The sequence below is a fragment of the Spinacia oleracea genome, chromosome 2 (assembly GCF_020520425.1).
Source record: "Spinacia oleracea cultivar Varoflay chromosome 2, BTI_SOV_V1, whole genome shotgun sequence".
Classification (NCBI taxonomy): domain Eukaryota; kingdom Viridiplantae; phylum Streptophyta; class Magnoliopsida; order Caryophyllales; family Amaranthaceae; genus Spinacia; species Spinacia oleracea.
Window position 1 is genome coordinate 96,823,842 of NC_079488.1, and position 64,453 is coordinate 96,888,294.

The following is a 64,453-nucleotide window of genomic DNA, read 5'->3' on the forward strand; positions in this document are numbered from 1 at the left end:
ATATATGTAACAGGAAATCGATTATATAACAAATTTCTAGATCAAGTTCTGCTCATTTTTAGGCCAAGTGCGGCTCATTTATATATCAAGTGCGGCTCATTTTTATGCTTGTGCTGCCAATTTATATGTCAAGTGCGACTCATTTTCCAAAATTGGCAGCACTAGATTTGTCAAGTGTGGGCTCATTTCCTAAATTGGCAGCACCAAATTTGTCAAGTGCGGGCTCATTTTCCACAATTGGCACCACCAAATTTGTCAAGTCCGGACTCGTTTTCTAAATTGGCAACACTTGAAACATCAAGTGCTGCTAATATTTTGATAGCACTTGATCGAGAAACATCAAATGCGGGCACGCCATGTGTTGCACATGTAAAAGCCCGCACTTGAGGCCTTAAAATAAGCTCGCACTTTAGCTTTTTTGTACTAGTGTCACATCCAGCATAACACAAAGAATACTTGTTTGATTTGGTATGCACTAGAAGCTTAGTTTTGACCCCAAGTCCGTTTCGTATTCTTGTCGACTTAACTAAGTTGTGTTTTATTCCTAACAACTATTGTTTATGCTAATTAACTTTATTTGTTTAATTATAACTAGTATTGATCTGTTGTCATTCACGACTTTTGTTATGTTTTAAAAGTGAGTGTTAATTTTTCAATTTATAAAAAGAGTGTAAATGTATTTCATTTCGTGTTTCACTAAGAAAATAGTGAAGATATAAATTTAAATCGGTATATTACTTGAAATGAATAGAAAATATTAAAGATAAAGGGGCATGAAATTTATTGTAGGTGAAGGGGCATGAATTTTTTTGGTAGTGAAGGGGCATGAGATTTTTTGGTAGAGAAGGGCATGGAGCCATGGAATTGGAGAAGGAAAGAACATGATTTTTAAAAAAAAAAAATAAGATGATATGTTTTTAAGGAGTGACACGTGGCACTCCAGATTTCTTGCAAATGTGTCTGCTATTAAATATAGTATAGATATAGATTTCTAACTCACATTGTTTATATAAAATTACACTGTATACATGTACGTAAGTCTTTTGAAAACTGATAATTTGACGCGCAACCTTTTTATGTGAAAAGTACATAAAATATACTCGAATCACTTAGATATGTCAAAATCATTTCCGATCCTAATTAGAATCAAGATCCAAATTCGATTATGATATTATAGACTTATTTTGTATATTCACATGCATATCCTAGAAGATCGATCTATAGGAGTATAGGACCACTCCCTTTTATAATGGGTTTACAATGAAAACAACACCCTCTTTATCCTATCCCTTTGTCCTTTTGCATATTCCTTAATCCTCATGGTCTGCTTGCGTTACGTTGCCCCTGATATGATGGTTCTAAATATCCGACTTTCTTGCCCGCTTAGACAATTATAGCCAGGCCCGGTCTCATGAAAGGTTTAGTATGAGACTGAGTTAAAAACTCAAAATGGACATACACATGGAAGCTTAAGTTAATTAAACCGACAAGATTAGGTGCCTACACATTTTAGTCAACTATTTTAAAGCAAAACACAAAATAAAGCGAGTTAACTACAGGAGCCTATCGATAAAAATTGAACAACACCAAGAGCAAATATATCACGTAATCTTTCAAACGGATCAGGTAGTGTCAAAGGACTAACTCAACCAAAAGCTTAAGCTGATGGTTGAAGTCGTAAGATTAGTTTTATACTCTATCACACCCCCTCATATGAAAGCCCTTTGAGCTTGAAGTGTGGATGCAACATAGGTCTCCTCATATCCAGCACGAAATATTCCACTTTAAAGGATGGGTGGATGAGATTTGATCTCATGACCTTTGCGTCACGCTGGCTCTGATACCATGTCAAATAACTAAATCAACCAAAAGCTTAAGCTAATGGTTAAATCCCCAAGATTAGTTTTATACTCTATCAGATAGAATCCCGATTTAATAAATCATTTTCGGGTTAATGGGTTGGCCACTTCAGATCCGAATAGATAAATTGCTCGATCACAATCTAAAATTTTTAGGTTCTGATTAATCCAACGAGTTGATGATTTAATATTTTTGATCCAATATTTTGGTACCGATTTCCTTTATACCGTTAGTATTTTTAATATGTGTACGTAAACCGACAACTTTTATTTCGCTTATCTTCAACCTTATTTATCTTTTTTTGTGAGAAATCTTCAACCTTAATTTTTTACAGTATACTTGTAAGTTGTAACTTATCCGGTTTCGGTTGTTTCATTGGAATCATGGGCCTAACTTATTTGACGTAAGACATTCGAGAATATCAATTTCAGTTGGATATTAATTAATAAATTAAAGATAACGGTTTGTTGTGGGATTTATCAAAGCACAAATGTCAATTTGTGAAACTGCGTTTTCATGGGATTACTCCTAGGATAGTAGGGTGTATTGGTCAAACGTTTTTTTATGGAAAATGATTTTCTCCTTTTCGATCATTTTACGTAGTTTGATTGAGTAAGGGTGTAAAACAATTTTGCATGACTCCTTCAAAGGTGGAAAATCTTTTTTCATTTGAAATGGAGGGAAATCACTTTTCCTTCTTTCCTCCGTACCCCTCTCTCCTTTTTTTTCCCCTCAATCTTCATCATCTTCTCCCATTTTTCTTTAAGGTATCAAACAAACGAAAACTAGTTTGGAATTATATTGTCCCTTGAAAATGTTTTTCATGTTAAAATCATTTTCCAATGAAAACGATTTACGTCTTACCAAACTGAGCCGTAATGATGTCCAAACGGTGACCAAACTCTATCTATTGTTTGACACGTCATCACTACAGGAGAAATTTCCAAGGTGCGGGTATTATTTTAACAGGAAACGAAGAGGAGGGAGAACAATTGAACAAGTTTCCTTCACCGTAAGCAACCAAATTAAATGAAACCATCCTTCATTCTTTTGTGCTCTTTTTCGTGCACTACATGTCTACATGGCCACATAGGGATATAAGTATATAACAAAAACTACACACTACTACTCCTGTACTCCATACTAGTCCATACCACGCAGTAACGTACTCCTTTCGTTTCAAAATTATAGTTTTATTTGATTAAGAAATAAGAATACGGATTTTAAAAAAAGTGACATGTTGTATATGAGAAAGTGGGAAAATATACGGGAAAGTGGAATATAGTGTACGAGAAAGTGAAAAAGTGGAATATAGTATATAGGAAGTGGGAAAGTGTATGGAAAAGTGCGAAAGTGGAATATAATGTATGAGAAAATGGAAAGAGTAATGTCGAAATAAGAAAACAAAACTATAAATTTGGGACGCCCAAAATAGAAAACTAGACTATAATTTTGGGACGGGGAGTAGTAAATGGGTCTGAATCTTCCGTCCCACTCTTGTGTCCCATTACATGTACCACTTAATTCTATTGGTCCATCTCATTAAATTATACTAACTTTTATTGATTTACTTCGTATTTCTTTCTTATATATATATATATATATATATATATATATATATATATATATATATATATATATATATATATATATATATATATATATATATATATATATATATATATATATATATATATATATATATATATATATATATATATATATATATATATATATATATATATATATATATACTAAGGTCTTTATAGACCATTACATTTACTACACAAGTAAAAAAAAACACATAGGCCACAACACCAAGAGGGAGGTATGCACTTCTTGTGTCATCCCGAGCTTGTCGAACCTGCCTTGTTTACACCACCAACGAGGTGTTATTGTGTCAAGGCCATTTGTGAGTTTGAATTCTTTATAAGAGATGGCGCGGAAGCCAGGACGATTACCATTTGGAGTCCCTTTCATGAACCTGTAGAGCTTAAAAGACAAGGAAATAATCGAAAAGATAACAATGCCCAGGAAAAGGGTAAAAGACCTTGTGAATTTAACACGTACAAGTGTCTTGAGTTAATAAACATAACTCGGATAGCATGCTATGAATCCCCAAAAAATGGGGAGCAGCGTTTAAATTTGGAGTTTTGAAAGCGTTAAGAAACATACTTAACGCTAACCTAAATTGTGGATTAACAAAAGTTAACCTCCACGACCAAAGAACAACCCCTACCCTGGGATACACACCTTCCCTAACACCTACAATTCCTTCCCTCCAACATACTCCTAGCCCACATCCGAAAGAGATGAAGTTTCCCAACACACACTGACCTACACTTCCTCCATCAACAACTTTAGAGAAAGAGGAAACTTCAACCAGTATTAAGTCTCCAAAACCAACCATTAACCCCAGCAATTGAACTACCTTAAACCACCTCCAGATTGAACCTAAACACATGGAACAATCAATTGAAACCCAAACAACTAGAATCCACAACTTAAACCCACAATCAACAATAGCAGAAGGATAACAACCAACACCTAAAAGAAACCAAAACAATACCACCCAACACAGCCTATTAAAACATAACATACTAATTAATACTCCGAAAAACTTAGAACCTAACACAAAGCAAAGCACAAAGGTACGGGCAACACACAAATGGCAAATTCAACCCCAAAACCTAAAACCTTAAACTAACCTTTACCGTCAAGGTCGGGGTGGGTCGACACTACAAGACGGCGGTGAATACCTTTATCGTCCAGATCGGGGTGGTCCGACACAAAACAAGACGACGGCGATTAGCCGGAAATGGGATAACAAGCCAATAAACCAACAAACACAGGGTACTACCCACAACCAATACAAGAAAATCAAACAACGATTCCAAATTCACAACACTAACACTAACCCTAACCCTAAATTACCTTTACCGACGAACTACGACGGCGGCGAATAGGGAGAGGATGAAACCGCGCCTTAGTTGAAACTCTGGCCCGATCAAATAACCTCCGAACTGAAAACTAGTCGCTAAGCTTTGCTTTGTTATCTTGGGAAACCAAACTTGCAGGCGAGAAGGGCTGCGATCCAAAAGGAGGTAGAAGCAACGTTTGGCTCCTTTTTCACCTTCACCACCGGTGCCGCTTAAACACGAAAATATAAAACAATCGCCGGCAAAAGCTTCTTCGAACAATCTTCAAAATTGCCGAAGAAACCTTCTTCAATCAAAGAACAACTCCTTGTCGGCGATATCTACACAGCTAACGGAACTAAGCACATAAATCTGCTCGCCGGCGACCTGAGTGGAGCGGCAAAGCTCAAGCCGCCGCCGGCAGGGACGAAGATCTAGGGTTAGGTTTTAGGGTTTTTTTTAGAGAGAAGGAAGAGCGTTTTTTAGAGAGAAGTTTAGAAATCAAAGACGATTTTTTCTTTCTTTCTTTCTTACTTTAATTAAGGAATCGTAATAATCATAATTTATTTGTTAGTTCTCCAATTTTAATATACTTACAACCCAATTATTTTTTTTGTTTTGTTGTTGTAAAATACACTTTTTTTTTGTATCCATGCCTAATTAGCTATTTGTTGTAGGATTGACAAAGTTGTATTTTGTTTTGATGGGAAGATTGCTTAAGTTATAGAATAAATACATTATAATATATTCATATGCAAAAATAAAATGCTCCAATCCCTGTATCTAATTAACAACTTCTACTTACTCCATAGAACTTATCACATGTACCTCGGTGTACCATGCACCCTCTTACATTTTCTCCTTATATATGAGGAGAAAATATGATAGGAACCACCAATAGGGACCATCCAATTTTACCTAATACTTCGTAATTTTCAACTTCTAATAACTAATTTTTATGCACTCAAAATACGGAGTAAAAGAACTTTGGAGGACTTAAAAATAGGCGTAGATACAAACAAAAATTGGTAACAACAACAGAACAAACAAAATAACTGGGTTGTAAGTATATTAAAATTGGAGGACTAAAAAAAATTATGATAATTACAATTCCCTAATTAAAATCAGAAAAGAAATAAATCAATGAAAAGTTATTATAATTTAATGAGATGGACCAATAGAATTAAGTGGTACATGAAATGAGACATAAGAGTGGGATGGAGGATTCAAACCCATAGTAAATTACTCACAGTCATTCGATAATATGAGTTTTCAGTTTTTGTTTTTAATATTATTTTAAAGCCATACTTCTTGGAGCAATCGAATATTTCTTGGAGCCCAAGATGAACAACCCAACACAGCCACAAGGGCCCACAAGGGTGTGCTGTTAGGTTATGATACATATGACAACTCATAAATCATGCGGAAAAACCATAAACCCAGGAAAACATATTATTTACACATAATCATTTAGCATAGATTAGATGCATACTCTTTGTTGCGTGCCTTCCCTAGCTGCGCCCGAACCGAACAAGAACAAGTCTTTAGGACTCCAAGTGTCGTCCCTCCGTAGATAGTCCACAGCACGTCCGGATCCGCCTTAAGATTGACCAACTAGAATCGCCCTTAAGGTACTATTATTTTCGGCACTTTATAGGCAAATGTGTGACTGAATTTTTCTCTCAAAAACTCACTTTGAATACTTTGAAACTTGTGTTCTAAATTGTGAGCCCTAGCCTCATATTTATAGCGGTATGGAAAGGGAATCGAAATCCTATTCAGATACAAATTAATTAAACCTAGAATCCTATAAGAACTCTAATTTAATTAATTTATCAAATAGAATTAGGAATTTAATCATTAACCGAACTCTGCATGTTTTAGGAAACGTGCACGAACACAAACACTTGCACACACACGCACGGCAGCCACGATGGGCCCCATGCGTGCGCGCGAGCAGCAGCCCACTCAGCGCCCGCGCGCGCTGCGCGCCGCGCGTGCTGTGCGCGCTGTGCGCGCTGTGCGCTGCGCGTGCTGTGCGCGCTGTGCGTGCTGCGCGCTGCGCGCAGCCTGCTGGGCCTGGCCTTGCGCTGGGCCTGGCGTGGCTGTTTGTGCGGCGCGCTTGGCTTGCTGGGCGATGGCCTGGCTTCGTGCTGGGCCTCGTCCGGCAGGCCTCGTCCGATGCTTATTCGTACGATGCGCTTCCGATTAAATTTTCCGATTCCGGAATTCATTTCCGATACGGACAATATTCAATATTTCCGATTCCGGAATTAATTTCCGATTCCGGTAATATTTCCGATTCTGACAATATTTCCGTTTCCGGCAATATTTCCGATTCTGGCAATATTTCCATTTCCGATAATATTTTCCGACACGTACCATGTTTCCGTTTCCGGCAACATCTACGACTTGGATAATATTTATATTTCCGATACGATCCATATTTCCGTTTCCGGCAATATCATCGTTTCCGGAGTATTCATTCCTTGCCTGTGACGATCTTAGCTCCCACTGAAACCAAGATCCGTCGGTTCCGAATATTCATAGATGGAGTATTTAATGCTATTAAATACTTGATCCGTTTACGTACTATTTGTGTGACCCTACGGGTTCAGTCAAGAGTAAGCTGTGGATTAATATCATTAATTCCACTTGAACTGAAGCGGCCTCTAGCTAGGCATTCAGCTCACTTGATCTCACTGAATTATTAACTTGTTAATTAATACTGAACCGCATTTATTAGACTTAACATAGAATGCATACTTGGACCAAGGGCATTATTTCTTTCAGTCTCCCACTTGTCCTTAGGGACAAGTGTGCATTTCCTAATTCCTTTGTCACTCGATGCTTGCTCTTGAACATAAGGTAAGAGTTGTCATCCTTATTATGTCCAGAGGTGTTCCTCGGTTTCAGAGTTCAACTGATCAAATAAACAGATAATCATAGCCTATGATTCATCCGAGCACGGCCATGCATTTCACAGTTTCTAGCTCTCCGAGTGGCCTTGTACAACTTTTAAGCATCTCATCCCGATTTATGGGAGGACAATCCCAATCTTGCGATCTTGAGATTAGACTTCGTTTGATAGGTGATTACCTGAGCGTTGCCTTTATAGCCTCCTTTTACGGTGCGACGGTTGGTCAACGTCAAAGCAACCAGTTCTCAAACAAGTAATCTCAAATCACTCAGGTATTGAGGATTTAGTGTCTAATAATTTAATGAAATTTACTTATGACAGACTTTCATCTCTTACAGTAAAGTTTCATAGGTCTCGTCCGATACTAGTCTTCCCAAAGTAAGTATCTATGCAAATGATTATGACATTGCCATGTCCACATAGTTCAAGAAACAGAACTACTAGTCATCTTGCATTCTAATCGTCTAACGTTTTCTATGCGTCCAATTTTATAGAAAACTCCGATTAGGGACCATTTTCAACCTTTGACATTCAAGTTCACTTGATAGACATTTGTTAGTCACAGGACTGGTCCTGACAGTCTATCTTGAATATATCGTCAAATTGAAGGGACTCATCATTTAATAAACCACAAATTAAATGGAAAAATGAATTCTTTTCATTTATTGTGAATGATTAACCAATAATGTTTTACAAAGATTTAAACTCTAAAACTTTAAAACATTAAACAGAGACATCAAAGCCATTCTCCAATATGCTTGATTCCCATAGCTGCAGTGTGCGAGTTGTGCTTCGCCTGCGGCAGAGGTTTAGTTAATGGATCTGATATGTTGTCATCAGTTCCAATTTTGCTTATCTCGACTTCTTTTCTTTCAACGAACTCTCGTAGAAGGTGAAATCTACGAAGTACATGCTTGACTCTCTGGTGGTGTCTAGGCTCTTTTGCCTGTGCAATAGCTCCGTTATTATCACAATACAGGGCTATTGGTCCTTTAATGGAGGGGACTACACCAAGTTCTCCTATGAACTTCCTTAGCCATATAGCTTCCTTTGCTGCTTCATGTGCAGCAATGTACTCCGCTTCAGTTGTAGAATCCGCAATGGTGCTTTGCTTAGCACTTTTCCAGCTTACTGCTCCTCCGTTGAGGCAGAAGACAAACCCAGACTGTGATCTGAAATCATCTTTGTCGGTTTGGAAACTTGCGTCCGTATAGCCTTTAACAATTAATTCATCATCTCCACCATAGACCAGGAAGTCATCTTTGTGCCTTTTCAGGTACTTCAGAATGTTCTTGGCAGCAGTCCAATGCGCCTCTCCTGGGTCTGACTGGTATCTGCTCGTAGCACTGAGTGCGTACGCAACATCCGGGCGTGTACATATCATAGCATACATTATTGAACCAATCAATGATGCATATGGAATCCCATTCATTCGTCTACGCTCATCAAGTGTTTTTGGGCACTGAGTCTTGCTTAGAGTCATTCCATGAGACATGGGTAGGTAGCCTCGCTTGGAGTCCGCCATCTTGAACCTATCAAGCACCTTATTGATATAAGTGCTTTGACTAAGTCCAATCATCTTTTTAGATCTATCTCTGTAAATCTTGATGCCCAATATGTACTGTGCTTCTCCTAGATCCTTCATCGAAAAACATTTCCCAAGCCAAATCTTGACAGAGTTCAACATAGGAATGTCATTTCCGATAAGCAATATGTCGTCGACATATAATACTAGGAAAGCAATTTTGCTCCCACTGACCTTCTTGTATACACAAGATTCGTCCGCGTTCTTGATGAAACCAAAGTCACTGACTGCTTCATCAAAACGTATATTCCAGCTCTTGGATGCCTGCTTCAATCCGTAGATTGACTTCTTTAGCTTGCATACCTTTTTAGCATTCTTTGGATCCTCAAAACCTTCAGGCTGTGTCATAAACACAGTTTCTGTTAAAACGCCGTTTAAGAAAGCAGTTTTGACATCCATCTGCCATATTTCGTAATCGTAATATGCAGCGATTGCTAACATTATTCGAATAGACTTTAGCATTGCAACTGGTGAAAAGGTTTCATCGTAATCCACACCGTGGACTTGCCTGTAACCTTTTGCAACCAATCTAGCTTTGAAAACTTCAAGTTTCCCATCCTTGTCCTTTTTCAGTTTGAAAACCCATTTGCTTCCAATGGCTTGGTAGCCATCTGGAAAATCGACCAAATCCCATACTTGGTTTTCAGACATGGAGTCTAATTCAGATTGCATGGCTTCTTGCCATTGCTTGGAGCTAGGGCTCGTCATAGCTTGCTTGTAAGTCGCAGGTTCATCACTTTCAAGTAATAGAACGTCATAGCTCTCGTTCGTCAAAATACCTAAGTACCTTTCCGGTTGAGATCTATATCTTTGCGATCTACGCGGGGTAACATTTCTAGATTGACCATGATTCTCACCAGATTCTTCTAAAGATCTCTGAGTTTCATCCTGAATGTCATCTTGAGCATTCTCTAGAGTTTGTTGTTCGACTCGAATTTCTTCGAGGTCTACTTTTCTCCCACTTGTCATTTTGGAAATGTGATCCTTCTCCAAAAAGACACCATCTCGAGCAACAAACACTTTGTTCTCAGATGTATTGTAGAAGTAATACCCCTTTGTTTCCTTTGGATAGCCCACAAGGATACATTTGTCAGATTTTGGATGAAGTTTGTCTGAAATTAATCGTTTGACGTATACTTCACATCCCCAAATCTTAAGAAAAGACACATTTGGAGGCTTTCCAAACCATAATTCGTATGGAGTCTTTTCGACAGCTTTAGACGGAGCTCTATTTATAGTGAGTGCAGCTGTATTTAGTGCATGTCCCCAAAATTCTAATGGAAGTTCGGCCTGACCCATCATTGACCTGACCATGTCTAGCAAGGTTCTGTTCCTCCGTTCTGACACACCGTTCCATTGTGGTGTTCCAGGAGGAGTCAATTCTGATAGAATTCCACATTCTTTCAGATGGTCATCAAATTCATAGCTCAGATATTCACCGCCTCTATCAGACCGCAGTGCCTTAATCTTCTTGCCTAATTGATTCTCTACTTCACTCTGAAATTCCTTGAATTTGTCAAAGGATTCAGACTTATGCTTCATTAGGTAGACATAACCATACCTACTGAAGTCATCAGTGAAAGTGATAAAGTAGCTGAAACCACCTCTAGCATTTGTACTCATTGGTCCACATACATCTGTATGGATTAAACCCAATAGTTCATTTGCTCTTTCTCCAACTTTAGAGAAAGGTTGCTTCGTCATTTTGCCAAGTAAACATGATTCGCATTTACCATAATCCTCTAAGTCAAATGGTTCTAGAATTCCTTCTCTTTGAAGTCTTTCTAAGCGTTTCAAGTTTATATGGCCTAATCGACAATGCCACAGATAGGTGAGATCTGAATCATCCTTTTTGGCCTTTTTGGTATTTATGTTATATACTTGTTTGTCGTGATCTAATAAATAAAGTCCATTGACTAATCTAGCAGATCCATAAAACATCTCTTTAAAATAAAACGAACAACTATTGTCTTTTATTATAAAGGAAAATCCCTTAGCATCTAAGCAAGAAACTGAAATGATGTTTTTAGTAAGACTTGGAACATGGAAACATTCTTCCAGTTCCAAAACTAGCCCGGAGGGCAACGACAAATAGTAAGTTCCTACAGCTAATGCAGCAATCCGTGCTCCATTTCCCACTCGTAGGTCGACTTCACCCTTGCTTAACTTTCTACTTCTTCTTAGTCCCTGTGGATTGGAACATAAGTGTGAGCCACAACCTGTATCTAATACCCAAGAAGTTGAATTAGCAAGTATACAGTCTATAACGAAAATACCTGAAGATGGAACGACTGTTCCGTTCTTCTGATCTTCCTTTAGCTTTGGACATTCTCTTTTGTAATGGCCTATTCCATCACAATAAAGACAGCTTGATGTGGACTTGTCCTGCTTTGATTTAGCATTGCCCTTGGACTTTCCACCTTTCTTGAATGGTCTCTTTCTAGCCTTGAGTAAATCTTTGGCTTCACAGTCCAGTACTATTTCAGCCTTTCTGACAAGGTGAATAAATTCTGCAACTGTTTCTTCTCTTGGTTCACTTAGGTATAGTTGCTTGAAGCGACCAAACCCACTGTGTAGTGAATTGAGCAAGACAGAGACTGCCATCCTTTCGCTTATTGGTGTTCCTAGTAGACTTAGGCGATCAAAATATGAACACATAAGATCCACATGGAACCTTAGTGGGACGCCTACCCTTTGTTTAGTGCGAAGGAGCTGAACATGTGTTTCTTGGACCTCCATCCTATAACACCTGTTGGGAGAACTAACCTTTAGACCAGACATTGATTCAATCAACTCATGGACGTTCAGGTCCCTGTCCTCCGTACTTCCACGACAGATATCCCTCAGATTCTTGATGAGCGTAAAAGGTTCATAGGCTACAAACCTTCTAGCCCAATCATCAGGGATATTGTTCAGCATGAGACTCATAACCTTTTTGAGATCCGCATCCCAGGCGTAAAATCTCTCAGGGGTCATGTCTCTGGCATAGTAGCTTGGCATGGGATGTGACAGTACATACTCAAGTCCATTGAGTTTGACTATTTCAACTAGCTTAGCTTCCCATTCAAGAAAATTTGTCAGGTTCAGCTTGACCATAAGCTCAGAACCCATGATGATGTTTTGATTGTTGTTTTCCATATTAAAACTACAATTGAAAAGAATAAACAAATAAATAACCATTCACAGTTTCTCTTAATAAACTTAAATTCTAGCATACATGCATAATTCAATGTTCATTAAGCATTTTATTCAAATTATGTGTTCCGGCAGGTGTGAATAAAATGATTCCAAGATCCTAAAATCATTGAAGAACTAAGCACAGTTTGTCGACTTAATCCTAGAACATCTTAGGTAAGCAAAAGCCTTTTGCTAATAGTCTAGAAACTATTCTTGGTTGATAGGTACGTCTAAGAACTTATTAGGTAAACCTATCGAATTTGCCACGACATAAAAGGACTCCTTACTTATATCGTTGAGTTTCACCAAAACTAACATGTACTCACAATTATTTGTGTACCTTGCCCCTTTAGGACCAATAAGTAACACCTCGCTGAGCGAAAACTATTACTAGATTGATGTAAAGGATATCCAAGCAAGTGTATATTTTGGCATGGCACCTTTTAACTCAATTTTTAAGTTTGGAACTTAAGGCTCTTACTATGTTGGTTAGATTTTAAGTGAACTAAAATCCTTAATCATGCAACATAATCAAGCTTTTGATCTCATGCATTTTAAGACATATTTAAAACAATAAATAACTTAAAACATGCATAAGATATTTGTGATCTAGTATGGCCCGACTTCATCTTGAAGCTTTGACTTCAAAGTCCGTCTTGAAAATCTCCGTGGGAGGCACCATTTTCTTCAAATAGGATAAGCTATAACTAATTACAACTATTTGATGGTTCGCAGACCATATTTGAATTGAAAAATAACTTTGGTACTTTAGACCAATTACATTCAAATTAATGGTACGCAGACCATATTTTCTATCCTATTTGGGCCATACTAGTCACTTCATAACCTGCAAAACAGTACATATACAATATATACCATTCACCCATTCATTATCATGAATGGCCCACATAGCTGGTTAGTAAAACACATTATGCATCACGTAAACATTTGCAGCAATTAATCAAGGGCACCAATAATCTACCAATTATTCAGTCCTTATTAATTCTAATCAAGTTGTTTTAACCTTAAGGATTTGTAGACCTAATCAAGAGTTTATGACTAAAAAACGCTCCCACTTAAACCAATAAATTCATATGCTTTACCAATTTTAAACATAAAAATGTATTTCTAGTCTAACCGGAAACATACAAATTTAATTAAAATTTAAAGCTCATATAAATTTATAATTGAATCCAAAAAGTTTAATTTAATTTCAGTCGCATTTAAATTAATTCATGATTTTAATTTTAGTAAAATAATTAGAATAAATAACATTTATTATAATTATAATATTCAAAATTAAAATCCAAGAAAATAATTTAAATTATTAATTTTAAAATTAATTAAAATTACGTGAACTGAAATTTTCAAATTAAACATTCAGAACGATCTAATCGTAACGCAAACACCCTACGCGTTGCACGCCCATGGGCCGCACGCACACAGCCATTGCTGGCCATGTGCGCGCAGCCCATGCGCTCGTCGCATAGCTGCTGCATCCCTATCGCAAGCCTCCGCACGCATTGGTGCTCGCTGCGCGCGCCAGCGCTCATCGCACGCGGGCTATCGCTCGCAGTGCGCGCGCGACATCGCTCGCTGGGCGCGCGACATCGCTCGCTGGGCGCGCGAGCCATCGCTCGCTGGGCGCGCGACATCGCTCGCTGGGCGGGCGACATCGCTCGCTGGGCGGGCGACATCGCTCGCTGTGCGCGCGAGCAATGCTAGGCGCAGCGCTCGTGGCACGCGAGCTTGCGCTCGCTGCGCGCGAGGCTGCGCGCTCTTGTGCGAGGCAGCGCGCGTTGTGGCGCAGCTCGCTTGCTGCCCACACGCGACTGCCTTGGCTCGCCCTACGCCCATGCCCATTCGTCCATTGGTCGTGGCACACGACACAAGGCAGGGCTGCTGCCTTGTGCTCGTGCGCTACGCCCTTGCTCATTGCATTCGTGCCGCACGGGCGACGAGCTCCCTTGCTCGTCGTCGCATGCCCGCATTATACAACACCCCTTAAGGGTAACACGAAGCGTCCATTGCCTCGTGCGTGCAAGTTATATGAACGAATCGCATAAAAATTTAAAATTTATATTTAAAATTAATGACAAATTAATAAATAATATTAATTTCATAATTTTAGGGCGAAAAAATCGAAAATTTATTATCCAATTGATTTCCGATTGTTATGGATTCAAGTCTAGGTCATAAAAATTAAAATTTATCGTAAATTTACAATTTTTATGGTGGTTTTTAATCATAGGTTTCTAATTAAATTACAATTAATTATGAAAATCAAATTAATTCTAAATTATTCTAATTTTCAACAAATTAATCATAATTACAAATTAGATTGCATAATTAACAAGACTAGGCATTCAAACTTGTTAAACATATGCAGTAGGTCAATCAAAATTCAAGATTTATCAACAAGAATCGCAAATATTTAATTTAACATCTTAAATTTACGAAATTTTGCATTCGAAAAACTAAAACCTTCGAAAAGTCATAGTTAGGCTTCGAATTTGAGAATTCTGGGTTCGGCAGAAAAATACCACTTTTGTCAAAATTTTAGAATGCCTTTTACATGCGGAATTGACACAAAAATCACTCAATTCGGATGAGTAACGAAGAAACTGCCGAAAAACTGCGTACGTATAATTAAATAAACGCAATTTGCAATTAATTAACAATTACGAAAATTAATCACCCCTTTTAATTCTTGCAAATTTGTAATATTTAACCATGTTCATGCAATTTAGATTATGAAAATAATAAGGGGGTCGTGATACCACTGTTAGGTTATGATACATATGACAACTCATAAATCATGCGGAAAAACCATAAACCCAGGAAAACATATTATTTACACATAATCATTTAGCATAGATTAGATGCATACTCTTTGTTGCGTGCCTTCCCTAGCTGCGCCCGAACCGAACAAGAACAAGTCTTTAGGACTCCAAGTGTCGTCCCTCCGTAGATAGTCCACAGCACGTCCGGATCCGCCTTAAGATTGACCAACTAGAATCGCCCTTAAGGTACTATTATTTTCGGCACTTTATAGGCAAATGTGTGACTGAATTTTTCTCTCAAAAACTCACTTTGAATACTTTGAAACTTGTGTTCTAAATTGTGAGCCCTAGCCTCATATTTATAGCGGTATGGAAAGGGAATCGAAATCCTATTCAGATACAAATTAATTAAACCTAGAATCCTATAAGAACTCTAATTTAATTAATTTATCAAATAGAATTAGGAATTTAATCATTAACCGAACTCTGCATGTTTTAGGAAACGTGCACGAACACAAACACTTGCACACACACGCACGGCAGCCACGATGGGCCCCATGCGTGCGCGCGAGCAGCAGCCCACTCAGCGCCCGCGCGCGCTGCGCGCCGCGCGTGCTGTGCGCCGCGCGTGCTGTGCGCGCTGTGCGCTGCGCGTGCTGTGCGCGCTGTGCGTGCTGCGCGCTGCGCGCAGCCTGCTGGGCCTGGCCTTGCGCTGGGCCTGGCGTGGCTGTTTGTGCGGCGCGCTTGGCTTGCTGGGCGATGGCCTGGCTTCGTGCTGGGCCTCGTCCGGCAGGCCTCGTCCGATGCTTATTCGTACGATGCGCTTCCGATTAAATTTTCCGATTCCGGAATTCATTTCCGATACGGACAATATTCAATATTTCCGATTCCGGAATTAATTTCCGATTCCGGTAATATTTCCGATTCTGACAATATTTCCGTTTCCGGCAATATTTCCGATTCTGGCAATATTTCCATTTCCGATAATATTTTCCGACACGTACCATGTTTCCGTTTCCGGCAACATCTACGACTTGGATAATATTTATATTTCCGATACGATCCATATTTTCGTTTCCGGCAATATCATCGTTTCCGGAGTATTCATTCCTTGCCTGTGACGATCTTAGCTCCCACTGAAACCAAGATCCGTCGGTTCCGAATATTCATAGATGGAGTATTTAATGCTATTAAATACTTGATCCGTTTACGTACTATTTGTGTGACCCTACGGGTTCAGTCAAGAGTAAGCTGTGGATTAATATCATTAATTCCACTTGAACTGAAGCGGCCTCTAGCTAGGCATTCAGCTCACTTGATCTCACTGAATTATTAACTTGTTAATTAATACTGAACCGCATTTATTAGACTTAACATAGAATGCATACTTGGACCAAGGGCATTATTTCCTTCATGTGCGTGCTTCCTCGGCCCATGCCTCGGCAGGCCTTGTGCACGGTGCTCGCAGGTTGGGCGCAGCCCATGCGCTGCTGCCTTGCCGCAGGCTTGGCGCGACCCATGAGTTGCTGCCTTGCTTGCAGCTTGGCGCGGCCCATGAGGCTGCTGCCTTGCTTGCAGCTTGGCGCGGCCCATGGCGGCGGCCTTGCTCGCAGGGCGCGGCCCCATGGTTGTTGCCTTGCTCGTCGAGCGATGGGCCGGCCCGCTTGCCGGCTTGTCGCTCGTCGAGCTTCCGATTCGTTTTCAGATTCCGGAATTGATTTCCGTTTCGAACAAATATTTACGTTTCCGTTAATATTTCTGATTCCAGAAATAATTTCCTTTTCCGACAATATTTTCGATTCCGGTAATATTTCCGTTTCCGACAATATTTTCCGATTCCAGCAATATTTCTATTTCCGATAATATTTTTCGATATGAGCCATATTTCTGTTTCCGGAAACATCTACAACTTGGATAATATTTATATTTCCTTCATGAACCATATTTCCGTTTCCGGCAATATCATCATTTTCGGAGTATTCTATATTTTTCCTTTTGACGATTTCAGCTCCCATTGGAACCGAGATCCGTCGTTTTCGAATGTTCATAAATGGGAGTACTTAATGAATAATATATTCACATAATTACTTGATCCGTTCACGTATTATTTGTGTGACCCTACGGGTTTAGTCAAGAGTAAGTTGTGGATTAATATTATTAATTCCACTTAAACTGAAGCGGCCTCTAGCTAGACATTCAGTTCACTTGATCTCACTGAATTATTAACTTGTTAATTAATACTGAACCGTATTTTTTAGACTCGTTATTAAATGCATACTTGGACCAAGGGTATTATTTCCTTCATGAAGATGTATCATCGAATAATGAAGGCGCTTTGCTCAAAGCTCCTGCTAACCAATCAATTATTGTGGCCATTGATGTTGGGAGTATATGTAGTTTTATTCGGAGGTTTTCCTGAGTATCAATAAACGAAGTTGTGAATCTACATATATTGATGCTAACTTTTCTTCAATGATGATTTAAAAAAGGGGGATGTTTAGTGGTGAATGTGGAACATTTTTTTTGGGCAGTGGCTCGTGAGTGGTGGTCGGAGCTTGGTCGAAAAATTAGAGAAGAAAAGATAAAGTCTGAGAGAGGTGAAGTGGAGAGGTGGACATAAACATCATTTCACCATAAATACTGTCTTTTTGCGAACGTAGGCGTCGATTGAAGAGGTAGTCTACATCGCTGGTCACCAGCGATAAACTGAGTAACTGACCCCATTCCACCTTAAAAAAAAGTTGGAAAAGATGGTCCACCTTTAAATAAATGTGTACAAGCTAGTGTTGCTAACTTGTTATATACTGTCAACGGTAATATAAGTATTGTCATTGTTGTATATATACTGTCATTGTTGTATTAAAATACTGTCACAATCACTCAAAAAAAAAAGGAAATCATGTATACAAGTGTAATGAAATAGAAAAAGTAAAGGGACCAATTAAATGAATGGATAAAAGTGATGCATATTAAATGAATGGTTAAAAGTATATATACAAGTGTTATACTATAAGTGTTATCATCGTTTGCATAAATACTGTCATTGTTGTATCAAAATACTTGTATTAATTACTGTCATATTGTCAATACTTAGTACTTTATTTGAGTTTTCAACTCATAAAACGAAAATACAATTTTACCCCGGGTATGGAGTCAGTTTGTTGCTGGTGACCAGCGATGTAGCCTGCCTCTCGATTGAAACACACTTTTTTCAATTCTTTACAATAGAATATACTCCATACCATGAGTATCATTTTATTCCTTCTATTTCTACTTCTACTTCGTATCGAAATATCAATGAAATTATAAAATAAATAGCATAAAAAAGCAAAAAGGTAGATGGGAAAAAAAGTATGAAGAGGAGCCTTCATCCAAGCTGTCACACAATAAAGCAAAGTTCGATTTGTTTATTTTTCATTAAAAAAAATGTGTACCCTTTTCCCTTATTTGCCATTGAAATTAAGCAAAATGAAATAAAATGTGGACCTTTTTGGCCAAAAGTCTTGACAAATCCATAGAGATAGCATCTTAATTCGTTTAATGAATCTTCCTTCAACTATCTTTGGTCCTTTTTAAAGTAACTATGTGTCCTTCACCCTCTATGCAATTGTATTAGATTACGGATCTGCATATTCCAACCCATTATCTCACCATTTGAATACTTCATCCGAGTAAGGCATATACTCTCTTCTTCCCATATTTATAGTCCCGTTTGATAAAAAATATAGATTTTAAGAAAAATGGAATATAGTACATAGAAAAGTATAATAAATTACAAATGATGATTGAGTTGGATGAAAAAGTGGAATAAAGTACATGGAAAAGAGAATATAATGCATAAAAGAGTGGAATATAATACATGGGTGGGGTTTTTAATGCATTTTTAATTAATATAGTGCATGAGAAAGTGGAGACCTTAATAGCCAAAATTAGAAACATAATTATAATTTTGGGACACCCGATTTAGAAAATATGTATAATTTTGAGACGGAGGGAGTAGAAAGTAGTATAGGCGGTAAAATCTTTAAAGATGATATTCAAAATTCAAGCTCATAACTACTCAAACTCTGCATTATCGAGTTTTCGAGTAAGTCCTTTCTATTATTAAAGGACCTATGCATTCAATCAAATATACGACCAACACAAGTTGGTGGGGAAGCGCCTCCAAGTCACAAGATTGAGCTCATTCAGCTACAAAATTCTTAGGAGTGGCTTAAATATTGACCTGCGTAGTTCAGCTAAGTAACATGGAATATGTGCAGTAAAAACAAATACTTATTCTAATTGTAAAAGGGATTGAATTATACATTTACTCCCTTCATATTTCTTTAGGAGTTGACCGTCACAAAGATTAAGAAAGAGCGATTTCTTATATTAATTATGCAAGTGGTGAATGTGTTAATTATTTATTGTATATATTTGATAATAAGTGGATAATTTATTATAAGAAAAGAAGACGCGAGTATGTTCGGGGACCATGGGAGAGAGATAAATAAAAAAAATATTGGAGGGGAGGGAGTGAGGACCTTAGATGTACTATTTTAATGTAAAGTTAACAAAAAGGTAAATGTAACTCCTAAAAAATATGGTCTAAAATGATACTTCCTCCGTCTTTTAATACTCGCAACGTTTGTCAGTTTCACGCATGCCAATGCACAACTTTGATCATTTATATCTTAAATTCTCTTTATGCAAAAATTATAAAAAGTTGATATTTTGAAAATACACATTGAGACGAATCTAACAAGATCCCACATGAATATGTTTTATCTTATACAAAAAACACTACGAATAGTCAAAGTAGATTATATGAATAGTGGCAAAAGTCCAAACGTTGCGAGTATTAAAAGACGGATGAAGTACTACGTATATACTACATCTGTTTCTAAATAATGAGGATACTTAGGCATTTCACAACAACCAAGATAAATGATCGGAATGCAAGAAATAAGTTTGTGAAAAGTGGAATTTTGTAAGAAAATAATAATAAAAAAATTAGGTTGAATGAAGTGATGTAAGAAAAGAAGAATACAAAAAATTTGGGTGGAAAGTTATGAATAAAAAGAGAATATAAAGTAGATTGGGTGGAAAGTTGTAAGTTAAGTGGAAAAAAGAGTAGTGTGAATTAATTAAATATGATGAGTCATATACCAAAATTAGAATAAAGCACATTGTCCATTTTATTTTGAAACACCTATTTAAGAAAATCGTCCCCATTATTTAGAAACGAATGGAGTACAACTCTTAAGAAAATATGGAGGGAGTATACGTGTTTACATACTACGTACTCTGTATGTAGGAAGAATATCCTTTGTTTAGTTTTAGCCTAAGTAAAATCTTTGTTTAGAAGACGGTATCTTTCCCATTGGGCAAGCTTAGGTCGGACGTACTCGCACACGGGTACATTTGCTGTTTCTTTGATAGGGAGTAATTTCATGAACAACTCTCCTACGTCCTACCATTTATGACACCTTCCAGCAACTTTAGGGTCCTCTCTTTTTCCTCCACCAAACATTTTACTGCATTAAAATCACACCCCCCACTTATTTCAGTAATGACAACAAACACCACATTCTCTCTCCCCGTCAATTAAACACATACAAAGTTTAAACACACCCCCACTTCCACCAAACGACACTTCTCATTTTCTCTCTCTCTCTCTCTCTCCTCTCATGTGTTTATGTTTCTGTCTTCTTACTACTCCAACAATAACTCTTTCTTTCTTCTACTTTCCTTTCCAACCTAATTAATTTAACCCAACCCAACCCACCATGGCTAAGCTGGTGGTGGAGGTGCTAGACGCCTCTGACCTCATGCCAAAAGACGGTCAAGGCTCCGCCAGCCCTTATGCGGAGGTCGAGTTCGAAGAGCAGAGGCAGAAGACACAAACCAAGTTCAAAGACTTGAACCCAGTTTGGAACGAGAAGCTCGGTTTTGAAGTTCCCGACCTGCAGAACCTCGCCGATAAAACCATTGAGGTGACTGTCTATAATGATAAGAAATCCGGACACGGCCATCATAAGAACTTTCTTGGCCGTGTCCGGATTTCTGGGGTTTCCGTTGCTGGAACGGAAACCCAAGCCTCAGTTCAGAGGTACCCACTTGATAAGAGAGGGATGTTCTCTCATATCAAAGGGGATATTGCTTTAAAGATGTTTCTAGTGGATGATCCAAACTATCATTTCTCTCATCCTCCCCTTCCTCTTCCTATCAAGGAGGAGAGGAGAGAGAGTGAAGCTCAACTTCCTCCATTTGAAGAAATCAATCCAAACATTTCCTCTAATTTTGGCAATAATTATCAAGAAGAGCATCATCATCATAATAATCATCATAATTTTGATGATGATATAAAGAAGAGTAAAAAGAAAGAGAAAGATAAACAAGAAGTGAGGACTTTCTACTCAGTTCCAGCTAAAAGCCACACTCACACTCACAACCACAACCACAACTACTCACAAGAAGCTCCACCTCCCCAAGCTCAGACTCATACACCTCAACAACAGTCATATCCCAAGACGGAATTTCGGGCGGATTTCATGAAAGCTGCCCCACCACCCGCCATGATGATGCAGGTTCCAGGGAAGAAGCCTGATTACGAGCTCGTTGAGACTCGGCCACCGGTGGCGGCTCACATGGGTTACAGAAAGGGGGATAACATTGGTAGCACTTATGATCTGGTTGAGCAGATGCATTACTTGTATGCTAGTGTTGTCAAGGCTAGAGATCTGCCTGCGATGGATGTTACAGGGAGTTTAGACCCATATGTGGAAGTGAAGCTTGGTAACTATAAAGGGGTAACTAGGCATCTTGAAAAGAACCAAAACCCTGTTTGGAATCAGATATTTGCATTTTCTAAAGAGAGATTGCAGTCTAATCTGCTTGAAGTTATTGTCAAAGATAAGGATTTTGGAAAGGATGATTTTGTGGGGAGGGTAATGTTTGATTTGACTGAAGTTCCTCTTCGGGTTCCGCCTGATTCGCCATTGGCGCCTCAGTGGTATAACCTGGAGGACAAAAAGGGGCAGAGAGGAAATAGAGGTGAGGTAATGCTGGCTGTGTGGATGGGAACGCAGGCTGATGAAGCATTCCCAGAAGCATGGCATTCTGATGCACATTCCATCAGTCATCATAACCTCGCACACACGAGATCAAAGGTTTATTTTTCCCCAAAATTGTATTACTTGAGAGTTCATGTGATTGAAGCTCAAGATTTGGTGCCATCAGATAGAGGTCGACCTCCGGTGACACAAGTGAAGGTCCAACTAGGGAACCAGCTGAGGATGACAAGACCTTCACCGATGCAAACAATGAACCCGATTTGGAACGATGAGCTCATGTTTGTGGCTTCAGAGCCGTTTGATGAATTCATGATCTTGACTGTGGAGGATAAAGTTGGACCTGGAAGAGATGAGATCCTAGGGAGGATGATTATCCCTGTTAGGGAACTTCCACATAGGATGGAAACAGCTAAGTTTCCTGATCCTCGATGGTTCAACCTCCACAAGCATTCACATGGTGATGAAGAGGGTGACAAGAAAGAGAAAATGAAGTTTGCTAGCAAAATTCACCTGCGTCTCTGCTTGGAGGCAGGTTACCATGTGTTGGATGAGTCGACTCACTTCAGCAGTGATCTACAGCCATCGTCGAAGCATCTGAGGAAGGCTCCAATTGGAATTTTAGAGCTTGGGGTACTGAGCGCTAAGAATCTATTACCCATGAAAGGGAAAGAGGGGAGATTGACTGATCCGTACTGTGTGGCCAAGTATGGTAACAAATGGGTGCGAACACGAACCCTTCTTGACACTCTTGCACCCAAGTGGAATGAGCAATACACTTGGGAGGTCTTTGATCCCTGCACTGTGATCACTGTTGGAGTGTTTGACAATAATCATGTCAGTGGGAATGATGCAAAGGAGCAAAGAATAGGGAAGGTTAGAATCAGACTATCTACACTAGAAACTGATAAAATATACTCACATTACTACCCTTTACTAGTGCTTACTCCTGGGGGATTGAAGAAGCATGGGGAGCTTCAGTTAGCAGTGAGATTTACTTGCACAGCTTGGGTGAACATGGTTGCACAATATGGAAGACCACTTTTACCCAAAATGCATTATGCGCAGCCCATTCCTGTCAAACACATTGACTGGTTAAGGCACCAAGCTATGCAGATGGTGGCTATCCGATTAGCTCGAGCAGAACCGCCCCTACGTCGAGAGGTTGTGGAATACATGCTTGATGTGGACATCCATATGTTCAGCCTGAGAAGAAGCAAGGCAAATTTCTTCAGAATCATGTCAGTATTATCAGGAATATCAGCTGTTTGCAGATGGTTCAATGACGTCTGCACATGGAGAAACCCTATAACAACATGCCTTGTTCACGTTCTGTTCTTGATATTGGTTTGTTACCCGGAACTCATACTTCCCACTATCTTCCTTTACCTGTTTGTGATCGGGGTTTGGAACTATCGCTTTAGGCCGAGGACTCCACCCCACATGGATGCTCGGATTTCACATGCAGAACATGTCCACCCCGATGAACTTGATGAGGAGTTTGATACATTTCCAACATCCCGACCTAACGAGGTAGTCAGGATGCGGTATGACCGGCTTCGAAGTGTGGCAGGTCGGGTTCAGGCGGTGGTGGGAGATCTGGCAACCCAAGGAGAGAGAGCACAGGCGTTGCTGAGCTGGAGGGATCCAAGAGGAACAGCAATATTCATTTTCCTGTCTCTGATATTTGCAGTATTTCTGTATGTGACTCCCTTCCAGGTGATTGCAGTGCTGGTGGGGCTTTACATGCTTCGGCATCCACGGTTCAGGTCCAAGATGCCTTCTGTCCCAGTCAATTTCTTCAAGAGATTGCCTGCAAAATCTGACATGCTTCTATAACACCAGCTCAGATTAGCCTGTCAATAAGTTTTCCAAACTTCAGTTCATGGAGAAAGACCTAATTCTCCAAGAGTCGCTTCGCTTCGCTTTTTTTCTTTTCTTTTATCTTCTTGTAATGTAAAGAACCTAGCGATTCTTTTCTGTTATGTTATTATTCTATATTTTGTACAATTTAGTCATAAATTGATGAGTAACGTCAAATTTTGGCAATCAACGAGTATAATCTGAATGCAAAAGATATAATCTGAATGCCAACAAGAAAATGAAACACTCTAGTTTTAAACATCATATGCTAGAAAAATGAGTTCACCAATACAGTGTAGCAAAATTTGTGTCATTTTGTCTGGTGACAACCACTCTAGTTTGCAAGAAAATGAAATCAATGTGTTAACTAGACATCACCTTCCTTGCCCATAGTTGAGAAAAGCAAGCTACAGCGATTAAAAAACTAAGAAAAATACCAGCAACAAGAGATTTATCGATAATATTCCACTGCGCCATGCTTGCTCTTGCTCTTGCTTTGCCGGATTGTTCCTCTGGATTAGGTTCCTGAAATTTTGTATTCTCCGAGGCCTTAAATGTAAGGCTATTCCGCTTCCACGGTCCGTCAAAGTTTTGATCATCTTTTCCTTGGTTGCTATTGATGGGAACTTCTGAAGTATCAGCACACTTTGCTGCACTACAACATGAATCTGGATCTTTAGAGCACGCACAAGATTCATCGCTAACACCACTTGGAGAAAATCTACTGCAACTCAATTCATCCTTATTCAAAGTTCTATCTTGAGCATTATAACTTAGAACCTGGATCACTTCACCGAAAACTGACCATCTTCCAACAGAAGTGATCCTTACAGTAGCTGATGAACCCAGAAGGCTTTCTGGAGCATTGACCAATACCTGTATGTATCCTTTGGTGTGTCCCACCTAAGAAAGGAAAGTCTCAAATTAAATGAAGATATTCGCGGTAAACACTAAGCAATTACCAGATAAAAAGCTTTACAGTTAAAACTCAATAGTCAACACTAACATAATCAACAACACTTGGAGAAATAATAACTAGTGAACTACCAATTACAGTAGATGCAAGAAAGTCAAGGGTCAAACTTAATGCAGCTTCTAGTTTTTTTTTTTTTTGACAAGAGGAATGCAGCTTCTAGTTCCAGTCAGCAAAGCAACATAGGTAATAAAACAGAAAAATAAGCAAAAACCTTGCTGCCATCTTACCAAGTGAGTTCCATCAGCAGCAATATCTGTTATCCATATCCTCTCAACTAGCCCTTCCATTCCATTATATGGGGTGAAGGATTCAAAAACAGCAGTTAATTCACGGCTTCGCTTCTTTACGATAGCACTTGGAACCTTCTTCATCCTTGCAGCAGGAGTACCTGAATTCATAGATTACGAAGGAAAAAGAGGCATAAGGACAAGTAACCATGGTCCTAAATCCTAATGGCCTTTGCAACATACAAGTGAGTCGTTTGTCATGGAAGACAAAATCATTCTACACTGGCTTCCGATTTGGAAATTAATATAGAGATTCCATGCAAAAAGTAAATGTTCATTTTCAGTAACACCAAAATACGTTGGAAGGCTTAACATAAATTATTTCTAACAAGTCACATACATAGTCGTAGCATGTTTAATTCAAAGTGCAGGCACAATAATTAAACGCCAGTAAAATATGCACAACAGTTTACTGTTACAGCCACTACATCTTTTATCAAAATGCCTAGGCCTCTCAAAATCATCCCATACATTAAAATGTTTTATGCAAGCCAGATACTTCACCGGGTGTTATACAATATGATACAGGCGCTCATAGGGCCCCTTGGATTTCCGTTATTTGGGCCCATAACTCTTTACGTAGACCTTGAATCTTGGGGTTGACACAACCCTTCACACCAACATTTCTCCCTAAGAATATTCTCCAAGTTCCCTCTAATGTCCATGTCTTGGATTAATTTCCCCAAAATTCTAGTCTTAAGAGACACTCTGCAGTCCTATATACCATTCAGGCATTCACCCATCCCTCGGTGCTTATAAGGAGAATCTTAAATCCGGGATTCAAAAATTTCACGAATCCCAGTTCAATTATCAGAAGTTCAGAACGCTATTTTCTTTATCACATATGAATAAATGTTTAATTAGAATACAGAAAAGAGTACATCATCAGGACCCTTTAAAGAGAATCAATGAAAAACACGCATAAAGGAAAAATAATGAGTCAAAACCTTCAATTTGGGTGCTCCACAGTCCACAGGTCCTACTCAAATTCGTCCACAAACTAGGACATGGCCTTTTCGGGGGGGCCCAGTAACCAAAAAGTACACAAAATTTCCCATACAGAATTCTTATTAACCAAAGCAGCATAAATACAGATCATCAACCTGCTCTAATTAGCCTAGTTGAAAACCCCACATCATCTAAATAGAATATTTATTATATATTTTACTCATGTCAATAAGATCAAATCTCCAAAACACTTCCTCAGTAGTTGCAGCTATTAACTATTTAAGAATATACGTCCAAAATGCGTTTAACTGGCAAAATATGACTTCAAAAAGACTTGAAATGGGAGAAAAGGGGTTGTGATCCAAATTCTACTAAAGCTTGATTAAGTGGCTCCACGATGTCTATGAAGCTTGGTCAGAAAAAACAATTTCAATCTACTACAAACAGAAGTTCAGCTTTTCGAGATGGAAATTTTACATTCATACTTATACTGGTAGAGTAAAACACAGTGGAAGACTCTGTTCAATGTGCTGCTATCACTTCAACAAAAGACGAATATGTAATGATAGTATTCTGAATGACATGGATCTAAATCAGACCAAGTAAAGTAAACAAAAAAATGTCACAATGGTGGGTGCAATGTTAACTGGTGGTTGTCACATCTCGGATGAAATGTTTAGCGCATCCAATATCATTTTATAGACAAAATATTAATAAACTAAAAAACAGTCAACTGCAATGAGTTTATAGCAATTATTTTAGCATTTAATGGGTTCCTATTTCAAAAAATTCAAACGTGAATTATACCATAAGTTTTGGGCATGACACCCAGCCCATAAGCTTTCCTAAAAGATATATTTTCTCAATCCTTTTATGATCAGGTGGCTTGAATTATAACCTCTTGCTTGGACTCTGAGGCACCAGTTGGAATTCCATTTAAGCTTGTCTCATTCTTTTTTTTTTTATAGGAAAAGTTTTATTAGAAAAAGAAAGAAGTGAAGCATGAGGACAAGGTGTCCTCATAAGGAAACAAAAGAATATAATTACAAATTAGCCTAGTCTGTGGTAACTCCCCAATCGGGAAATTTTTTAATATCCCAACTGCCCTAGTTACTTAGTCCACAAGGATGCCAACAAAGATATTTTATCCCATAGTAAATCACGTGAAACAAATACTCCTTTAAAAATCCGAGCATTCCGTTCCACCCAAATTGTCCAAAGGATTGCGAATGCAGCATTTCGCCATAGTTCCTTTTTCTCCTTCGCCTTTCCAAAACCACAAATTGAATTTGTAACCAATCAATTATATTCAAAGGACAAGCCCACTGTTCTCTCCACTGCAAAAAGTATTCTCCATAGATAACATGCCAAATCACAATGAAGGAAAATATAGGAAGTGGACTCACTATTAGCTCGACAGAGCAAACAAATATCAGGTGAGATTGGCCTTCCTGGCCTCTGCTTCTGGAGCATATCATTCGAGTTAACTCTTCCCAAAGCTAGCGTTAATGCGAAATTTCTAACCTTTAGAGGAGTTTTTGCCCACCGGGTAAAATTTTCTATGGGAAGGCTGGGTATATAGTCAAGCAAACACCTCCTGTTGGATCCCCAATCTATACCCTGAAATCCTTTACATCCCTTATTAACTGAACAGTCAAGTGGTCACACAAAGCAATTAACTCTTCCAAACTCTCAATCCATAATCCCCTTTAATAGGAAAACTTTTAGATGAAGACAACAAGTTCCCTTTACCTTTTCACTTGTGCTTGTATTTTTACCTGGAATTGAAGTGTGAGAACCATATGTTGTTTTCAATTAGGATTTGATTTCAGTTAAGCAAGTAATTGTCCTAGATAAGCTTATCCGGGATAGTTCTTTGAAAACATATGCTTCACTACTCATTTTCCGTTATCATCTGTTTTTCTAAATTTACTTTATTTATTTTATGTCAACCTTTTATTCATATTTCATCATCTTCCCCCCAATTTATGAAACCCAAATATATCTAATGATTCTCTTACTCTCTATCTTTCCTTCATCATTATCATTATCATTACCCCATTGCCTCAAAGAGGCTCCCGCAAGAAGCGGGGTAAGGGGGGGTCGGGTGTACGCAACCTTACTCTCTATCTCTCCTCCCAAAAGAAAAAATAAAACTTGAGTTCTCCCCGGTTTTTCTTGCTACAATGATTGGGTGAGAAAAACGCAGGAAGTTGATAAAGATCAGGAAAACGGAGGTAATAGATAAAGATCAGAGTTACTATATTCCTGCCATGTCACACATTTTTATCTAGCTGTTGTGCCAACTTTGATTTTGGTATTGTTTCTAGCCTATTTGGGACCATGATTTTCAAGATTCTTCTAGTTTAATGGAAGCCCAATTCAAGGGAACTTAGGATTGTTATAATTTTATTTTATACTTGCATAAGATTGGAGTCTTATTTTTTGGTTCTTTTTCCGGATAATTGAGACAAAAATAAAACCCACATAAGGCAAGCCTTGCACAAGGTTATTTCAGAGATTTGAGCAATAACATACATGATACTTCCTGTAATTAGTCAGTGAAGCAAACTAAAAAAAAAAACAGGTTTAAATGAGTGGAGTCTAAACCAAGTGCAACCTTCTAAGATTGATTGCTTTTAGGCAAATGAATACTAGCTAATTAATCTAAAAGCCAACATAGATTTCTATTTTAATTAAGCTTTAGTGCTTAATTATCTTGGTTGTTTTCCTACATTCTCATACAGTCATCTGTATCACCATGTCACTTACATTATCACATTTCCTAAAGAGCGCTCAAGATTTGACCACCTATCGAGCATTAGTAGTTATCTTTTATGATGAGGTTGTAACTGCATTCAAGCACTTCCCATAATGCTGCCTTGAGTTTCACGGTCCCTGCCTGCACCCAAAACCTATGTTTTTAAGTATTTTCTCAGAATCATCCATCAAATGAAAACTATAAAACTTCCTTTACGGGCTCGATAGATCCATTTCACCAAAAATTCACCCAAGTTTGCATCAAAGTACCTTCCAGTGTTGCTCACGCAAACTACCCCCAGAATTCCATGGAAGATTAAACATTGGTCCCCTATATTAACATTATGGAAAGCCTTCAGCGTTCCTTAAACCTCAAGAAACTTGAGCACATAAGGACCGTTCAGAAGTTGAAGAATTAGGACAACCTAGTAGATACCATACTTCATTAGCTACACTTTCTACGAATTAGGACTCTTTTGGTTTAAGCCCTACTTTCTCATACTTAACCAAGTTTTATAGATTCATGTATGAGGGAGCTCGACTATCCTACAAGAGACACTCAGTCCTGAGAAATACACATGCTCAGATGGGCTAACATAGAACATGCACAAATTCACAATAGCATGGTGAGAGACTGTGTTTATAAATTGAAAATGCACAGAAGTCAAGACCAGCATACCAGGCCGAGGATAGAATTGTGAAATATGAACTTGAGCGAATTTATACTCCTTGATAAGCTCAACAGTCTGAGAAAAATCGTCATCAGTTTCACCTGGAGAGGAAAAAAATCACCAAATTTTAGGTAACGGAAACCACAAAAAAGTTTGTATGGGATGATCATGAATTCCATCATACCAGAATGCAACGGATGTGTACCTAAGTACTAGATGTACTGCAAGCCCTGACATACCTTACGTTTCAATTACAAGAGATCACAAGTAGTCTAGACAATTCTTTCCCTTGGTCTCCACCCCAAATAATGAAAAAGTGTGCATCTTCAAGTCCCCACAAATTAACATAAAATGTACTTTGCAAATATTAGAACATGACAATGTCATCACAAAAGACAACAGACTTCCCGGTACAACTACTACAATTGCATTGCATTCACATCACCCCCTGAGAAAAAAGGGTGCATAAAAGGTAGGCATAGAAGAAATCTCATAGTTACCAGGAAAACCACATATTATATCTGTTGCAATCTGCATCCCAGGTACCAGTTTGGTCAACGTATCCACCACAATCCTGAACTCTTCTACAGTGTATTCACGTTTCATGCCCTGAAACAATGTCATGAACCAAATTATATATTTTTTTAAAGAAATCAGCAATCAGTATATTAGAGCACGCAAAACTCAGACCTTTGCTGTTATCTACTTTTACAGATAAATAAAAGAAGATACTGGCAATATAAAAGGACAATTTAACTCAACAAAAGGAAAAGGAGCCTAACAAGAAATGCTTCCACATACAGTTAAGACAGCATTGCTCCCAGATTGAACAGGAACGTGAAGAAAGGAGTACACAGAAGGATGGCACAATACTTCAGCTATTTCTTTCAGGTGTTCAAGTATATAAGGGGGATTAGTCATCCCAACACGAAGCATTGTACTTCCAGTGGAGGGGAGCTCCGCAATCATCGCGTTCAAAAGAATAGGAAGATTAACTCCAACATCACGGCCTGAAAAGTTCCAATGTTAAAGCTATAGCACAATATCAAGTTACAAAACCTGACAAATTGAGGAATTATTGTAAAGGTAAGTAGTCCTGGTCCTACTCTTTCATAATTTAGATTACATCAAGAAAAAGATATCAATAAGTACCATATGCTCCAGTATCTTCACTGCTCAACCATATCTCCCTAACTCCATCTGCTATGACAGTTTTCACACGCTGAACCTGAAGCATCACAAAACATCAGACCTCGGGACAATGACCAACGTCAAATCAAGCAGCTATGTCAAATAGTCTAAGGTACTTACAAGGCTGTCCACTGTATAGCTTCCTAAATGACCACGTGCATGCTTTGTCTTGCAATAAGTACAAGCACCTAAACAACCAACGTTAATAGGAAGAATCTCAACAAACTTGTTCTTCCTCACCTGTATAAAACGTTATAGCAAACCTTTTTCAGTTGCTCAAAGGGTAATAATTCTCATTTTAGCTCAATTGGTTTGGTGTAAGCAGACACAGAACTCAGTTCTACTACTGACTACTGAGCCGCAGAAAACAATCAGGCCATTACCTTTGGGAGATCAAGAGCAGGCAATGTTTTCCTATTTAAAAGCCGCACCTCGTGGCCTTTCAAGGTCTCTTCTACAACTTCTACGACACGATCAATTTGCTGCACACCAACTATACTAACTCCTTCAAGCTCTTTTATGTTCCGACTTCCTTGCGGGACACACCCTGCCACGACCAGGGGTTTGTTCGCACCTTTACCTTTTGAAATGAGAGTATCCATGGCAGATTGACTAGGTGCTTTGACAGTGCACCTGAAATAAATCAAAAGTTACAAAATATTATTGGACTTTATAATCAAGAGAAAGAAGCCCCTAATAATCAAAATTATATGAAAACGAGTTAGAAGATATCCTCACGTATTTATCAGCCACAAGTCTGCCTCCTCGGGAAAGTCAGTTAAGGTATATCCATAGGCTGACAGCTGCCCAGCCATGTACTCACTGTCACTCTGATACATCAAGATATGCCTATAAGCAATAGTAAGATGCAGAAACTACAGTAGCAAGTTCGAGTAACTCAAGGATATCATATCAGTCTTTGAGCATGATGAAACCTGTATCCTGGTAAAGTAAAAACAGTAACTTCGTACTAAGAACACATACTCCTACTCATTTGATCAGGCACAAAACTTTGCAAGACATCCTCAACACATCACACATAAGAAGGGAAAATGAAGGTTGAACTAAGGGAAAATTACATTGTTTTGTTCTACATCTACAGAACTTTGTCATCGTACAGAAAAACAGATGCCACCGCATGTTGTCTAAGGATATCTGAAACTATCATACATCCATTTTAACTCACGATATTAAAAGTAAAAGAATTTATTTCTTCTTGATAGTAGTGTTTTTCGTGTCGCTAATGCCAACGCCAAACAAGAACTTCAGCTTGAGAATGGCTGGGGTACTATGCAGACCTAAGATGAGGAATGGTTTGGGCCATGGACTCGTGGTGAATTGCTACCTAAAAGAAACTCTAGAAGAGGATGGCTATGGTATTTTCCATAGTCATCACTCATCAAGCTATGGTCTTGAACTTACTGTCTGGAACTCTGTATGCCTTTAATGGAGATTGATATACATGAATCGTGATAGTCTTACAATCTGAAGCTAAAGTATTTCATACTCAGTAGACTGATGCGCTACAGACATCATTTATGTAAGAATTATAAGAAACTGAAGGCGCACTTGGTTACTAGGCTAGTAGGCTTCCTCATAATTTCAATCTTTCAGGTCTAAGAATGAAAAGGCACTCTTATATCTGTTTTTTAGTCAGTAATTGAGATCCAACAGGTCAGAACTTCAAATTTACCACAAGTTTTTGTGACAAAGAGGTGGAAGGCTCAAACTCTGTACATTGGAAAGAGTCAAGTACTATTCGATTTCATTCTTTTCTCCCCAAATTTCCTAATCTGAACCAACCAAAAACTTAATTCTGATTTTGTAATGAGTTTGGTAGCCTTTATCTGAAATTAATCTTTCTGATACTATTATTGCTTTGGTTAAGGTGAAAAGAACAAGCCCATGGACATTTGTGCCTCCATCATTAATCTTTAGTTACTTAGCTTTCTCCTATATGTTCCTCAAGGTCAAAGCCCTTACCTAGATTATTGATTTGATTTTAATAGATCAAAACATATTTGGTCTTCTGGTAAGAAGGCATGTTAAGTTTCTTTTTTGAATAAACAAATTCTACATCCCCTTAGAAAGGGAAAATCCAAACACATTTCAACTCCAAAAGAATTGTTGGTATAGGTAGTGATTTTTGGGTTTGCCTACACAATATTATTGGTCAAAGACATGGTGGAAATGCTGTAAGCTGAACGCAATCTCGTGCATATGTAAACACCAAAAGCACCGAAAACTTCTAAAAATAGAAATGTCACTCACGAATATCACAGTAGAGAAATGAATAAGGTGTTCCAAAATTCCACGCTCCAACCAGCGTAGTACTTTTTCACAAACACATGAACTAAATCATACATACCCCCAAGCTATGGACTTTGCAAAGCATTCCTGTTAATGACCAACAAATGGATAATCACTGCTACACCCACCACCAGATACATGAAAGTACTTTCGAAAATGTCTGACCACAGCCCCATTCAGCCAACCCTCAACATAATCGAAACAAAGCACATTGAATTCACATTCGAGCTCTGAAAGCAATTCCCACATACTCTTAACATATACTCGTATATAGAAGCATAAACCAAGTTCACTTATAGCAAGCATTAATTAAGAACAGTCAAAATCAAAATAACTATTAACAAACACCAATATATCCAACACCTACAGCTTCCCATAAACTCCAACCGTTGCAACATAGAAACAAGGAACAAACTGAGAAATCCAATTGTAATACTGACCTGATTATGAGAGCACCCAAAAGTTTTAATATAAATTGTCTGCAAAAACAACAGAATTTACACAATAGTGAATTTCTGCAATTATACGACAAGCTAAGAAATTTACAGGAAAGAAAGATTATGAGAGAGAGAGAAAGACCTGGGTGCCGGGAATTCTGATGGATTGAAGTGGGTGTTGAACTACAGAAAGGTTAGATTTCATGGGTTTTTTCTTAGGGTTTAACCCAACAGAAGTAACGGGCAATCGAAACCCAGGTGCAACGCCACCATCTCCTGCCAATAAATCTTCGATGTCTTCCATCGCCAATGCGACCGGAGATTCGGAGAGAGAGACTGTGAGAGCAAATGGGGCTGAGCTTTTGCTGCTTCAATGGTTTGTTTGTTCTTCAGTGGTTGGACCAAACTAACGAAAAATTAGCAGGGGTGCACCACCTGAGCCGAGTACTATCGGTATCTGTTCTTGTTTATTTAATTTAGGCGAGCTTGAACGAGTGCTTCAACCAGAGCTTTTAATCGAGCTTAAATATCTGTTTAATCTCGATTCGTTTGAGAGATTTTATATTTACGAATGATTCGTGATGTCTCGTTTATTAACCGAGTAGAATTCATAAACGATTTCTTTTTCAAACGAGTTTTTTATAAATGATATTTGCGCTTTAGAGTTTAGTACGACTTACACAGCAGGGCACACGGTACACCCCGGGTATTTCATAATTAGCTATAAAGGTCGGGCACATGCGTTTCAAATTGCAGACCGAGGTCTTTCGTGCCCTTCGCTTCCCTTATGATTGTCTTTTGGACTCCATGTATTTTGCTTGCTTATCTGCTTGGTCTCTCTATTTATATAATTTGGCATTTTTAACATAGCAATACATATTGCGTATCTGCTTAACAGTTTTCCTTCCTTGTGCAAGATACATTTCGAGATTACTAGTTGTAGTCGTTTCTTCATGCAGCTGACATGTCAAGTGCTTGGGGGCATAATCACCGGCACTTGAGGGCTCCCCCAAACACTTGAGGCTTTTTATCGAAGGTAGGTCGTCACACACTTATTCTAAGCAACCTTGAAGCTCTTCCCGTATATCTCTTCTCATCCTCGATGATACCAACGAGCATTGCATCTAATTTGGGTGCAATTGACATGACCTTTTTCTGGAGACAAAGTAAAGAAAATAATAGTATCCCTTTAATTGCTTGGAAAAAAATGTCAGCCTAAAAAAATTGGGAGGGCTTGGCCTTAGAAGAACGATGCCCCTTAATCATGCTTTTATAGCTAAATTAGGATGGAAAATCCTTTCTGACCCGAATAATTTATGGGTAAGAAAGATTCGTGAGAAATATCTTACCGATTCAACTTTCTTTGGTAATAACTCAAAATCGAAATATTCTTTCATTTGGAAAAAGATATTATCTCAAAGGGAACTCCTAAGAAAAGACATACGTTGGATGGATAAGTGGGCAAGCTATTGTAGCCTTATTGAGATACTTGATACCAACCCATCTCAAGTCAATATTAACGATAAAGTTTCAGATTTTATCCTTCCTAAGGGAAAACGGGATCTAGAGAAGCTTAAAACCATTCTTCAAGACAACCTTGCCAAGATGACAATTGGGATTCCTCTTCTACATAGCCAATGACTGACTCTCCGGTGTGGGGACCAAACTCGTCAAGAACCTTTACTATTAAATCTGCACCTTGGTTAGCTCGTGGAATAAATCCCGAAAACTCATCCTTGGAAGGGAAAATGGATTTGGAAAGTGGATGTACCACTGAAAATTCAAATTTTCCTATGGAAAATCGTCTACATCAGCTTGAGTGTGCGGAATACCCTTTTTAAACATATAATCCTCATCGATACTTGTGTTCTTTGTAACATTCATAACGAGACAATTTACCATCTCTTTCTCTCTCGCTCTAAGACAAGCGAATTATGGACTCTCCCTCTAACCAAACATTGGCAAGATGACCCCATCTCCATTACTTCAATCAGAGAAGCTTTTAAAAACTAGCATACGCACAAGATCGCGCTTAGGAAGATCATTTTCCTCATTTGGAGTCTCTGGAAAGAAAGCAATACCACCATTTTTCGCAAATCAAATGTTTGATGTTTTTAGAATTAATTATCGCTCTCTTTTCACGTTTGTGGAATGAGACTACAGAACCCGCATAGACTCTTTCCTTTCTTTGGGAGAGCCTATCAGGCACCCCCCTGCCCATCCTCCCCTTAACCCCCACCTCATCACAGTAGCATGGGAGGCCCCTCCTAATTTCTTCAAACTCAACTTTGATGGTTTTGTATGTCATAATTCCGCAGCAGCAGGAGAAATCATCCACAACTCCAATGGTCAACCTCATAATGTTTGTGCTTACAATCTAGGTTCTACTTTCTCGATCATTGCAGAAGCCACAACACTCCACCTCAACATCATCCTTGCTCGCGATATGGGTATTTCTAACCTTCAAATCGAAGGTGATAATCTCTTAGTAATAAATGTGATGCTTGTTACTTGGTCTTCTCCTCGGCAAATTGATCACGTTATTATTGATATTGGTCCTCTTGAATTCTTTCTCAAATTGAAAGATCGTGTTGTAGAAAAGCAAATAGAGCAACAAATTAAATTGAATCGCTAATGTTGGACACCTTGTTTCTACTAGCTTAGATATTGATATTTTGTAATAACTCTAATTTATTTCCTATAATTTCTAATGCATTTAGGAGTGCCCCTCGTGAGGAGGGTCTCCTAGTACCTTTTTTTTTCTTGCCTAATAAAATAAAAATTAAAAATCCGGCTAAAAGTAGGCCCAACCCATCACCTTAACCCGAATGGGGCATCTTCTTTTGCCAAATCTCAGCTTGGTCCGGTCCTTCATCACCTCTAGATACCCGGGAGGCCAGAACCAGGAGTAGCCACTCCCCATAATTAGACCCCCAAAAAGCTTGAAATACCAAACACTTGACAAATATTCCCTTGAAACAAATAAAGTAAAACTGAATTGAAGTGGGATCTGAAAAGATAGAACAATACATACCCTCTATTATTTGACAATTACTAATTTCCAACTCAATCACCACATACAAGCATAGTTTACTTGAAAAAAGAACAAATCCCCAGTACTTTTCTTAGGTGCTTATGGAGGAACAAAAATATTGATATTTACAAGAGGAAAAAAAATGGAACGAAACCTTGACATCTTCAAAAATTGATGGCTCTTCCATCTTCATATTCTGTACAATTTATCTTCTCCGATAATCCATCTTGTTAATTGGCTAGGGTCTCCAGCTACAGATCTACACATCGCGGAGATGCCAAGATCAGCCGCAACATCATCATACTCCTTTAAGGCAGCCTCCATTTCAGCTTCGATGGCAGCACCATCAATATTCTCTATCATGCTTCCATGTAGGACATCAGCATAATGCTGCTCTCTCTCCACATCATTTTCAAAGGGTTCTACTGCAGGACCCTGCAAACACCAGAAAATAGTTGAAAACAGAATATGGCTATGCATACACCATCCCCGCATGCCAAGTTATAGTGTTCGCCAGACTAGTAGTTTGACCTACTTGACTGAAACACAAGGCTGCAAACACCTATTCTTTCTGGTTTGATGTATCTTCAATTCTTTATTCTAGTCAATAAATCAGTTTATGTTAAGCTGAAAGAGAGGAAGATTTTCCCACTGGCATCAACCCTTGTCCAACCATGAAATCTTGTCCAACATTTATATTTAGGAGAAACAAATAACATTGTCTAATAAAAGAAACTCGATTGTAACAACTAATCCAGAGACAACCATAAGTTTATCACATAGCGGAGGAAATGTGAAATAATGATGACGTTTCAGCATGGGAAAAATAAAACTGCAAATCATAGTTATATAGTACCTCACAAAACTGAGCGTAATGTTTGTATATATCACTATCTTCATCAAGATCACCAAGCAAAGTTCCACCACACCAACCATTGGCTTCATCCACAGATGACAGAGCAAGATACCTAAGCAAAGTTAAAAGCCAAAGGATGAGTTAAGAACAATAGTATTATTGCAACTTCTATCAGAAACCGCATTATGTATAATATCCAGGCAACAATGCTGCAAAGACAATGATGCTTATAATTCATGGACAATTCAGCCAGTGTATGCATTGCAAAATGTATAATTGTTACCAAGTGTCAAATTGAAGGTCGACTAGTAATACCTATTCCTCAATCGTACTTAAAAAATAATTACACAAAAAGTCTCAAACCTTTGGAATATATCCTCTTCATTGCAATCATCAACTTCCGAAAGCCAATTGAAGTCACAAAAACCATTAGGCATGCTGTCATCTTGCAATGCATCATTTGTGTTTGTGCTTGAAGCCACCTTTGGGGTAGAGCCATTTTGTTCTTCTTTCCTCTGGCCAAAAATCCAGTTTGGGCTCTTAAGTTGTATCTCGCTGCACGAGAAAGAATAAAATTCACTTTTGGGCTCCAAATTTATTGGAACAACGAAGCAGCTAATGCATTAATTGCTTAAATTCAATTTTTGTTCTTCCTTGAGTAAATTTCATTGGAAGTGTACTTTCATTTGAGGACACAAGAAGATTTGAATTTGAAGAGTGGGGAAGAATTTGAATTCAAGATATATTTTTCCAGAAGGCAAAATTTATCAAAATAACTTCCTCATATATTCTCATGATGATGAAAAGAATATGTAAAAGGTCATCATAGTGGGCTGGGGGGTTAACACCATTACTGGAAAAAAGTGAAAAAGCTTACATTGCATCAGGTGCCACTCCAGAAGTTCCTGAACTGCCTGCAGGCTTTTCACCTGGTTCACAGCAGAGCCTCACATCTTTTATCATGCTGCATGTCCTCTCAATGAGTTTATCAAAAGAAGTTAATTTGATCCTTGAGAAGTCTTCTTTACAAGCAGGCACAGGTTCCAGCAAAGCTTTCACTCCTGAGGGATTGACATCAGTTGGAGGACTGCTGAGGTTGCAGAAAAGCACATCAAGACCATACTAAACGAAAGCATTTCTCCAACAGACAAGAATGCGGGTAATCCAAGTATTATCAAAAACTTTCATTAGCCAAATGAACACATGCATACACGAGTTAAACAGCTATAATTAATTCAATAGCTAGGTGAAAATCAAACCTGCAACCTGTTCAAGATAAAATTTTTTAGGGGAAGGGAGGAGGATGGATGAAAAGGTGATATGTTACCGCTTATCTGAGATAGCATCATCTCCAACTGCAATAACATGAAGATAATAATCCGAATCCAGCTCCCACAGAGCAGGTTTTCCTTCTTTTGGTCTGAAGTAACCCAAGAATCTGATGATCAAAAAGCAAAATAAACAACAGGTTAGAATTCAACCATTTGCATTCACTTTCTTAGGGTAAAGCCAGATGCGGGGAAGGGGGGGGGGGGGGGTAACGAGGGCTACTATTCTTCTCATGAAAGTGCAGAATGACTTCATTTAGCTACAACATTCCCTTGAAAAAAAAAAACAGAAGGAATCCATTCCTTTAACAACTGGGAAACTACGAAGCATAAGAATATGTTTAGTATACCAATACTAAGACAATGTTCTTGTTACCTAAAGAAAATAACCATAAAGCCTAAGTATAGAGAGGACTGGATTCAAATAAGGGCTAGTAACTTCAACTCGCAGCTAAAGATGGGTTCAGATTAATTCAAAAAAGTTCAGGGTTTTCACGTGAAACTAACAGGACCTAAGGGAATAATTTTCCAGACTGCAAAACAGGATAATGTAACAATTAAAAATATACGCTTATACCAAAAAATTCAAGGCAGCTCATGAAATTTCCTATCTCCCAGTCTGCTTGTTCCTCTTCCCCACATTTAAGTCCATAACGAGATTATGTGAAAAACTAGAAAGGTTATGGAATGACAGACCGCAGTGGATAAACTATTCCCCCCCCCCCCCCCCCCTCCCCACACACACACACAAAGGTCCTAACTTGTCGGCAGGGGGGAGTTACTGATGGTACTCGGACTCTTCATTTCACCGCAAGTATCAATCAACTGTCCAACATGGTCTACCAATGAGCAAGGACACTTTGACACTTCATTTGGGCCAAATCATGGAAAAATCGGACACTTGGATACATAATGTCTGACACGAATACCCTGGGTAACTTAAACTGATGATGACATCAGCAAACCTTCAGCTACCAGTCCCAACTCCCAAGCCACCAACTCCGATAAACTATCCCACGTGGCAGTTAAAAAAAAAACTCCCGCGATTGAGTACCAACAAAAAAAATAAGGCAGCTAGCATTGAGATAGAGTTTACAGATTTATTGCATCCTGCTTTTCCCCGTCAGTATAAGCATTGCTATAATATCTCTTGATAGACTTGAGAAACTCCCGAGATTGAGTTGTAGCTTTCCATTTCCCCTGCTTATCTGGAAATACCTAAAATAAAAAAATAAAAAAAAAGTTTTAAACATATGAGGGAAAAGGAATAAAAGGATCAACGATTATAAGAAGACCATTGAAGGAGTAAAAAGGATGTATACTGTATTGTGAGCGGCAGAACCACCATATTGCTGTGCAAGAGCATCACCCATACTCCAATATATATCCATGAGCGCTGTAGCAATGCTACTATCTGGATCCACTTTAGACTCAACTGACATTTGCATCGCCTGAAGCTGGCGACCCAATGCTTCTAGGCCAAAAGCAAATTGGGCTACATTTGTGCGGTCTAAACAATCAATGCAGTTGGTCCGCATAGCTCCACTCTGAAAACGTGGTTTAATACCGTTATAAGAAGATTTCATGAGAAGCTTGCCAGCATCAGAATCTCGCTCTCTATTTAACGAAGAATTAAGCAACTCATTGGTACTTGCACTTCTTGCAAGAGCTCCTGAATTGGCTCTAAGATCATTCAAAGAAGTATCCCTGGAGTTGATAACAGACAATGCCGCATAAGAAAGGTAAGATCGTGAAAGGATGTGCAGGAATTATAAAAATAGAGTCGGGGGGGGGGGGGGGGGGGGGGGGCAATCCCACGACTCAAAACAAGGAGATATAAGATTAGTGAGAAGCCTGAACAGGAGGGGAAAAAAACCAAATATAAGATTCAGTTACCCTCGAATTCTTTTCAAAAATGTTCCACGATTCAGAAAATGATAACCAGCCTACGCATCAACCTAGCAAGGACAGTACATAGCAAATTCCTACTTTTCTTACCTCCCCTCTCATAGGCAATAGCCCTTGTTCACCACCCGTTACCTTTACCGTTGATAAAATAGTTGGCACAACTCATTATAGCCACCTTAATGGTGAAGAAACAACAATTCGTTTAAAAATTTCTGTCTTAATACAAAACAAAAGATTCCATACCAAAACCTTTCACTAAAACTAGCTACGATTTGTAATCGAATAATGTAATTCCACACCTTAATAATATTTGTAGAAAATTAAATACCTAACTTATATATAGGACGCCATTTATGATAATGCACATAGGTAACAGAAAAACAACCAAGTTCTCACATTAGCCAAATTCCTTCACAGATGCTGAACAGATAGAATCTGTACCTTTGAGTGCTAGTTCTGTGTAACTGAGTAGCTCCCTTTTTCACAGTAGGTGCTTTTCCACTGAAGTAAAATCCAGTCCTGTCAAGTGCTTGACTTGCTACACTTGCTAGAACTCCCAAAACATTGGCAGTCTTCCTGTTTGGCACCGAAAAAAGATAGAACAGTGAGCCATTAGCAGGATTGGCTTCCTTTAACTTTTCTTTCTTTAAAAATATGGCATGCTTACGTCTTTGCAAATTTATGGAAGTCCCAGTGAACAAAAGTAAGATACTTTTCTTCAGAAAAAATCTCGTTTAGATACGTAACTGCATTCACAAACTCACGTCGAAGCATCATTTCTCTGGGCCTTTTTTCAACAGTCTGCATCATAGTACTAATATGAGCTCCAAGAAGGGAATATAACTACTAAGCTGAACTGCATGTTTTCGACAGAAAAGACAACACGGGAAATTCTAGAAGATGAAAGTCTAATTTGTCAAAAATATACAAGCGAGAAGAATCGATATTTCCAATGCAAACAGCTAAATATCAGCCCAAAAATATAGCAGATATCCCATCAGAGGATGTGCTCTACAAAATCCTCAGTAAAGCAATAGTCGGGTTGTGAGTTGTCAAAAAGAAAAGAAGAGAAGGATAAGGGAAACAGTGGATGTGAGAGGAACTGACTAGCAAGAGCACATGCCACCACTGTTGTGATCGGGTACTTTTTGCTTATCCACACACTCCCCTTTGACCCTTCCTTCCTCAAGCTGGTTGTGCGGGTTGTTTTTTCTCTCCTAAATTTACATGTTCAGAGAAGCAGGATAGTGGGACTATGACTATCATCCATGGCTTCTACATGATGACAACTTGGCAAAGGTCACATATTGTTCACCACCTATCTATAAAAATTCTTGTTGGTTTGGAATGGTCTAGAGAGAATGGGAAGGAAAGGTTACAAAGGAAATGGGAAATTAATAAACAGTAACTCTTTCCTGAAAATAGGTTATCACCTCTCAATTGTAGGACTGTTACCCCCTAATAGTCAACTTTTTCTCTTGGCCCTTACTGTTACATAGCATAGATAAAAGTCCTTCACTTTGGATAAGTGTTGAAGAATGAAGAAGAATTTTTGTAGGCACTAAAAGAAACCTTTATTAGGTTAAGGACGATTATTGGATTGCCATATCTCTCAACAAGGTCTTCAAAATGCAATTTGGTCGCCTCATAAGTAGGATCATATCTCTGCACTGACATCAAAGAGAGATGAGCTAGGCATTGGTATGCAAAAATTTCTATAAATAGATTCTTCAACCACCACGACAAAGGAATTACAAATTATATCTGGCTTTGGACTGAATCTTGAAGCCTCTTGCGACCAGAAAAGAGGAATTGAGCCCCGCATCTGTACAACAGAACTCATTTTTCCCTTGCAAGAGCCAGCATCTTCATCAAGCACAATTTGTTCCGTTTCAACATCATTTGCTACCCTTCCTCTATCATTTACTCCCCTTTTTAAGTACCTAAAAAAAGAAATAAGAAAAAAATCAGTACAGCTCATGTGAATCCCATAGTTCCCTAGATCTTATTCTTAATGAGATACCATAGAAAATTTTAGACAGAAGTGGGACCATACAAGTAGCAACGGACGCCCCCTTCAATATCCTCATATAAAAAGTACAAAGCATATGTAGATAAATTTCAGTCTCAATCAATGCAGCAGGACCGGCCCGGGTTGGTTCCTCTATCATCACCGCGGAGCTCTTGGCGAGGTGACCTTAGGATAAGTTGCTAAAATAAAACAAACGGAAGAGAGGGAGGACTGAGCAGGATAAAGCAGGAACACTCATTTTAACAACGCCCCTAACAGGTATGCAGCAGATGTAAACAAAACTGATTGGGACAAGACAGCATAACATTACTCAAAAGATAAAAATCAGATTATTTCCTCAATTAAAGATCAAAGAGTTATTATCTTATTAGTTTCTTTTATCTGCCATTCATAATATTGGGGAAAGAAAAGAAACAGATTCTGGCATAACATCATACGGTCAAGCAAAATGCAATTAGAGCATACCTAGTCCCTGCAAAATGACGAGACCGCCTAGCTACCAAAGCAATACTGAAATCACGTCCAAAAATTGACAACCTCATCTGCCAAGAAACATTGTACTAAGATCAGCTGTATATAACACGGCGAAAACAATATCTTGCAAGTAACCAATATACAGAGTATAGGATAATTGCACTACCAGAAGCATAACAACCATTCAACTACATTCAGCAGATAACTACTATAGCTAATTAATCATAGTTAGTTTTGCAGGATAGAGCATATTTACAGCAGCACTTACACAAAAGGAAGAGAGAGGACTATTAAAGCAACCAACAACAACACCCTCATCCTGATGAAAGCCACAACTTTAAACAGCAGTAGAACTCAACTCTCTCTGTTAGAAAGAAGTTGACATGTATCCCAGCCTCTCATGAACAGCAGATATTACCATAATACCCTTTACAGTAATAGAATATCATTCCGTTTCATACAATTTAACCAAACGCATCCAACTTATGAAGTTAGGGTACTGGAGATATTCCACCGTAAACTGTTTCTTTAATAGGCACACAATCTATAAAACAATAATAGTATACGTGACTATTATTTCCAAAAAGTCCTGCACATTTCTACAAATAAATTCCTTTGTATATTCACATTTAAACTTCAATATTCACAGAATCATAGTTAAATTTCAATAAGCTATATACTGAAAAGAGTTTCATAAAGAGCAATTTAAAATGACCCTTCTCAGATAGCTAAGCTTGAAGTTTGAATCACAAGCAGACAACTCCAAAATCGGTTAGAAGAATTCTACTGCAATATCATGAAACGCAACACTAGCCTTAGTATACAAGACCCGGTGATACATTAACGACTTTTATACACCAACGTAGAGAAGATCCAGTGGAACGTAAGAGTTACATACTTGCTTAAAGTGCCCATGAACCAATGCAACAGTCCAAATATTATTTTTGCATCTTGTACGAACAGCTTCAGTAAGGTAAGAATTCCATACAAATCTGCTGTCATAATGAATTCCAACTGAATCCTTGTACTGCACATTTTTTTGCAAGCTTTGCATTATTGGATATGTATAGCTGTAAAAGAAATCCTTCGTCAAGTCAACACTAGACAAAAGCTTCTTGTACCTGCAAGCAAATAGTGGGAGTTGAAAACTGAACAAAGTTTCAAATTTGAGCATGTAAAAAGAGCAATACGACTAAATGAATGGCACAAATTAACATTAGGAAAAAGCTGCAGCATAGACTGTTCCCCCAGTACCTCGAAAGAAAAGCTGCAATTACAGTTTACAAGCAGGATAATCCATTTCGAGGAAATCTTACTAATACTTCAAAACCATGTCATTTTAGCACTACAGTTCACAAACAAATTGCATAACTGCTTTAACTCATTCATTGTCAAGGTCGGTCGCATGTCTGTTCAATTGTAACTAATGGTGGTAGACACACAAATAAAATATGTTAATAAAATTATAGGACAGCTGAGTATTTCTATATTACGCTACCTATAGTCACGAAATGATGAAATAATGGAGAGCTATAGAAGTACATTTTGCAACAGACATATATCTATAATCATAACATGTACAAAACTAAATAAATAAACCCAAAATTTTCCTATGCTTGTTTAATAAACCTGAAACGTTCATATATTGCACACAAAAAAAAATTAATAACCTTCATCAAAAAACACAAGAACATGTCGCAAAAATGAGACAGAGAATTACAAGCCAAGGCATTGACTTTACCTCAACTCGGTCTTAGAATATGCAACATCAGTCTGAACAGATGCATGAGGGATTGTTATCATCTGGCTTTCATCAATAGCATAAACAGCATGCCCACATATACACCCAATTTGCCGGCGCTTAGTGACAATAATCAAATAATAAGACTCCATAAACTTAATACATCCGGCAACACCATAGACCTTGGCGACAAAAGTCAAGCCTCCAGTAGCCCGATTCCCCTCTGCAATCCGCTGCAATAAGTTCTTCACCTCCTGTGGTGAATACACCACAGGGTCTTCACTGATGTTCAATTCTGATGGCTCACATCGATCAATCTTCAATACTCGGAAGAATCTCTTGTTACGATCACTCCCCATCAGATAAAACCTCTGAAAATTTTCAAATCCAAAAATATTAATCATACAAAGATCAAGGTTTAAGTGAGTTGACTAAGAAGAAATGAAAATTTTCAGTACCGCTCGAGTTTCATAAAGTTTGAATTTCTCGAGCAAGTAAGAGTTTGGATCGACTTCAGAATCGACAGATGGATGAACATGGCCAGAAGATTGAGAGGAAAATGTAGGATTGGGAATCGAATTGTTTTCCGGCTTAGTTGCCATCAGCATGCCCCTGAAACATGTTCCAAAATCAGCTATACAGGAAAAGAAAGCATGAGAAAGTGTTTGACTATAGCAAAAGAGGGATTTGTTCTTGAATTTTAATGGTTTACCTATGTCAAAATAAATAAATTCTTCTTGTACGAGGTAAGGAATTTACGATTACAAGTGCTCTTAATAACTGACAATTAAAAACAACAAAGGGACTATCCCCTATTATGAGATTAGGACTGAAAATCAAGCTCTGCCCCCATGGCTCCGCTCTGCCTCAATTTTATTTTATCTTATTCATAAACCTCAAATTTCTGTGAAATCTCTAAGATAAGATAAAGCTTGGCCTCCAAAACCCACCAATGCAACAGGCCAGAATCGACAAATTCATCGAGCTAAATCGGAAACAACTCTAACATACGCATCATCTAAAGGGTGCTATGTAAAATCCCTAATTTCAGATTGTCAAGTCAACGATGCAACATTGAAAACCCTAACCCACAAAAAATAACTCAATTTTGCCCAGATTGCCAAACAATTTTCTCAATAATCAATCCAACATTCTCCGAAACCAACAATAATTAAATCATACGATTAGAACAGTAAATTGAACAATATGATCAAAAATTACAAGATAAAAACATAACAAAACTTGAGATTTCATAATGAAAATAGCTAACCTTCTAAGATGAAGGATAGATCGTCCCACTGGAGATAAATTCGGTAATCAAATCAAAAACAGGAATCAAAGTAAGATGGAGAAATTAAGCAATTTATGAATCAACTTAATGATAACGATGGATTAGTAACTGGGTTCACTGTTGTTTGTTTGTAATTGTAACATCATCGTCAAGGATGCCGTTACTTAGCCAAGCATTCATCCTTCTTCTTCAAGTTATTTTTTGTTTTCCACATTGGTGATTTTAATTTTATTTATTTTATTGGCTTATTTTTTTTTAGTAATCAAATTCATTCATCGATAAAAAGTCATATGACATCTAAATACAAATTTAAATCTACTAAATACTCCCTCCATATTTAAAGGGATGCATTTGTCTTTTTTGACCGTATTTATTTAAGAGATACACTTGCCATATTTAGTAACTTATTAACTCCACCATCTACCGCGTATTTAAGAGATACACTTGCCATATTTAGTAACTTATTAACTCCACCATCTACCGCAATTTAGAAGGTGGACCATGGTGCACATAGAGCATGGTGCACCTTAAGAACATTAATATATAATTAAAAGAACATCTGATTACGTAAAAAGAACATGGACATATATTTTTTTATATTTTTAATAAATTGTGATTTTTATAACAAAAAAGTAAAACATTATATCGCATGTTCTTTTGTCGTAGTGTCATGTTCTTTTGTTTATAAACATGTGTTCTTTTGGTGCACATGGTGCACCATGCTCACCGTGCACCATGGTCCATAGTGCACGGATTGTACCATCTACATCTAATTTACCATATGACTCACCATCCTATTAAGCAAATAATTTCAGAAACTCACCCCACCTCCCACCCCCTTAAAATGGCATGGTCCCCACTTATTTACTTATTAAAATATCTACCCAACCCCACTTGCTTTATTAGTTTATTTCATTCAATTCTTCTTCTTAATACTCGAGTCAAACCAAGTGTATCTATTTAATACATACAGAGGGAGTACATAACAAACGAATCAAATAAAAACTTTCTTTCATCATAGCTACGATCGTAGTATATCGAACATTCTGTATAATTTATTTTTGAATTAAAAAAATCGAGTGCCACGTAGATAATTAATTAGGTGGCGCACGTAGATATTTTAATTAATTAATTATTAATATATACAACTCTATCCACAATCAAACACTTTAATAATTAAAAATGAAATCTAAAATAAAAATCACCCAATATCAAAAACTAATCTAAAAAATTCAATCCAAAATCAAACATTAATCCAATATTAGAGCGCCACTTAGGAAATCTAATGGTTTCGGCCAATGAAAAATAATGTTTCTAAATTATTTTTGAATTGAAAAAAGTCGAGTGCCACGTAAATAAATAATTAGGTGTCACGTATATATTTTTATTAATTGACTAGATTTTAGCCCGTGCGATGCACGAATTCTATTAAATTGTTAAGTTAAAATAAAACTTAAAATTACTCATTTTAATGCTCAACGGCTAGTTTTATTATTTGAAAAGTAGCTCTTGCTTATTGATTGCTTATAAGTGCCCCTTTTCTGAATGGTTATTGTAGTTTAGAAATTATTTTGTTAATTTCATATCATTTTTGTCATGAGTTTTCTTCCCAAATCATTATCCACACCCACCGAGTCCACAAATTTAGGAGTCCCAAACAAAAAGAAGCAGATGCTCGATCTAAGAGTAGAATACTATGCTACTACTGTCGAGGCTTCTTGTGAACTCAATGTAGTTCGTTCTAGTTTAGCTTATTGTGATCTCGTTGCTGGCTCCGATATTCCTCCCCTTATAACACCCTTCTCAATGTACTATAATCTCATCTTCCTTCTTCCAGACTAGTTCTTGGGTTTCAGGTGCACTACACTGCTAGGTTTAGTGATCGAACTTTTTTTACAGCAGCTATAAACGCGGTAGACCTCTCACTATGTGCATTGGTGTAGGAAAAGTATGTTGTTCTCCTCTATTTATTCTTAAGAAAACATTGCATAATTCCAGTTAGGAATGTGGAACTTCTATTACACAAACACCTTGCTAAACCAGTTCCGGGTTTGTTGTTTAGTAAGTACATACTTCTGATTATCCGTGTTAGCTGTTATGCTGAGAATTTTTACTTTCATTTCGAATTTCAGGTTATAAAAGGAATATTGGATCAAGGGACTTTTGGTGGTGATAGGGTACCCCCTATGCAAGTTGGTAGGGCAACTTGAAAGATTTGATTTCTTTTTTACCAAATGCTTTGTAAAGCTTCCATATTGTATTTCCCTGCATTTAAATTTTGGCATTTATATGTAGGTGGGAAACTTAAGCTCTGTATTTCTCCCGATCTAGGATATGGACCAGAACCAGTTGGTTGTTTTTTCAGGTAGAATGAGGAAAAACTATGTGTTCATTGAACCAAACAGTACAATTGAAGAGAAAAATTTCAACTTAGGATAATATGTACATGAATCTCTGACGCCTAGTATATCGATCAGTTTTCTAAAATACTTGTAGCTTCTGCCATGAGAGTGCTTCTAACTTGTTGAGGTAATAATTACTAGGTGATTGCAATGTACTAGCCTATGCAACTCTGCTTCATGACATTACTTTCATGGGTGTTTACTCCGGGAACAGGGCGAGATGAACACAATTATACTCGGTGTGAATATCATGGACCTTGTGCGAACACTATCCAAGTCAGTCTCACTATTTAATTATAATTTCTATGAGATTAAGTCATGTTTAGCCATTCATATGAGATTGTACCAAATTACCGTATGACCTTATGCTCAGGGGAAAAAATCAGCCAGCAGCTTTTCGGTAGGACCGCCTTACGGGCGCGTGTAGGAAAGACTAGGTGAGTCAACCACGCGCGCGGCCTCACGCGCAGTATAAGTAGCTTTTTTTTTCTCTCTCCTTCATTTTCTCCTGCAATACGCTATTCTTCATCCTTCTAGCTCTTCGGTTTCTTTTTTCTCTCTACTCCTCCTCCCACCTCATTTTCTCTCTCTTCTCTTCCTCCTTCCATGGTCGCCACACCACCGCTGAAATAGTGGCGAAGAACCAGTGATAGAGTAGGTTTCTGGATGCCGACGGTAACGCAAGAGCCAGATCCACATGGAGTAGCGGCGCTCGATGTAGATCGGAAAACTGCGAAAGTTAGGTCGTCGTTGAGGTAATTCTTCCATCTCTATCAAAGTCTCTCCTTCACTATTCTTTTAGTCAGGTTTTTGATAAATTTTGTTGATTTTTTTCAACGTCTTTGGTAGCGAGGTTGAAGGAGGAATATGAAGAGTGAAGCGAAATCGCTTCGCGACGGAATCCACGGCGGTGGTGGTTAGGTTTTGAATTTTCAACTTTTTGGATTAATTTTGTTGATTTTTCTGGATTGTTGCTCATCTTTTGTGGTTTTTTACTGTAAATTTGATGTTGCTTTCATTTAGAAAACCCATGGGATTAGTAGCAATTTTCTGATTTTGCACGTCCTTGATTTGAATTTGATTTGATTAATTATTTACATGTCTTTTAATTTTGTGTTTCTAGTTGCGATTGAGGTTTTTAATTTTGCTGATTTTCTTTGATTATTTTTGTTGTTGATTTTTGTGGATGGTTTTTGGTTTAGTTGTGAATTTGTTTATTTTACTTTTCCATGTGGATTGTTTTTATGGAGTATTTAGTTATGCTCTTCTTTACTTTAGTTATAAACTAGGATACTTTAGTTATGAACTAGGAATTATTTAATGCCTTGTCGTATTTAGTTATGATTTTGCTTTGTTTAGTTATGCTTTGTGGTGTTGCAGTTAGGCTTTAGTCATTTTATGATGTACTAATGTATTTCTGATCTACTGATATCAGGCAACATACGAATCCATCATGAGTACTGCTGCTGTTGGTGCTGCTCTCTGCAGTTTTGTTACTCCCTTTGCAAACTGAAGAACATACTACAACCGTATTTCCCTTTTGATTTACTGCAACTGTAATATGGCAACTGTTGGACAACCCTTCACCATTAAATAAAGTAGGGAGTATATATATGGAACTGCACTAGCTGCACCTTCGATCTGTTGTCTAACAGAGAGTTCAGCAGCCCTGATTTAAGGTTGGATAAGGAGTTATCAGGTGGGCAAAAATTGGGAGGCCAGACTTGGAGTTGTTGAGTTGGTTGTTGATTTGGTCAGCCGCAATAGCTTCATAAAGCTTTAATGTGCTTGTTTTTCTTTTAATTTCATTTAGTTATTCATGGAATTAGTTAAAAGAGAAAGATGTATTGTTTTTAGTTATAATTTTGTTATGTTTAGTTATAAAATGTAATGGTTTATTTACTTCTTTTATTGGAATTTAATTAAGTCACTTTTGTTTTAGTTATACTTGAGTTATATTTAGTTAATAATAACTCTCGTTTAGTTATGATTAAATTTGTTCTAGTTAAGATTAGATTTGTTTTTAAGTTAGAATTATTTTGTTTATGGAGTTGAGGACTATCATGTTGTTTAGTTTATTTCAGGGTCTTATTCCTTTTTTACACACTAAAACAAAAGAACTCAATTGCTTAACTAAATGATTTCATTGTTTAACTAATTAGTTTTTTTGCTTACTTAATTGGTTTAATTACTTAACTAATTGAATTTCAGGCGTAACAAACTTTATATTGGTAAATTATTTGTTCTATGACTTAACTAATTAGTTTCAGTGCTTAACTAGTTGGTTCTATTGTTTTAAGCTTAATTAATTCGTTCAATTGCTTAACTAATTCGTTCTCGTGCTTAACTAATTAGCTGCAGTGCTTAATTAATTGAATTGCAGGCTTAACTGATTGGTTTCATGGTTTTAACTAATTCGTTCTATTGCTTAACTAATTCGTTCCATTGTTTAACTAATTGGATTTCAGCCTTAACTAATTAAATTTCAAGCTTCTATAATACTTTCATTATATTTGTAAACTTATTGGTTCCATTTCTTAACTAATTGATTCCGTTGTTTAACTAATTAATTTTATTGCTTAACTAATTGGTTCCATTGCGTAACTAATTCGTTCCATTGCTTAACTAATTCGTTCCATGGCTTAACTAATTCGTTCAATTGCTTAATTAATTGAATTTCAGGCTTAACTGATTGGTTTCATGGTTTTAACTAATTCGTTCTATTGCTTAACTAATTCGTTCCATTGTTTAACTAATTGGATTTTAGCCTTAACTAATTAAATTTCAAGCTTCACCAATACTTTCATTATATCTGTAAACTTATTGGTTCCATTTCTTAACTAATTGATTCCGTTGTTTAACTAATTAATTCCATTGCTTAACTAATTGGTTCCATTGCTAAACTAATTCATTCCATTGCTTAACTAAATTGGATTTCAGTCTTAACTAATACTTTCTTTATACTGTAAACTTATTGGTTTCATTGCTTAACTAATTAGTTACGAAGCTTAGCTAATTGGTTTCAGTGCTTTACTAATTGGCGTCAATGCTTAATTAATTGGCTCCATTGCTTAACTAATTGGTTGTATTTCTTAACTAATTAGTTTCAGTGCTTAACTAATTAATTGCGATGCTTAACTAATTGATTTTATTGCTTAACTAATTGGTTTCATCAGTGCTAAACTAATTGCTTCATTGCTTAACTAATTGGTTTCGTTGCATAACTAATTAGTTTCGTTGTTTAACTAACTGAATCTCAAACTTAACTAATTAGTTCCAGTGGTTAACTTAATTAAATTCAGTGCATAACTAATTGCTTCCAGTGCTTCACTAATTGGTTGCATGGTTTAACTAATATGTTACATTACTTAACTAATTTATTACATTGTTTAACGAATTAATTCCGAAGCTTAACTTATTAGTTTCATTTTTTAACTAATTGATTCAATTGCTTAACTAATTGGTTTAACTCTGAAATTCGTTATCTGAAACTCAAAAATACATAAATCAAACTCAAGAAAACTTAACTCAAACCAAGTAAATCGTAACTAAAATTAAATAAATCTTAACTAAAACTTAAAAACCCAGAGAATAATTCTTAAGTAAAACAAATTAACCTTAACTAAAACCAATATGTTCTTAACTAAAACAAAATCATTCTCAACTAAAACATCACTATCTTCAACTAAAACAAATTAACCTTAACTAAAAGGTAATTATTGTTAACTAAAACATAATTATTCTCAACTAAAAAACTTAACCAGAACGAAATTTAAAAAAATAAAATTAATCAACATCAACAAAGCAACAACGTAGAGTCAGGAGGCGGCGACAACAGGAGCAACACCAATGACGACCACCAGCAATACCAATGACGACCACCAGCAACACCGAAGGAACAACCGCATAAGCAGAGCGAATCGGAGGAGCAGAGTGAAGGAAATAATGCCCTTGGTCCAAGTATGCATTCTATGTTAAGTCTAATAAATGCGGTTCAGTATTAATTAACAAGTTAATAATTCAGTGAGATCAAGTGAGCTGAATGCCTAGCTAGAGGCCGCTTCAGTTCAAGTGGAATTAATGATATTAATCCACAGCTTACTCTTGACTGAACCCGTAGGGTCACACAAATAGTACGTAAACGGATCAAGTATTTAATGGCATTAAATACTCCATCTATGAATATTCGGAACCGACGGATCTTGGTTTCAGTGGGAGCTAAGATCGTCACAGGCAAGAAATGAATACTCCGGAAACGATGATATTGCCGGAAACGGAAATATGGATCGTATCGGAAATATGAATATTATCCAAGTCGTAGATGTTGCCGGAAACGGAAACATGGTACGTATCGGAAAATATTGTTGGAAATGGAAATATTACCAGAATCGGAAATATTACCGGAAACGGAAATATTGTCAGAATCGGAAATATTACCGGAATCGGAAAATAATTCCGGAAACGGAAATATTAAATATTTGTTCGAAACGGAAATTAATTCCGGAATCGGAAATATTAAATATTGTTCGTATCGGAAATAGATTCCGGAAATGGAAATTTAATCGGAAGCGTATCGTACGAATTAGCATCGGACGAGGCCTGCCGGACGAAGGCCCAGCACGAAGCCAGGCCATCGCCCAGCAAGCACGCACGCCACAGCCCAGCGCGCACAAGGCCGCGCATGCGTGGGCCGCGCTGCGTGGGCTGCTGCTCGCATGCGTGGGCAGCCCTTGTGGCTGCCGTGTGTGTGTGAGTTTGAGCTCATGCGAGATTCCTGAATCTGCAAGAGTCAGTGTATGATTAAATGTCTATTCCTATTGGATAAATTGATTAAGTAGAATTCATGTAGAATTCTAATTCCAATTAATTCGCATCCTACTAGGATTACGATTCCTTTTCCATAACTCTATAAATAAAGGCCTAGGGGTCATAATTTATATACAAGTTTCAAAGTATTCAAAAGTGAGTTTTTGAGAGAAAATTCAAACACCCATCTTGCCCCAAAAGTGCCGAATTTTCTGAGTACCTTAAGGGCGATTCTAGTTGGTCAATCTTAAGGCGGATCCGGACGTGTTGTGGACTTTCTACGGAGGGACGACACTTGGAGTCCTAAAAGACTTGTTCTTGTTCGGTTCGGGCGCAGCTAGGGAAGGCACGCAACAAAGAGTATGCATCTAAACTATGCTAAATGATTATGTGTAAATAATATGTTTCCTGGGTTAATGGTTGTTTCCGCATGATTTATGTAAATGTCATATGTATCATAACCTAACAGTGGTATCACGAGCCCCTTATTATTTTCATAATCTAAATTGCATGAACATGGTTAAATATTACAAATTTGCAAGAATTAAAAGGGGTGATTAATTTTCGTAATTGTTAATTAATTGCAAATTGCGTTTATTTAATTATATGTACGCAGTTTTTCGGCAGTTTCTTCATTACTCATCCGAATTGAGTGATTTTTGTGTCAATTCCGCATGTAAAAGGCATTCCGCATGCCGAACCCAGAATTCTCAAATTCGAAGCCTAACTATGACTTTTCGAAGGTTTTAGTTTTTCGGATGCAAAATTTCGTAAATTTAAGATGTTAAATTAAATATTTGCGATTCTTGTTGATAAATCTTGAATTTTTGATTGACCTACTGCATATGTTTAACAAGTTTGAATGCCTAGTCTTGTTAATTATGCAATCTAATTTGTAATTATGATTAATTTGTTGAAAATTAGAATAATTTAGAATTAATTTGATTTTCATAATTAATTGTAATTTAATTAGAAACCTATGATTAAAAACCACCATAAAAATTGTAAATTTACGATAAATTTTAAATTTTTATGACCTAGACTTGAATCCATATCAATCGGAAATCAATTGGATAATAAATTTTCGATTTTTCGCCCTAAAATTATGAAATTAATATTATTTATTAATTTGTCATTAATTTTAAATATAAATTTTAAATTTTTATGCGATTCGTTCAAATAACTTGCACGCACGAAGCAATGGACGCTTCGTGTTACCCTTAAGGGGTGTTGTATAATGCGGGCATGCGACGACGAGCAAGGGAGCTCGTCGCCCGTGCGGCACGAATGCAATGAGCAAGGGCGTAGTGCACGAGCGCAAGGCAGCAGCCCTGCCTTGTGTCGTGTGCCACGAGCAATGAACGGATGGGCATGGGCGAGGGGCGAGCCAAGGCAGTCGCGTGTGGGCAGCAAGCGAGCTGCGCCACAGCGCGCGCTGCCTCGCACAACAGCGCGCAACCTCGTGCGCAGCGAGCGCAAGCTCGCGTGCCACGAGCGCTGCGCACAGCATCACTCGCGCGCACAGCGCGCGACGTCGCCCGCCCAGCGAGCGATGTCGCGCACCAGCGAGCGATGGCTCGCGCGCGCGCAGCGAGCGATCTCGCGCGCCAGCGAGCGATGGCTCGCGCGCACCAGCGAGCGATGCAGCGCCCCAGCGAGCGATGGCTCGCGCGCACCAGCGAGCGATCTCGCGCACCAGCGAGCGCGGTAACGCGCGCGCGCTGCGAGCGATAGCTCGCGTGCGGTGGGCGCTGTGCGGAGGCTTGCGTATGGGACAGCAGCAGCTATGCAACGAGCACATGGGCTGCGCGCACATGGCCAGCAATGGCTGTGTGCGTACAGCCCATGGGCGTGCAACGCATAGGATGTTTGCGTTTCGATTAGATCGTTTTTGAATGTTTAATTTGAAAATTTCAGTTCACGTAATTTTAATTGATTTTAAAATTAATAATTTGAATTAATTTCTTGGATTTTAATTTTGAATATTATAATTATAATAAATGGCATTTATTCTAATTATTTTACTAAAATTAAAATCATAAATTAATTTAAATGTGACTGAAATTAAAATTAAATTTTTGGATTCAATTATAAATTTATATGAGCTTTAAATTTTAATTAAATTTGTATGTTTCCGGTTAGACTAGAAATACAATTTTATGTTTAAAATTAGTAAAGCATATGAATTTATTGGTTTGAGTGGGAGTGCTTTTAGTCATAAACTCTTGATTAGGTCTACAAATCCTTAAGGTTAAAACAACTCGATTAGAATTAATAAGGACTGAATAATTGGTAGATTATTGGTGACCTTGATTAATTGCTGCAAATGTTTACGTGATGCATAATGTGTTTTAACTAACCAGCTATGTGGGCCATTCATGATAATGAATGGGTGAATGGTATATATTGTATATGTACTGTTTTGCAGGTTATGAAGTGACTAGTATGGCCCAAATAGGATAGAAAATATGGTCTGCGTACCATTAATTTGAATGTAATTGGTCTAAAGCACCAAAGTTATTTTTCAATTCAAATATGGTCTGCGTACCATCAAATAGTTGTAATTAGTTATAACTTATCCTATTTGAAGAAAATGGTGCCTCCCACGGAGATTTTCAAGACGGACTTTGAAGTCAAAGCTTCAAGATGAAGTCGGGCCATACTAGATCACAAATATCTTATGCATGTTTTAAGTTATTTATTGCTTTAAATATGTCTTAAAATGCATGAGATCAAAAGCTTGATTATGTTGCATGATTAAGGATTTTAGTTCACTTAAAATCTAACCAACATAGTAAGAGCCTTAAGTTCCAAACTTAAAAATTGAGTTAAAAGGTGCCATGCCAAAATATACACTTGCTTGGATATCCTTTACATCAATCTAGTAATAGTTTTCGCTCAGCGAGGTGTTACTTATTGGTCCTAAAGGGGCAAGGTACACAAATAATTGTGAGTACATGTTAGTTTTGGTGAAACTCAACGATATAAGTAAGGAGTCCTTTTATGTCGTGGCAAATTCGATAGGTTTACCTAATAAGTTCTTAGACGTACCTATCAACCAAGAATAGTTTCTAGACTATTAGCAAAAGGCTTTTGCTTACCTAAGATGTTCTAGGATTAAGTCGACAAACTGTGCTTAGTTCTTCAATGATTTTAGGATCTTGGAATCATTTTATTCACACCTGCCGGAACACATAACTTGAATAAAATGCTTAATAAACATTGAATTATGCATGAATGCTAGAATTTAAGTTTATTAAGAGAAACTGTGAATGGTTATTTATTTGTTTATTCTTTTCAATTGTAGTTTTTAATATGGCAAACAACAATTCATTCAACATTCGATCAATTCTCGAAAAGGAGAAGTTGAACGGGAAAAACTTCCTTGACTGGCAAAGGAACTTGCAAATAGTTCTTATGCAGGAAGAAAAGGAGTATGTCCTAGATGAGGCGATGCCCGAAGCTCCAGGCGACGGGATCACTCAGGCAGCCCTCAATCGTTGGATTGATGCCAACAAGGATGTGAAATGTCTAATGCTCGCCACCATGAGTGCGGATCTGCAGAAAACGTTCATCAACTCAGATGCTTTCACAATCATCAGTGAGTTGAAGAACATGTTCCAAGATCTGGCTCGAGTCGAAAGATTCGAGACTCATAGGCAAATTCTTGAGACCAAGCTTAAGAGAGGCGAGCCCGTAAGTCCACATGTTCTCAAAATGATTGGACTCATTGAGAATATGAGTCGGCTGGATCAGCAATTTTCTCAGGAAATGGCTATAGACACCATCCTCCATTCTCTTCATAGCGGGTATGATCAGTTCAAACTGAACTACAGTATGAATAGTCTGGACAAAACGCTCACTGAGCTTCACGGTATGCTGAAGACCGCTGAAAAGACGCTCAAAAGTGATAAGCAGGATGTGCTTATGGTGCGTGGGGGCAAGTTCAAGAAATCTGGAAAGAAGAGGAATGCTAAGAAAGGTGGCAACAAGGCCAGCCCAACTAAGCATACTGGCGCCAAATCTGCAAAGAGGAAGGTCAGTCAACCCACTTCTGAATCCGAATGCTTCTACTGCAAGAAGAAGGGGCATTGGAAGAGAGATTGCTTGAAGCTAAAGGAAGATCAGAAGAACGGAACAGTCGTTCCATCTTCAGGTATTTTCGTTATAGACTGTATACTTGCTAATTCAACTTCTTGGGTATTAGATACAGGTTGTGGCTCACACTTATGTTCCAATCCACAGGGACTAAGAAGAAGTAGAAAGTTAAGCAAGGGAGAAGTCGACCTACGAGTGGGAAATGGAGCACGGATTGCTGCATTAGCCGTAGGAACTTACTATTTGTCGTTGTCCTCCGGGCTAGTTTTGGAACTGGAAGAATGTTTCCATGTTCCAAGTCTTACTAAAAACATCATTTCAGTTTCTTGCTTAGATGCTAAGGGATTTTCCTTTATAATAAAAGACAATAATTGTTCGTTTTATTTTAAAGAGATGTTTTATGGATCTGCTAGATTAGTCAATGGACTTTATTTATTAGATCACGACAAACAAGTATATAACATAAATACCAAAAAGGCCAAAAAGGATGATTCAGATCTCACCTATCTGTGGCATTGTCGATTAGGCCATATAAACTTGAAACGCTTAGAAAGACTTCAAAGGGAAGGAATTCTAGAACCATTTGACTTAGAGGATTATGGTAAATGCGAATCATGTTTACTTGGCAAAATGACAAAGCAACCTTTCTCTAAAGTTGGAGAAAGAGCAAATGAACTATTGGGTTTAATCCATACAGATGTATGTGGACCAATGAGTACAAATGCTAGAGGTGGTTTCAGCTACTTTATCACTTTCACTGATGACTTCAGTAGGTATGGTTATGTCTACCTAATGAAGCATAAGTCTGAATCCTTTGACAAATTCAAGGAATTTCAGAGTGAAGTAGAGAATCAATTAGGCAAGAAGATCAAGGCACTGCGGTCTGATAGAGGCGGTGAATATCTGAGCTATGAATTTGATGACCATCTGAAAGAATGTGGAATTCTATCAGAATTGACTCCTCCTGGAACACCACAATGGAACGGTGTGTCAGAACGGAGGAACAGAACCTTGCTAGACATGGTCAGGTCAATGATGGGTCAGGCCGAACTTCCATTAGAATTTTGGGGACATGCACTAAATACAGCTGCACTCACTATAAATAGAGCTCCGTCTAAAGCTGTCGAAAAGACTCCATACGAATTATGGTTTGGAAAGCCTCCAAATGTGTCTTTTCTTAAGATTTGGGGATGTGAAGTATACGTCAAACGATTAATTTCAGACAAACTTCATCCAAAATCTGACAAATGTATCCTTGTGGGCTATCCAAAGGAAACAAAGGGGTATTACTTCTACAATACATCTGAGAACAAAGTGTTTGTTGCTCGAGATGGTGTCTTTTTGGAGAAAGATCACATTTCCAAAATGACAAGTGGGAGAAAAGTAGACCTCGAAGAAATTCGAGTCGAACAACAAACTCTAGAGAATGCTCAAGATGACATTCAGGATGAAACTCAGAGATCTTTAGAAGAATCTGGTGAGAATCATGGTCAATCTAGAAATGTTACCCCGCGTAGATCGCAAAGATATAGATCTCAACCGGAAAGGTACTTAGGTATTTTGACGAACGAGAGCTATGACGTTCTATTACTTGAAAGTGATGAACCTGCGACTTACAAGCAAGCTATGACGAGCCCTAGCTCCAAGCAGTGGCAAGAAGCCATGCAATCTGAATTAGACTCCATGTCTGAAAACCAAGTATGGGATTTGGTCGATTTGCCAGATGGCTACCAAGCCATTGGAAGCAAATGGGTTTTCAAACTGAAAAAGGACAAGGATGGGAAACTTGAAGTTTTCAAAGCTAGATTGGTTGCGAAAGGTTACAGGCAAGTCCACGGTGTGGATTACGATGAAACCTTTTCACCAGTTGCAATGCTAAAGTCTATTCGAATAATATTAGCAATCGCTGCATATTACGATTACGAAATATGGCAGATGGATGTCAAAACTGCTTTCTTAAACGGCGTTTTAACAGAAACTGTGTTTATGACACAGCCTGAAGGTTTTGAGGATCCAAAGAATGCTAAAAAGGTATGCAAGCTAAAGAAGTCAATCTACGGATTGAAGCAGGCATCCAGGAGCTGGAATATACGTTTTGATGAAGCAGTCAGTGACTTTGGTTTCATCAAGAACGCGGACGAATCTTGTGTATACAAGAAGGTCAGTGGGAGCAAAATTGCTTTCCTAGTATTATATGTCGACGACATATTGCTTATCGGAAATGACATTCCTATGTTGAACTCTGTCAAGATTTGGCTTGGGAAATGTTTTTCGATGAAGGATCTAGGAGAAGCACAGTACATATTGGGCATCAAGATTTACAGAGATAGATCTAAAAAGATGATTGGACTTAGTCAAAGCACTTATATCAATAAGGTGCTTGATAGGTTCAAGATGGCGGACTCCAAGCGAGGCTACCTACCCATGTCTCATGGAATGACTCTAAGCAAGACTCAGTGCCCAAAAACACTTGATGAGCGTAGACGAATGAATGGGATTCCATATGCATCATTGATTGGTTCAATAATGTATGCTATGATATGTACACGCCCGGATGTTGCGTACGCACTCAGTGCTACGAGCAGATACCAGTCAGACCCAGGAGAGGCGCATTGGACTGCTGCCAAGAATATTCTGAAGTACCTGAAAAGGCACAAAGATGACTTCCTGGTCTATGGTGGAGATGATGAATTAATTGTTAAAGGCTATACGGACGCAAGTTTCCAAACCGACAAAGATGATTTCAGATCACAGTCTGGGTTTGTCTTCTGCCTCAACGGAGGAGCAGTAAGCTGGAAAAGTGCTAAGCAAAGCACCATTGCGGATTCTACAACTGAAGCGGAGTACATTGCTGCACATGAAGCAGCAAAGGAAGCTATATGGCTAAGGAAGTTCATAGGAGAACTTGGTGTAGTCCCCTCCATTAAAGGACCAATAGCCCTGTATTGTGATAATAACGGAGCTATTGCACAGGCAAAAGAGCCTAGACACCACCAGAGAGTCAAGCATGTACTTCGTAGATTTCACCTTCTACGAGAGTTCGTTGAAAGAAAAGAAGTCGAGATAAGCAAAATTGGAACTGATGACAACATATCAGATCCATTAACTAAACCTCTGCCGCAAGCGAAGCACAACTCGCACACTGCAGCTATGGGAATCAAGCATATTGGAGAATGGCTTTGATGTCTCTGTTTAATGTTTTAAAGTTTTAGAGTTTAAATCTTTGTAAAACATTATTGGTTAATCATTCACAATAAATGAAAGGAATTCATTTTTCCATTTAATTTGTGGTTTATTAAATGATGAGTCCCTTCAACTTGACGATATATTCAAGATAGACTGTCAGGACCAGTCCTGTGACTAAGAAATGTCTATCAAGTGAACTTGAATGTCAAAGGTTGAAAATGGTCCCTAGTCGGAGTTTTCTATAAAATTGGACGCATAGAAAACGTTAGACGATTAGAATGCAAGATGACTAGTAGTTCTGTTTCTTGAACTATGTGGACATGGCAATGTCATAATCATTTGCATAGATACTTACTTTGGGAAGACTAGTATCGGACAAGACCTATGAAACTTTACTGTAAGAGATGAAAGTCTGTCATAAGTAAATTTCATTAAATTATTAGACACTAAATCCTCAATACCTGAGTGATTTGAGATTACTTGTTTGAGAACTGGTTGCTTTGACGTTGACCAACCGTCGCACCGTAAAAGGAGGCTATAAAGGCAACGCTCAGGTAATCACCTATCAAACGAAGTCTAATCTCAAGATCGCAAGATTGGGATTGTCCTCCCATAAATCGGGATGAGATGCTTAAAAGTTGTACAAGGCCACTCGGAGAGCTAGAAACTGTGAAATGCATGGCCGTGCTCGGATGAATCATAGGCTATGATTATCTGTTTATTTGATCAGTTGAACTCTGAAACCGAGGAACACCTCTGGACATAATAAGGATGACAACTCTTACCTTATGTTCAAGAGCAAGCATCGAGCGACAAAGGAATTAGGAAATGCACACTTGTCCCTAAGGACAAGTGGGAGACTGAAGGAAATAATGCCCTTGGTCCAAGTATGCATTCTATGTTAAGTCTAATAAATGCGGTTCAGTATTAATTAACAAGTTAATAATTCAGTGAGATCAAGTGAGCTGAATGCCTAGCTAGAGGCCGCTTCAGTTCAAGTGGAATTAATGATATTAATCCACAGCTTACTCTTGACTGAACCCGTAGGGTCACACAAATAGTACGTAAACGGATCAAGTATTTAATGGCATTAAATACTCCATCTATGAATATTCGGAACCGACGGATCTTGGTTTCAGTGGGAGCTAAGATCGTCACAGGCAAGAAATGAATACTCCGGAAACGATGATATTGCCGGAAACGGAAATATGGATCGTATCGGAAATATGAATATTATCCAAGTCGTAGATGTTGCCGGAAACGGAAACATGGTACGTATCGGAAAATATTGTTGGAAATGGAAATATTACCAGAATCGGAAATATTACCGGAAACGGAAATATTGTCAGAATCGGAAATATTACCGGAATCGGAAAATAATTCCGGAAACGGAAATATTAAATATTTGTTCGAAACGGAAATTAATTCCGGAATCGGAAATATTAAATATTGTTCGTATCGGAAATAGATTCCGGAAATGGAAATTTAATCGGAAGCGTATCGTACGAATTAGCATCGGACGAGGCCTGCCGGACGAAGGCCCAGCACGAAGCCAGGCCATCGCCCAGCAAGCACGCACGCCACAGCCCAGCGCGCACAAGGCCGCGCATGCGTGGGCCGCGCTGCGTGGGCTGCTGCTCGCATGCGTGGGCAGCCCTTGTGGCTGCCGTGTGTGTGTGAGTTTGAGCTCATGCGAGATTCCTGAATCTGCAAGAGTCAGTGTATGATTAAATGTCTATTCCTATTGGATAAATTGATTAAGTAGAATTCATGTAGAATTCTAATTCCAATTAATTCGCATCCTACTAGGATTACGATTCCTTTTCCATAACTCTATAAATAAAGGCCTAGGGGTCATAATTTATATACAAGTTTCAAAGTATTCAAAAGTGAGTTTTTGAGAGAAAATTCAAACACCCATCTTGCCCCAAAAGTGCCGAATTTTCTGAGTACCTTAAGGGCGATTCTAGTTGGTCAATCTTAAGGCGGATCCGGACGTGCTGTGGACTTTCTACGGAGGGACGACACTTGGAGTCCTAAAAGACTTGTTCTTGTTCGGTTCGGGCGCAGCTAGGGAAGGCACGCAACAAAGAGTATGCATCTAAACTATGCTAAATGATTATGTGTAAATAATATGTTTCCTGGGTTAATGGTTGTTTCCGCATGATTTATGTAAATGTCATATGTATCATAACCTAACACAGAGTACTTTAGAAGAAACCATCACCACATTTAATTTCTTGCGTGGAACAACTTGATCTGTCAACATCAATCGGAAGTTGATGGAAACGACGGCGGCGGCGAGGAGTCGACGACTTCTTCCTCTCTTTCTTTCGCCGCTTCGCTCCCTGATTCTGTATGTTCCGGCCTTGACATCGACTTACCTCTCCATCACCACCGCCGTCACCTCTTCTACTGTTACAAATAATCGCAAATTAGGGTTTTAAAAATCAAAATTGGGGAAATTGAAGATTTCAGAGGAGAGAGAAAAGAGATAGCTAGATGAAGGAGAGAGATGGAAAATTTACCTCAACAAGCCACCATCTATGTCTTTTCCGTCGTCTTCTCCGTCATCTCCGGCCGCGATTCAAGCGCGATCCACCACTTTTTCTGTTACAAAATGAATTTCAACTTAGGTTTTAGGAAATAAAAATGGAGAACACGAAGAGGAGAGAGAGTACCAGAGGAGATCAACAACGGCGGTGAGAGGTTGCTGGCGGCGAATGATCAACGACGGCGGCGAGAAGTTGTTCGCTTCTTCATCCAAATATGCTGCAAAACCCTAATCTAATGAAAGGAGGAAGAGAGAGAAAATGTCCGAGAGAAATGAAAATAAAAATGAAAAATAAATCGCAAATGTAATACTCCGTATATATTTTCGATTTTTGACGCTGACATCAGCAGTGTATAAGGCAGCTTATGTGACACCTTAGATGACAACAAGGCGGTCTTTCCTGTAAGACCGTCTTTTACAAAAGTTTGTAAAAATCAGCACCTTGAAGTGCAAATATGTTTCTTCCGGCATAGACCTGGAAATGATTATGGGCAAAGCTAAGAGTCTAAGACTATATGGTCAATTTTCAAAAAACTAGCCGTTGAGCATCAAAATTGGTAATTTTATGTTTTGGGTTTTTGGTGAGTTATGTTTCACAATAGGGGTATTGGGTGAAATAAGTATTAAAATAGGGGTATTTGATAAATTATGAAACTAGGCTAACGGAGGACTAACGGAGCGTCATTAGTATGAGTATCTTAGTCATTTGTGAGTGCAATTTGGTGTATTTCTGAAAGTTGATGACCATTTGGTAAATTATGTCAAAACTCGAGGGTATTTCATGAAAAATCGGTAGATTTTATACAAAAACCTAACATAAAAAATTCCTCTTTAGTTAGGAACGCAATAAAACAAGTCGCTTCCCCTCTCTCCATATATTTGGATAGCGGGTACAATTACATAAATCATTCAATTCTAAAAGTACGGATGCCTGATATCGATCAAATAAATTTTTTTTCTTATTTTTTTCCCAACTTGTATTTTTGCTGAAATCCTAAACTT

General features: G+C 38.1%; 3 protein-coding genes and 1 pseudogene across 4 annotated transcripts; 2 read left to right on the forward strand and 2 right to left on the reverse strand.

The window, feature by feature from the left end:
- Positions 1-20,809: 20,809 nt before the first annotated feature.
- On the forward strand, positions 20,810-24,347 carry LOC110787611 (multiple C2 domain and transmembrane region protein 6). The gene has a single exon (XM_021992235.2). The coding sequence runs from the start codon at positions 21,015-21,017 to the stop codon at positions 24,135-24,137; it is 3,123 nt and encodes a 1,040-aa protein (XP_021847927.1). The 5' UTR covers positions 20,810-21,014; the 3' UTR covers positions 24,138-24,347.
- A 49-nt stretch (positions 24,348-24,396) lies between these two features.
- On the reverse strand, positions 24,397-34,185 carry LOC110787612 (uncharacterized). The gene is made up of 11 exons (XM_021992237.2): positions 33,884-34,185; positions 33,745-33,783; positions 31,733-31,824; positions 31,378-31,627; positions 31,115-31,234; positions 30,956-31,031; positions 30,605-30,813; positions 30,304-30,412; positions 29,812-29,904; positions 25,365-25,525; positions 24,397-25,064 (listed from the first exon to the last, which is right to left on the reverse strand). The coding sequence occupies exons 1-11, from the start codon at positions 34,043-34,045 to the stop codon at positions 24,525-24,527; spliced, it is 1,851 nt and encodes a 616-aa protein (XP_021847929.1). The 5' UTR covers positions 34,046-34,185; the 3' UTR covers positions 24,397-24,524.
- Positions 34,186-36,760: 2,575 nt separating this feature from the next.
- LOC110787613 (phosphatidylinositol-3-phosphatase SAC1) lies at positions 36,761-46,623 on the reverse strand. 2 transcript variants are annotated; one of them, XM_056837409.1, is made up of 16 exons: positions 46,385-46,623; positions 45,573-45,726; positions 45,115-45,485; positions 44,272-44,494; positions 43,365-43,441; positions 42,623-42,810; positions 42,440-42,537; positions 41,535-41,668; positions 41,309-41,443; positions 40,282-40,666; positions 40,056-40,177; positions 38,959-39,069; positions 38,509-38,718; positions 37,995-38,186; positions 37,632-37,743; positions 36,761-37,210 (listed from the first exon to the last, which is right to left on the reverse strand). In XM_056837409.1, exons 2-16 carry the CDS (start codon positions 45,720-45,722, stop codon positions 36,965-36,967), a joined length of 2,754 nt encoding a protein of 917 aa, XP_056693387.1. In that variant the 5' UTR covers positions 45,723-45,726; positions 46,385-46,623; the 3' UTR covers positions 36,761-36,964. The 2 variants fall into 2 exon arrangements, with proteins under 2 accessions (XP_056693387.1, XP_056693386.1); XM_056837408.1 differs by having other exon boundaries at positions 38,509-38,721.
- Positions 46,624-48,076: 1,453 nt separating this feature from the next.
- Positions 48,077-50,320, forward strand: LOC110781200 (photosynthetic NDH subunit of lumenal location 4, chloroplastic-like; annotated as a pseudogene).
- The last annotated feature ends 14,133 nt before the right edge of the window (positions 50,321-64,453 follow it).

Bases quoted from the DNA above. Each gene is read 5' to 3' on its own strand.
- LOC110787613 (XM_056837408.1), bottom strand. From the start codon at position 45,722: ATGCTGATGGCAACTAAGCCGGAAAACAATTCGATTCCCAATCCTACA. The intron at 42,538-42,622 runs GTAATTCCTTTG...CTTTGATGTCAG, and splicing joins TCCAAAGCCAGATATAATTT to TGCAGAGATATGATCCTACT. The intron at 41,444-41,534 runs GTAAGCATGCCA...GGTGCCAAACAG, and splicing joins TTCCATAAATTTGCAAAGAC to GAAGACTGCCAATGTTTTGG.
- LOC110787611 (XM_021992235.2), top strand. From the start codon at position 21,015: ATGGCTAAGCTGGTGGTGGAGGTGCTAGACGCCTCTGACCTCATGCCA.
- LOC110787612 (XM_021992237.2), bottom strand. From the start codon at position 34,045: ATGGAAGACATCGAAGATTTATTGGCAGGAGATGGTGGCGTTGCACCT. The intron at 31,235-31,377 runs GTAATGGCCTGA...CGTTTTATACAG, and splicing joins CTGCTCTTGATCTCCCAAAG to GTGAGGAAGAACAAGTTTGT. The intron at 25,065-25,364 runs GTAAGATGGCAG...TTCCTTTCTTAG, and splicing joins CTGCTGATGGAACTCACTTG to GTGGGACACACCAAAGGATA.